This window comes from Hylobates moloch, unplaced genomic scaffold, assembly GCF_009828535.3.
Source record: "Hylobates moloch isolate HMO894 unplaced genomic scaffold, HMol_V3 SCAFFOLD_18, whole genome shotgun sequence".
NCBI classification, from domain to species: domain Eukaryota; kingdom Metazoa; phylum Chordata; class Mammalia; order Primates; family Hylobatidae; genus Hylobates; species Hylobates moloch.
The window spans coordinates 13,377,946-13,450,034 of record NW_026652293.1 but is presented as its reverse complement, the minus strand read 5'-3'; the positions used below and the strand labels follow the sequence as shown (position 1 = coordinate 13,450,034).

The window sequence follows — 72,089 nt, the reverse complement described above, 5'->3', positions numbered from 1 at the left end:
GATATTCTTAAACTTGCATACAAAGCACCAAAATGCACATAAGCCACAACACACGCAAATTCATCACTCAATCTTGGTCCATTACTCTTGCCAAGGTCAGTATCAAATATTCTTGAAATTTTCACTTGTAGAATGAATAGATGTTTTGTAAGGATTATCTATTCAGGCAGAAAAAAAGGGGGGAGGGGAAGAACACAAGAAACAATTAGCTATTTAACTGGTACTGAGCAAATTCCAAGTACGGAATCCTTTGTTTGTTTTTATCTTGTTTTTGTTTTTCTTACCTACCTTGGGACTCCAGTCCACGAGAAGAAATACATCTTGTGAGATTTTTGTACAGCCTTTCCACAAACCTCCGTGGAGAAGGAGACGTTGTTGTCAGTTTTGGCTTCCTTTTGCAGTCAGGGACTGGGACCCAGAGTTATCTATTTGCATTTCAACACCCTTCTTTTGTTTTCGGTCCCACAAGAGGCTCAACCAGTTCAAAAGCAGGTAAGGCAGTTAGACCATCGTAATGACCCTAGAAAACTCAAAGGAGAAAACTTTTGCAAACAATGTGATTATTTTAGCAAAAAACTACTACTTATTTCATCAGTCAAGCCTACAGAGCTCAAGCTAGACCACCTTGTTAAAAATTTATCTTAGATTGTTCTTAATTCTCTCTGTGCCCTAGAGAGAGAAGAATGATGGTGGAAAGCAGGGTTAGAGAACAGAGAGGAGGAGAGTTCTGCATCCAGAATCTCTTCTGAATAAACAAATATCACTAAAATATCCAAATATTCATAGGAATTTACAGGTCACATTATTGCATTTGATTCTGAGAGCAACAGCCTCTGTCATTTCTGCTGAAGGAGCATTCCTATATAGCTCTAACAAAATTAAGAGAAAAGAATGCTTTCTAGGTGGAGAGAGTTGGAGAGGATGGGTAAAGGTGCAGCCATCCCAGTGTCTGAAGGACACTCAGACACAAATGCTGCTGGTGTATTATTCCTGTCACACCCACTCAGATGACTACATGGTCAAGATTCCAGAATGTGATCCCGAGGACAGCTTTCTAAGCATTTAATATTCCAAGAGGCATCAGCAGATAAAAATGTGCAGAGTTGCAAATTTTTAATAGAAAAATCCCCCAGGGTCTATGTTGAAGGTCAGTGTTTGGGAAAAGGCTATATTATAATGGGGCTATGGAGTCACAGATTAGAGATGGAAGGGACCACAAGGTTCATTTCCTCAAGGTCCGTGGTTACACAGCTGGTTTGTGACAGGCTATGAGCTGTAGGGTAGCTCTCTGGGCTCTCAATCTCACGCTCTTGAGCTTTTGGTTACCAGACCTGCTTAGATGAGATCCACAGTGAGGTTATATTGTAAAAATTCTAAGACTTGGCAAGTCAGCCTATAATGAAGATATATATGCATAGACTTCAAAGGACTGACCTTGTCATCACCTACAATAGCTCTGCCGAGCAAGATTACTGATTCAGGCATTCAGCTTTTGGATAAGCATCTTTCCTTCCAACTTGCATGACAACAACTCCAACTGCTCTTAGAAATATTGGGGCCCCCAGTCTATTGATCCCTCTGCTTTCTCCCAATTCATTAGCCTTCAGCTGTTTTCACTTTCCTTCTTACTCAATTTCTATTCCATGGTCTGTTATTACTATATCCTTTTCACCAATCCCTTAAACTCCCTTCCTCTCTGTTTTTTCTACAAACCTATCTAGGAAAACGACAGCCCTCATTGCACCCTGCCATCTCCTTTCTCTTTGCTTGCACGCAACAGTCAAACTCTGCTGGAGGTGATCAAAGGCGTAGATAGGTTGTTCATCTTCACCAACTTCTTATGGGCCCTCAATACTAACAACTACATTTTTGTTTTATTTTTAAGAAATGGAGTCTTGCTCTGTCGCTTAGGCTGGAGTGCAGTGGCATAAACACAGCTCACTGCAGCCTCCGTCTCCTGGGCTCAAGAGATCCTCCTGCCTCAGGATCCCAAGTAGCTGGGACTATAGGCACAAGCAATCATGCCCTGCTCTAACAACTGTGTTATGTTTCTTTTTTCAACTTATTTTCCAAGAATTATTTGAAACTTTCTCCATCACCCGGAAGCTTCCAATACACCCATCTCTCTCTCTTTACTCCTTCATCTTCTGCTTACATGAGGACTCTCTAAATCTTTTTCCACCCAGATCCCTGCTTTCCCTCCTGCTTCAAGGTGAATGAGACTTCTCCTCCACAAGGGAAATCCTTTCTCTTTGGCCTTGCATTCTCTTCTCTCATCATCACCCACAACCTTTTTGTCATTTTTTTTTCTCATATCACATCATTTTCATCAGAAAAGCCTATTGGTTCTGCCTTCAAAATATATCCAAAATCCAATAATTTCTCATCATCATCACTCCTACTCCCTCGTCGAAGACATGGTCATCTCTCATCTAGACTATTAATGGTCTCTCAACTTTCACCATTGCCCCCTTACAGTGATCTTTTGAAATCATAAGTCAGAGCATGTTCCTCCTCTGCTTAAAACCCTCCAGTGGCTTTCTATTTACTCAGAGTAAAAGCTGAAGTCCCTACAAAGACCTTTAATACCCTACCAGCACTGTCCAGTAGAACTTTTTGTGGCAATGGAAATGATCTACAGCTCACTGTCCAATACCATAGCCACTAGCTACATGTGGCTACTGTGCATTTGAAATGTGGCTAGTGCAATTGATAAAATGAATTTTTAATTTTTAAAATTTTAATTAATTTACATTTAAGTAGCCACTTGTGGCCAGAGGCCACCATATTGGAACGCTCAGCTCTACAAGATCTATTCCCCATCCACGCTATCCACCTCTTGCCTGAGCCTGTAAAAGCCCACATCACACTATAAAAACTCCTTTGAAGTCAGATGATGTCACTCCTCTGCTTAAAAATCTCTATAGTTTCCCATTTTACTCAAAAGCCAAAGAAAGTCCTTATCTTGATTTACAAGGCCTCATATGATCTGGCCACCTCACCCCGTCTCTCTGACCTCAGCCTCTAGCTTAATCTCTTCCTTGTTGACTCCACTCCAGGCACAACATTGCCCTCCTTAGCGGAACACATCAAGTATGCTATTGCCTCAGGGCCTTTGCTCATGCTGTTTTCACTGCCTGGAACATTCTTTTTCCCAATATTCATATGACAAACTCAGAGCTCCTTCACTTCCTTAGTAAGTACTCTGCTACAAGTGTCTTCTGATGAGAGGCTGATCTGACCTTACTTGATCTGAAAGTCCTATCCAAAACAATTCCCTCCCACTTGATCACTCTCTATCTCCATACTCTGTTTGTTGTTGTTGTTGTGTTTTTTTTTTTTTTTGAGACGGAGTCTCGCTCTTTCACCCAGGCTGGAGTGCAGTGGCGCGATCTTGGCTCACTGCAGGCTCCGCCCCCCGGGGTTCACGCCATTCTCCTGCCTCAGCCTCCCGCGTAGCTGGAACTACAGGCACCTGCCACCTTGCCCGGCTAATTTTTTGTATTTTTAGTAGAGACGGGGTTTCACCGTGTTAGCCAGGATGGTCTCGATCTCCTGACCTTGTGATCCGCCCGTCTCGGCCTCCCAAAGTGCTGGGATTACAGGCGTGAGCCACCGCGCCCGGCCGTTGTTGTTGTTTTTAAGTAGAGACGTGGTCTCACCATGTTGCCCAGGCTGGTCTTGAACTCCTAGGCTCAAGCGATCCTCTCACTTTGGGCTCCCAAAGTGCTAGGATTATAGGCATGAGCCAACATGCCTGCTCTCTGCTCTTTCTTTATAGCACAGTTCTCCATCTATGTTTCTTTACTTATTACTTGTCTCCATCAGCAGGGGCAGCATCTCTGTTTTATTCACAGTAGTATCCCTAATACCTGAAACAGTACCTGGCTCAGAGTAGGGTCACAAACACGCACACACACACACACACACACACACACACACACACACACAGCTGAATTTGATGAGTGAATACACATGGCCGTATGGTGCCAAAGACTACTTACAAGTCTCAACACTGGTCTACAACCCAGCACACTCCTGCTGCTATTCCCTGGGGAGAGGTTGGGAATGGATTCCTCTCTAAGTATAGTATCCTCACTTGCAAGAGGGCAGCTGGGTGCTTAAACTGTATCAGCTCTAATCTTCACCACAACCCATTTTACCAGTATGGAAACAGACAGGTTAAGTAAACTACTCAAGCTCAGCTAGAGTGACCCTCACCCTGTTTCTTATGATGGGGTTTCCACAGTCAATAGAAAACTCTTCTACGGGCAGCTACAAAGATATGCATTAAAGTGACCACATAGCTTCATTATAAATCTTTTTACTGACTCTGTGCCTTCATAGGGAAAAATGAGAATAACTACTTTTATAACAGACTAAATGAAAATTAATTTCAGAGAGTTTATAGAAAATGGCCAGGTGCAGTGCCTCACGCCAGTAATCCCAGCACTTTGGGAAGCTGAGGCAGGCAGATCACTTCAGGTCAGGAGTTTGAGTCCAGCCTGGCCAATATGGTGAAACCCTGTCTCTACTAAAAACACAAAATTTAGCCGGGCATGGTGGCATACACCTGTAATTCCAGCTACTCAGTAGGCTGAGACAGGAGAATTGCTTGAACCCAGGAGTCAGAGGTTGCATGGGCCAAGATCGCACCACTGCACTCCAGCTTGGGCAACAGAATGAGACTGCCTCAAAAAAATAAAAATTAAAAATACAAAAAGAAAATGAATGCTATTCCCACTTTCATTTTTACTCCTCCCCTAACTGGCCTAAGTTTTTCTTACCAAACTGCCATTAGATTTTCAAAATGCTATGCTAAATAAAATACTGTTGGCCTTCATGTTTGAAAATGATGTTGCTGAGCGTGCTATTTTTTAAGCTAGAATTTTTACAGTCAGCAAATAAAGTAATGGTCGGTAAATTCAAGACCAGTTCCACAGAATGGATTGACTTCCTCTTAACCTGCTAGGCAAGAGTGAATGCTATTTTTTTCTATGTTTAACATATTCATGAAGAGCAGGGATTGAGTAAGTACATTCAAGCCACAGGTAGTCAAAATAATTTTTTGCCATTAGTTGTAATTATATATGCCATGATATCTTCTGGTAGAAATGACAAACTATAAACATTGCTTTGTGTTTCACATCCTATTCTTTTCCATTGTTGCCTGACAGAAGCCCCAATGAATAGGGAAATTACATCCTTGGCTACAAAAATGGGCATGCAATTAGAATCATCCAACAGACAAAGAACCTAAACAATTTTAGGGATTTTGGCACTCCTGTTTCTGATATCTTTGCTTCTTAGAGGGAAAAACTCAGGTCAAGCAATTTGCTGCAAAGCACAGACACTGTGACACATTCAGCAAGAACCAAGGTGTCCTAATTTCCCTGCAATCAGTGTGTTTTCCTTTTTTTTGTGTGTGTTTGAGATGGAGTCTTGCTCTGTCACCCAGGCTGGAGTGCAATGGCACGTCTCAGCTCACTGCAAGCTCCGCCTTCTGGGTTCAAGTGATTCTCCTGCCTCAGCCTCCTGAGTAGCTGGGATTACAGGCGGATGCCACAACGCCTGGCTAATTTTTGTATTTTTAGTAGAGACAGGCTTTCACCATGTTAGCCATGCTGGTCTCGAACTCCCGACCTCAGGTGATCCGCCCGCCTCAGCCTCCCAAAGTGCTGGGATTACAGGCATGAGCCACTGCGCCTGGCCCAGTGTGTTTTCTTTGAAAACCAATGATGATCCTCCAACTGGTCTGGAAGAGAGAGAGAATCTCTACAGAAAACCTGCATATAACTCTTCTGGCACTGTTCACAGTTAAGAATTGCAAATTACTTTACAAAATTACTTCTCTCAAAATACCCAGACACCTGGCCACAGACTGCCAACCTAATACTAAAATAGGCACCTTGATCAGCTCACACTGTGACTTTAACCATTCAGCTGCATTTGACCACAGCGACAGATATCTTTGCCAAAAGAAATACGAAAAACTCTGGGAGCTGATTGCAAAATTGGAATTGGTCCAAACTTTTCCAAAGTGATGGCTCTGTTGTCTGGAATGTCTCACAGCCAGGACATTTTTCCCAACACGTCAGCTCTATATAATGAAAGCAATAGAAGAAAATCAGACGTGCACAGAGCTTTTCTCTCTCTGCCTAATATGGGAATAATAATTAACTGTCCAAAAATGTAAGCACTGGCTCATAGCTGATGATTCACCTTTAAAGTTGTGCAAAGAAAAAGGCCAAACCTTTTGCAAAGCGTGTATCAGTCATAAAAATGTCTACTCTCTTTGACACAGTAATCTTATTGCTGGAAACTGATCCTAAGAAATGATCCAAAAGAAAAGATGTTCACTACAAAATTTGAATCAACCTAAATGCCCAATAATCAGAAAAATGTTAGTTATGGTACATCTTTCTAATGAAATACTATATTATCATTAAAAATGAATTATGAAGACTGTCACAATATACAGAAAATACTGAGGATGATATTAAATTTAAAAGCAGAATACAGATGATATATGTGCATTATGAATGTAACCATGTTCAAATATATTTGCACAGAGGAAAAATGGAATGGCAGTATTATGGGTATTTTTTTCTCTTTTTAACATTTTGTAATGTTGATCTACTGTTTTATATGTAGAGAGAGACAGGGTCTCACTCTGTTGCCCAGGCTGGAGTGCAGTGGTGCAATTATAGCTCATTGCAGTCTCCAACACCTGGGCTCAAGCAATTCTCTCACCTCAGCCTCCTCAGCAGCTAGGACTACAGGTGCCAGCGATTGTGCCAGACTTGTTTTAATCTTTTTTTAAGTTATGTACAATATTTCATATTCCTTTCTATACAATAAACCAGCACATAAATAATTTTTAAATTATCTAATAGCTAGCTCATTTCAAATATTTGTCCTTTAAAAATTAGGAGCAGGACACTTGTCCAACATTTGACAACCAGCAGAATATCCATGCCAGTTTCGCTTCAACCCCTCTGACCACTCCAAAGTCAACCTAGATTCACCTAAGCCCAGAATATAGTCAGATCAGAAAGGCACATGGCTCCGCCCCTGAAAAACTCCTGGCTCAGACCCTCCCCTAAAGAAACCAGTCACCTGGCCATGGGGAGCTGGGTCCCGAGCCTCTACTACTATTTCCAGGGAAGACCTGGTTTGTGAAAACCTCTGGGTCTACCTCCTGCAGCTACCCTTGTGCTCTGGAAGGCGAGTAAGCCATTTCAACACGGACTCTGGATCCTGGACCCAGAGGTAGAAAAATACACAGCTATGAGGCCTTTGTTTTGATGTTTGTTTCTCAAAAATGGATTTTTTCACACCCAGTACATGTGGGGAGCAGCTGTTTTCTAGACAACCCTACAGCTCTCCACAGAAAGATGAAGAGGTGGGGGCTGCCCCACTTGCTTCTGGTCTGCTACAAAGAAGAGTTAATTATCTCCCCAAATAGTGCAGGGAATGAGTTTTAACCTTGAATATACAGGCTTTGCACTCACAGATATTGGTCATTAATGTTTATGCATGAAAGGAGACAGTTTTGTTTGGTATACAGAGCATTAAAAAGGAAAAAGGAACTACTAATTTCTACAGGTTTCATTGTCTTGAGATCAAATGTTCATAGCAACTCAGGAATCTGTCTAGAGAAACGTAGCTATTGCTAAGCTAATGCTTAGTAAACTCAAATAGACCCCCTTTTTATTTTTATTATTGATATATATGAATTATGTTGTTTCAAATGTATGCTTTTATCAATAATTCTTCAAAGGGAAAAATTTTAATTTTACAGAATCTTTTTTTTTTAATCTATCGAGCTTTTTTTAAACCATCATACCTATGTTGCTCAAAAATTGTTGAGACCCGGGGTCAAGGAGACATTCACATTGGCTTTCAACAGAAAATGTGCTTCTCTACACTAAAATGGCCACTTAAGCAAGACTGTGGAAATGATTTATCTCACAATGTTTAAAGTTGGATCCTCACTCCAGCTATGTCATGACTGCACAATCAGTCAGAGGCAAGAAATTACACGCTCCTAAGTAAAGAAGAGCACTCTAATGGCCAAAAGAGTTGAGCATCTAACATACTAAAATTACCTTAATAAAAGTTAAATTACCCACATCCAAAAGAATACAAAAATCACTCGCAATAATAATGTTTAAGTGTTAAGAACAGCAGAACATAAAATAGATCTATTTACGTCACATAAATGTTATCTTCGCAAATTGGTGTTAGGTTAAGCAGTGATATTAGCAGTATATAAGTCAGAAAGTAAGAAAGTTGTATATAAGTCAGAAAGTAGCAGTATATGAGTCAGAAAGAAAAAGAAAAGGAATCAACCGGTATAACCAGAGGCTATCATATGAGAGCACAGATTGCTGTTTATTGTTCACTGTAGTATCCCCAGGACCTAGTAAGTTCTGAATAAATATTCGTTGAATGAATGGATGTATGAATAAAGGAACAGAGCTCATCAAAACAAAAACGCAATTTGTGTTGTAGAATTACAGGGCCATGCATACTTGCTTTAACAAGTCAGAAAAGAGACTTCCCAAAAGTAACATGTTTGCTACTGATTATAATTTAAAATTGGGCGTTAAAATTTTGTATGGATCCTCCTACATTAAAATATGGCCAAGATTTTTTTTTTTTTTTTTTTTTTTTGAGACAGAGCCTCACTCTGTCGCCCAGGCTGGAGTGCAGTGGCTCGCTCGACTCACTGCAACCTCTGCCTCCCGGGTTCAAGTGATTCTCCTGCCTCAGGCTCCCAAATAGCTGGGAATACAGGCATGCACCACTACATCCAGCTAATTTTTGTATTTTTTTACTAGAGACAGGGTTTCACCATGTTGGTCAGGCTGGTCTCGAACTCCTGACCTCGTGATCTGCCCACCTCGGCCTCCCAAAGTGTTGGGATTACAGGTGTGAGCCACCGTGCCCGGCTGGCTGACATATTAATAGAAGCAATTGGGACCATCCTAAAAGACCCTTCAGAGACTGTCTCTGTAGAGTCAATCATGTTACAGTTTCAGAAGTTTCTTGGTCAAATTGACTAACAGGTTTTGAGCACCCTCTTTCCATCTGAATCTTTCTTAATTCACCATTTCAATTATGTGTACTAATTGGGCTCAGAGCCTGCTTCTAGGAGCATTAGAAAATGAGACAGTCCAAGATGTGTTTTAACTCTTCCTGGAGCAGCAATCTAAAGTGCACTCACCTCCATTCTTCTCCAGCTCATTATCCTGTGTCCTTACTTTGTAGTGCTTAGCACAATCTAGTTATCTTGTTTGTTTGCTATTTTCTGTCTGCCTACTCCCACTAGAATGTTATTTCCAGGAGAGCAAGAACTTTGACTATCTTAGTTTATCACTGTATTCCAGCACCTGACACAGTGCCTGGTACCCCATACTCAAATTTTTAGGAATGAATGAACAAGTAAATGAGTGACTAGGATCTAAGGATGATGTAAATAGTTTATTGCTGGCTAGAGGAAAGTATAAGAAAAATGTTCTCAGACTTCTACTCTAGGCTGCTATATGACAACATATAATTCTGTTTTTAAATAAGATTTGGTAAAAGGCTTTCTAAGCAATTGATATATTAACCTTGGATGAATGATCCAAGTCCTCCCATTCCAATTAGACTTTTTTTTTTTTTTTTTTTTTGACAGAGTCTTGCTCTGTCGCCCAGGCTGGAGTGCAGTGGTGCGATCTCAGCTCACTGCAACCTCCACCTCCTAGGGTTCAAGCAATTCTCCTGCCTCAGCCTCCCAAGTAGCTGGGATTACAGGCATGTGCCACCACACCCAGCTAATTTTTGTATTTTTAGTAGAGACGGGGTTTCATCATGTTGGCCAGGCTGGTCTCTAGCTCCTGACCTCAGGGGATCCACCTGCCTTGGCCTCCCAAACTGCTGGGATTACAGGTGTGAGCCACTGCACCTGACCCCAGACAGATTCTGACAGTTCAAAGTTCAAATTGCTCTCGAAATATAAGACTATATTTCTAAAAATAACTAAAAAAAATTAAAAACTTCAAGATTCCAACTACAGCACCATCTCTTAGTCCATTCACTTTAACAATTAACTCTTAAGTCTCCTGTCATACTTCTTAATTTTCACAGTATAAAAATATTCAATTCACTAATTCAACAGTGAATATGTAGAAATTTAAAGGCATTTTAATTTCTTCATTTTGCCTGAATGTAGCAACTTTAATATACTCTGTATTTTTTTTTCTTATATCTAGATTCTCAGGAAAAGATTTTACTTAACAGGGCCTTCTTTCATCAGCAATAAGTATGAAATTAGATCTAGACCCCTTTAACTTTACTCCTGGTTCAATTCTAGCTTAACTAATTGCAGTACATTTGCTTTGCATTCCCTGAAATATTACATGGTTTTACAACAGTCAGGTTCTTTGGGTGCATCACATCTATGGCAAGAATCTACTTTGACTAATCTTGGGGATAAAAGATTGTGTTGATATTTATCCACACAATTTATTGAATATGGGACCCCCAAAACCTAAATGAATACATACTAGATCAATCTCTTTTCAATATATTCAGACATAGTACACACTGATATTTCATAGTATTTCCATGGTAATTCAAAGCCTAGCTAATTTAGGCTAACGAAGTTTCAGCGTTCAATTTGAGTTGTTTACTTACTTCGGCCACCTTCTCCAAAAACTAGATTCAATATAATAGATAAGATTTTTGCCCACACCAATAATCATTCCAAAACCAGGTATAGCAAGATGTATTAACTCAGTTGGTTTTGTTTTTGCACAAATATTACAGCAACATTACTGGAGATTAATATTTAAGAAAAAAGAAAATCACTCATAATGCCATTGTAGTAAATCAAACACTTCATCTCTATGCATACATGAACATAATTTTATCAGTCTATCTATCTGTCTATCTATCTATCTATCTATCTATCTATCTATCTATCTATCTATCTAATCTGTCTATTTATTTATTGAGAGAGGATCTTGCTCTGTTGCCCAGACTGGAGTGCAGTGGTGCAGTCACAGCTACACTGCAGCCTCAACCTCCTGGGCTCAGCCTCCTGAGTAGCTGGGACCACAGGTGCATGTACCACCACATCTGGCTTTTTTTTTTCTTTTTTTTTTTGGTAGAGACGGGGTCTCCTTATGTTGCCCAGGCTGGTCTCTTAAGTGATCCTCCCGCCTTGGTCTCCCAAAGTGCCACAGCACCTGGTCCTGAACATTATTTTAGTTTAGTTGTTTGAGATGGAGTCTCACTTTGTCGCCTAGGCTGGAATGCAGTGGCGTGATCTCAATTCACTGCAACCTCCACTTCCCAGGTTTAAATGATTCTCCTGCCTCAGCCTCCCAAGTAGCTGGGATTACAGGCACGCACCACCACGCCTGGCTACTTTTTGTATTTTTAGTAGAGACGGGGTTTCGCCATGTTGGCCAGGCTGGTCTGGAACTCCTGACCTCAAGTGATCTACCCGCCTCAGCCTCCCAAAGTGCTGGGATTATAGGCGTGAGCCACCGCACCTGGCCTGAACATAATTTTAAATTGCATTCATAGTATACATGACATTTGGAGTTTTGTCCTTTTTGTTATATATTTCCATGTTGCTAGATACTTCATATTTATAATTTCCAGTGGCTACATATGAAATCTGATAAAATCCCATGATTTCTTTCATACTCCTTTTGTGGGACCATAGCATTTCTCTTTTGTTTTGGGGGAGATGATCATAAATAACACTTTGCTATATCTCACTAGGTTCTAAAACAAATTCTTTTTTTTTTTTTTTTTTTGAGACGGAGTCTCGCTCTGTAGCCCAGGCTGGAGTGCAGTGGCGTGATCTTGGCTCACTGCAAGCTCCGCCTCCCGGTTCATGCCATTCTCCTGCCTCAACCTCCCTAGCAGCTGGGACTACAGGCGCACGCCGCCACGCCTGGCTAATTTTTTGCATTTTTAGTTGAGACGGGGTTTCACCATGTTAGCCAGGATAGTCTCGATCTCCTGACCTTGTGATCTGCCTGCCTTGGCCTCCCAAAGTGCTGGGATTATAGGCGTGAGCCACCATGCCCGGTCTTAAAACAAATTCTTAAACTGGTGTTACCAATTCAAAGAATGAGCATTTTCACATCTCGATTAAATTTTAACCCAGATTTAAACGTGTTTTCAGAGGTATGAGTAATATGAGTATTCCAGGAAATATAAAAATAAGTATTAAAACGCTGTGGGTTTTGTTTATATTAAAAAAACAAAAAAGCACTAAAGAGACAAGAGAGAAGCCACATCCAATTACTGGTAGGTCCTGCCCTAGACATCGTGGGAGGTTGTAGCTCCCTGTGACAGTGAAAATTCAGATGTCTCACCAAAGCATCTTAGTTTTTCTTTGCACTATTTCAGAATAATTATTCATAAATTATCTAAATACATGTTCTTTTCAGAAACCAGATTTAAGGATGCTAGGTACATATTCTGATAGCCAGGACCTTAACCATTTTGTTCACCACTGTTGCACAAGGACCTCAAACAGAGCCAAGCAGGTATTAGGTACCATGTGTTAATGAATCTGTTTAATGAGTGCTATAAAGACTGAGGGAAGTTTGAACTCACTACACATGTGTAACCTGGGAAGAACTGCTTCTTTACTACTCATGGTATCTTAAACTTATTGATCTACATGCTATTTGACAAATCTCTTAGAAGCCATTTCACAGATGGAAAATAACTGCAGAGCATTAAGTACTGGGCTCCACTAGGGCAGGTGGGATTCAAATCCTAACTCCTCTCTGAGGTCCCACCATTCTTGCCACACTGACTTCATAATGTCTGTCCCTCACAGACTAGCACCCTGTAGACATCGACACTCTTTGCTGATTTTTTGTTATTTTGTTTGTTTGTTTCTGGAGTGCAGTGGTGCTATCTTGGCTCACTACAGCTTCCTCCTCCCCGGTTCAAGCTATTCTCCTGCCTCCGCCTCCCAAGTAGCTGGGATTACAGGCGCACACCACCGCACCTGGCTAATTTTTGTATTTTTAGTAGAAATAGGGTTTCACCATTTTGGCCAGGCTGGTCTTGAACTCCTGACCTCAGGTGATCTACCCTGCTCAGCCTCCCAAAATGCTGGGATTACAGGCATGAGCCACCATGCCCAGCCCTTGCTGATGTTTTGTATTTTTCTATTTCTTTACTTTTTACATATACATGTGTCACTATAGACAAATTATTATAGAAAATATAGCTAAGACTTAAAAGTAAACACCACAATCCTATTCCCCAGATATAATAATACATTGTTAACCCTTCCAGACTTTCTCCTATGCCTTTTTTTTTTTTTTTTTTTTTTTTTTTGACAGAGTTTCGCTTTTGTTGCCCAGGCTGGAGTGCAATGGCTCAGTCTTAGCTCACTGCAACCTCTGCCTCCTGGGTTCAAGTGATTCTCCTGCCTCAGTCTCCTGAATAGCTGGGATTACAGGTGCCCACACCACCCTAATATTTGTATTTTTAGTAGAGACGGGATTTCACCATGTTGGCCAGGCTGGTCTCGAACCCCTGACCTCAGGTGATCTGCCCTCCTTGGCCTTCCAAAGTGTGGGGATTACAGGCACGAGCCACCGTGCCTGGCCTCCTACACATACATTTTTATAAAAAGAGAAAAGGGGACTGGCACAGTGGCTCCTGCCTATAATTCCAACACTTTGGGATGCCAAGGCAGTTAGACTGCTTGAGCTCAGAAGTTTGAGATCAGCCTGGGTAACATAGTGAGATCTCATCTCTACCAAAAATGAAAAAATAAAAAATTAGCTGGGCATGGTGGAGCATGCCTGTAGTCTCAGCTACTCAGGAGGCTGAGGTGGAAGGATTGCTTGGGCCTGGGAATTTAAGGCTGCAGCGAGCTATAATCCAGCCTACAGAGCAAGACCCTGTCTTAAAAAAAAAAAAAAAAAAAAAAAGTATATGCACAGGGAAAGCAGACAGGAAATACAACAAAATGTTAATTAAATGGTTGACTGAGTGCTGGATATTTTTTCTTTTTTTGTATCTTCCAACTTCTTAACAATAGAAAACATGGTACACAAAAGAAACATAAAAATGTAGCAGTCCATGAATTTTGTTTTGCTAAGTACAGTAAAAACGCTACTAAAGCTTAAGTGTTGGAGTTTTATAATCTTCAGCATGTTAGCTTATACTATACTGTTAGTGGAAATTGTTAATCAAGAGGACTATAGCTTTTTTTTTTTTTTTTTTTGAGACAGAGTCTCGCTCTGTCTCCCAGGCTGGAGTGCAGTGGCGCAATCTCGGCTCACTGCAAGCTCCGCCTCCCGGGTTCACGCCATTCTCCTGCCTCAGCCTCTCCGAGTAGCTGGGACTACAGGTGCCAGCCACCACGCCCAGCTAATTTTTTTGTATTTTTAGTAGAGACGGGGTTTCACCGTGGTCTTGATCTCCTGACCTCGTGATCCGCCCGCCTCGGCCTCCCAAAGTGCTGGGATTAAAAGCGTGAGCCACCCACCGCACCCGGCCTTTTTTTTTTTTTTTTTTTAGATGAAGTCTCGTCACCCAGGCTGGAGTGCAGTGGCATGATCTTGGCTCACTGCAACCGCCACCTCCCCTGTTCAAACACTTCTCCTGCCTCAGCCTCCCGAGTAGCTAGGATTACGGGCATGCGCCACCACACTGGGCTAATTTTTGTATTTTTGGTAGAGACGGGGTTTCACCATGTTGGCCAGGCTGGTCTAGAACTCCTGACCTCGTGATCCGCCCGCCTCAGCCTCCCAAGGTGCTGAAATTACAGGCGTGAGCCACCACACCCAGCCCAAAAGGACTGTAACTTAAAATATTTTTGCTTCTAAATGTTGTCCCATAGTTTCTGGATAGTTCATGAAAATGTTAAAAATTTGCCTTTCTTTAGGATAATTTACGTTAGCTTTTAACAGCACAGTAACTTTGAGATTGAAGGCCTACCTCGGCATGCGTAACAATAAAATATGTTTCCCTCAAATAAAGACAATTAAGAGTGACAGAAGACAGATAAAAGCAAAATAATTAGTCATTTACTTCATCATTTCATCACCTGCCCAACTATCCGACATTTGTAAACAGAGTAAGAAAAAGGAGATGGGACAGAGAGGCCTTTTGAATTATTTGTTTATTCATTCAAAAATAGCAAGAACTGGCCGGGCATGGTGGCTCACACTTGTAATCCCAGCACTTTGGGAGGCCAAGGTGGGCAGATCATGAGGTCAAGAGATTAAGACTATCCTGGCCAACATGGTGAAACCCCGTCTCTACTAAAAATACAAAAATTAGCTGGGCGCAGTGGCACATGCCTGTAGCCCCAGTTTCTCAGGAGGCTGAGACAGGAGAATCGCTTGAACCCAGGAGGCAGAGGTCCCAGTGAGCCAAGATCACACCATTGCACTCCAATCTAGTGACACAGCAGGACTCCGTCTCAAAAAAAAAAAAAAAAAAAGCAAACAAAAAAAACTAGAGTCACAAACTTTTTTTCCCTTTCCCCTCTAGAAGCGACAAAATCAGAACAGACATGTATAAGCCCCTTCTCATTAAGAGGAAGTCATCCTCTCCATCTTGTAGAACAGTGTTTTTCAAGTTATAAATTGATTTTTAGTGAGTCCCATCCAGCAGTTTAAAAAAATATGAAATAGAATAAAATGTATCAAAGAGCAATAATTTTAAAAACAATATTTTGTGTGAAACTTTACATCAATTCATGATTTATAAGTGATATAAATGTATTTTTTATCATGGAGTCACAGAAAAAATTTTAAAGCTTCTATTCTAATGTAATGAAAATGAAATAACAAACTATTCTCCCCCATCTCCAATCAAAAATTAAATCCCCAAGTCAAGTATTCCTGGGAAGTATGGAAAAATAATTTGCAATTTAAGAAGCCTATGGTTACGCCCTAACTCAATCTAAAACCTTCTAAAGTTTTGAGTTATTCAAAATCATATGAAAAATGTTGGCACTACAGCCACATTAATTACTGGTCGATTTCTTAACACTTAGTTTACTTGTTATAACATAATTATACAGCCTGTTATGACCGCAAACTCCTAAATTCTCTGTGCTTCCACTCTCCTGGCCACACTCCTCTTTTACATTTAAAGCCTTCCCTTGTATCCTGGGGAACTCATTTTCCATAATTAAACTCTCCTGCAACCTCAATCTCCTGGCATTAACTTGAAACTCCCTCTCCCCACAGTTCTCTCAAGAGAAGGCTGTTTTCTCACGCATTTAACAAATATTAAGTACCTTCCAGGTACCAGGCAATGTGGAAAGCACCACGTATATAGTAATGAACAAGGGTAACAAATGCAATGTTCTGAGGTGGCACTGGGCTGGTCTTCTTGCAGGAACAGAGAGGAAGGCCATGTGAGTAGGAGAGTAGCATGCAATCTGAGAAAAGTTACCAGGAGCGTGGCTCTGCAGGCCTCATAGAAAGTTTGGATTTTACTCTAATAGTAGTAGGAAGACACTGAAGCAGACTGACGTTTAAAACAGCAGAGTGATATTGCATGAATGATTCTAGAGGGAAATGGGTTGTACGGGGACAAAAATGAAAATAGGGAGAAGAGCTGAGAAGTTAAAACAGTCTTAGAACAAGAGATAATGGTGGCTTGGACCTGAGTAGTGACAGTGGAAATTAAGAAAACAGAATGGAAATATTTTCTAGATGACAACCACAGAATTTGCCAATAGACTGAAATGTGGAGAATTAAGAAAGTCTAGAGTTTGGGGCTAGGTGGGGTCAGTGTCCTTCTCATCCCACATACCTCCTTTCCTTTATCTTCTTGTAAAATTAGTTTTTTGGCCCGGTGCGGTGGCTCACGCCTGTAATCCTAACACTTTGGGAGGCCGAGACGGGCAGATCATGAGGTCAGGAGATCGAGACCATCCTGGTTAACACGGTGAAACCCCGTTTCTACTAAAAGTACAAAAAATGAGCCGGGAGTGGTGGCGGGTGCCTATAGTCCCAGCTACTCAGGAAGCTGAGGCAGGAGAATGGCCTGAACCCGGGAGGCAGAGCTTGCAGTGAGCCAAGATCGTGCCACTGTACTCCAGCCTGGGCTACAGAGCAAGACTCCATCTCAAAAAAAAAAAAAAAAAAAAAAACACACAAAACTAGTTTTTTGTTTGTTTGTTTTGAGACAGAGTCTCGCTCTGATGCCCAGGCTGGAGTACAGTGGCGCGATCTCGGCTCAGTGCAAGCTCCGTCTCCCGGGTTCATGCCATTCTCCTGCCTCAGCTTCCTGAGTAGCTGGGACTACAGCCGCCTGCCACCACGCCCAGCTAATTTTTTGTATTTCTAGTAGAGACGGAGTTTCACCGTGTTAGCCAGGATAGTCTCGATCTCCCGATCTTGTGATCCGCCTGCCTCGGCCTCCCAAAGTGCTGGGATTACAGGGGTGAACCACCGCGCCTGGCCTTGTAAAACTACTTTTTTTAAGCCTCATGGCATTTGGCTATACCCCTCTCCACCACTTCTCTTGGCTGACATCCATTTACTGCCTAGCCATTTCCTAAGAACACTAGAAATGGGCTCCTCTCCTCTCCACATCCTGCCATTTTTCTGAATATCCTCAAGATTTAAGTGCACCAGCCATCCATCATCACTCTGCTCCTCATTTTCTTGACCACCCTATCTCCAGCTTTATCCTGCCCTGTACCACTTCAGTCATATCTCTCACATCTGCACCCTAGACCTTGACAGGGTCCAACCTGCTCTATCACTGAAATGAAATCTGACATTCCACTTTGAATGAAACTTTTCTCCTTGTAGCTTCCTCATCTATTCCCACCAGAGTTGTTTTCTAAATCTCTCAGGACTTTCCTTTTCCCCTGTCCTGTCCCCTCTATCTAGCTTAGATTCCACCCCTGTATTCAACACTCCATTTCCCACTGTTGTCCTGTCCCGCTGCCTGGCAAATCCATTCCAATTGGCACCACTGACTATACAGTCATGGCCACTCTCAACTTGGCACTTGTTTTCTCTATGCTTATTCATTGCCTGCCTAACTCCTTCTCATCTTTTAAGTCTCAGTGATTCCTAAACTAGAATAAATTTCCAACTATACACATTCACATCATCTTTACTTCTTTCTCCTCATTATACTCTGCTTCTGGCCCTTCTTTGTCATGGACTTTAATTAAGCTCATTGAGGGAAGGGCCATATCTGATTCTTGACTCTATTCAGTAGCTACTAATGCCTGGCACTCAATAAATACTGTTAAGGGAGTGATGTCATATTTTAAAAGCTGAAACATTAAAAGTGGAGTTGTTTGTTTGTTTGTTTTTGAGACTGAGTCTCGCTTTGTCACCCAGGCTGGAGTGCAGTGGTGCAATCTCAGCTCACTGCAAGCTCCGCCTCCCGGGTTCACATCATTCTCCTGCCTCAGCCTCCCGAGTAGCTGGGACTACAGGAGCCCGCCACCACGCCTGGCTAATTTTTTGTATTTTTAGTAGAGATGGGGTTTCACCGTGTTAGCCAGGATGATCTCGATCTCCAGACCTCGTGATCTGCCCGCCTTGGCCTCCCAAAGTGCTGGGATTACAGGCGTGAGCCATCACACGTGGCCAACAAATTTTTATTTGAAAGGGCTAACACTGAAAATTACTCTTAAAAATTTATGCCAGTGCTTAATTTAGAATTTAAGAAGCAGAAAACCTGCTGGAAAACACTGATTAGTATACGTCGACATGTTAAAATGTGAGGTGTCAACAATGAAGCAAATCTGTTACATATATTAATCTTATACAAATTTTTTTTTTTTGCTAAAAATCACCAAATGTACTAGTCAAGTTTAATCCTTAAAAATAAAAAAGTATAAGTTACATCTTAATGAGGTAATAACAACGTATGTGCTTGCATTTGCTTGACATTCATGTACTTAAAATATTTAAGTCAAATCCCAAATACAAGCAACAAATTTTGTTTTCCTTTCTACTTATTATTTAGAAAAGGTTAAATGGGCTAACTAAACCATGAGAAGAAAACAGTCATTAAATTATAAACACTAGCAGTAGAAAATCATGAGGCAATTTTATTAAGAAAAATTTCAAAATATTTTCAAATTCTTTTCGATTTCTCAGTTCATTCTGTAGGCAAGTCCTGTGTTAAACTACTTCAGAAAATGTTCCTCAATCGGATATGATTGCAAGATATAGCTAATATATCTTGTTAATATGTAAACACTAGAGTTGTTTATTCTTCAATCTATTGTTATATTTTAAATTTTTTCTCTAAAGTCGTCTAAGAACTGAACAAATCAAACTGCACGGTGTATATAAACCACCCTGACTCCATTATAGAATGTCTATTTCTGATAAAATTATATATCCTTTTATCTACTTATTAATACATATTAAGCAAGAATAATGCTATGACAAGAAGAGTCAAGTGTTTCTATAAATTGTTATGTTTTGGGGAAACAAAATGAGGAAGGTGGTAATAGTAATTTCCTTATATTCATCTTTCCATTGGAAACTATAACAATAATCTGATCACAGAAATAGAAAATAATCTACCTTTTGATATTATAAAATTTGCATTCTGCAAATCACCCCAACTTTCCCAGTATGCAAATTCCAAACATTAGCATTACAAACTATACTCACTGAAAACTGGAAACAGCTGAGCCAATAGCATCAACACTGCCTAACTGAGGAATCACAAATAGGACATGAGAAGATTCCATAAAAAAAACAATGAGTAAAAATAGAAAACCTTCACTCCTAGACATTCAGTTAGCCCAGTTCTGCCAGTCGCCCTCTTTTATGTAACACAGGCAGGTTAGGATTCCTTGGGTTATAGGTCTTTACCTATCACAGGGCATTTTCCTGTTCTCCGCTCAGCAGTCCTGAGAATGAGGCGGGCAAGTATTGTTTATATTCACTTTATGTTTATGAAAGAGGTGGCCAAGAAAGGTTTAGTAGTTTCTTCAGAATCATGTAGCTCCAAAGTCCTGGAGTCAGGACTAGAACTTAAACTGCGGGACCCCTGGGCTTGAGCTCTTTAGAGACCATGACGCTGAAACTTGGTGCCAGGCTGGATCTTGAACACAGTGGGAAGCCTCAGGGATCTCAAACCAATCCTACATGTGCATTCTAGCTCTATTATTTCCAGTGCTTCTCTGGTGGAATTTTCCTAACCCAATTTGTTCATCTGTAAAATGAGATTAATATTATCCTGCCTTTCAATTTGTCTGAATCAAATGAGGCAAAGGCCAAAAACACTCTGACGAAGTAGGTGCTCAACAAATGATAATATACAATTCCCACAAGCAGCCTGTGGAACTTTCATAAGCAATGCCAGGTTCCTCAGGAATTATGTTTTATATGTTAGTACATTCATTCCCATATTATAGGGCATACAACAATCGGGGGCTCTGTTTATGCAGCTCCAAAACCCAGCATTCCAATCAATGGACTAGAGTTTCAACTTACATATAAACCACTTTTAACAATGTAACAGGGCTCCTCCCACCTCCGCCTTTACCAGTAGTTCCTACTGATGTGAAGCAGTAATTGTTACTCATTCACTCTGCCACAGTTGTATGCCACATAAAGGTGTTACTCAGATAATGAATACAAAATAAGACCTTTCAGGAAGTCAGGGAGATTTCTTTTTCTTTCAAGACAGGGTCTCACTTTGTCCCCCAGGCTGGAGTGCAGTGATGCAACCTCAGCTAACTGCAACCTCTGCCTCCCAGGCTCAAGCGATCCTCCCACCTCTGCCTCTGGAGTAGCTGGGACCACAAGTGCGCACCACCACACCTGGTAATTTTTGTATTTTTTGTAGAGACGGGGTTTTGCCATGTTGCCCAGGCTAGTCTCGAACTCCTGGGCTCAAGAGATCCATCCACCTCAGCCTCCCAAAGTGCTAGGATTACAGGCGTGAGCCACGGCACGTGGCTGAGATTTTTTTTTTTTTTTAAACAGAGTCTAGTTCTGTTGCCCAAGCTGTAGTGCAGGGGCAATCTCGGCTCACTGCAACCTCTACCTGTCAGGTTCAAGTGATTCTCCCACCTCAGCCTCCTGAGTAGCTGGGACTACAGGTGCCTGCCACCATGCCCAGCTAATTTTTGCATTTTTTATAGAGGCAGGGTTCCACCATGTTGGCCAGGCTGGTCTTGAACTCCTGACCTTGGATGATCCACCCACCTTGACCTCCCAAAGTGCTGGGATTACAGATGTGTGCCTGGCCGAGATTTCTGTTTTAAAGAAAAGAGAGGGTCGGGCGCAGTGGCTCACGCTTGTAATCCCAGCACTTTGGGAGGCCGAGGCGGGCGGATCACGAGGTCAGGAGATCGAGACCACGGTGAAACCCCGTCTCTACTAAAAATACAAAAAATTAGCCGGGCATGGTGGCGGGCGCCTGTAGTCCCAGCTACTCGGAGAGGCTGAGGCAGGAGAATGGGGTGAACCCGGGAGGCGGAGCTTGCAGTGAGCCGAGATTGCGCCACTGCACTCCAGCCTGGGCGACAGACAGAGCGAGACTCTGTCTCAAAAAAAAAAAAAAAAAGAAAAGAGAGGACAGTGTCTCACGTCTCTAATCCCAGCACTTTGGGAGGCTGAGGCAGGAGGATCACTTGAGGCCATGAGTTCGAGACCAGCCTGGTCAACATGGTGGAACACTGTCTCTACTAAAAATATAAAAATTAGCCAGGTGTGGTGGTGCACATCTGTAATCCCATCTACTTGGAAGGCTGAGGTGGGAGAATCACTTGAACCTGAGAGGTGGAGGTTACAGTATGCCAAGATCATGTCACTGCATTCCAGCCTGGGTGACAGAGACTCCGTCTCAAAAAAAAAAAAAAAAAATACTGGAACAAAAGACGGATTTGATGACTAGATACCCCTACCTCGACTATTATTTATTTAGAGATGGGGTCTCACTATGTTGCCCAGGTTGGAGTACAGTGGCTATTCATACAGGTGCAATTATAGTGCCTCAAACTCGTGGACTCAAGGAGTGTTCCCATCTCAGCCTCCAGAGTAGCTGAGACTACAGGTGTGTGCCACATCTGGCTGCTTGAGTAATTTATTTTTATTTTATTTTATTTTATTTTTTTTTTGAGACAGAGTCTCACTCTCTCACCCAGGCTGGAGTGCAGTGGCGCAATCTCGGCTCACTGCAAGCTCCGCCTCCCGGGTTCACGCCATTCTCCTGCCTCAGCCTCTCCGAGTAGCTGGGACTACAGGCGCCCGCCACCATGCCTGGCTAATTTTTTGTATTTTTAGTAGAGACGGGGTTTCACCGTGGTCTCGATCTCCTGACCTCGTGATCCGCCCGCCTCAGCCTCCCAAAGTGCTGGGATTACAAGCGTGAGCCACCGCGCCCGGCCGAGTAATTTAATTTTTAAATGTTAACTATAAATATGAAATTAACATAACTAAGGAGTTTTAGTTAACTGCAAATAGATTTGTCCTCATGAAGGAAATTAGGCTGATCTCAAACCCTAAATACCACATAATAATCCTAAATCTGTCATTATAATTAAGCCAGAAATTATCCAGTATATACCAGGTTTATTAGAGATTTGAGTAAAACCTACTGATGCTTCTAACCCTCCATTAGTTAATTTTTTTTTTTTTTTTTGAGATGGAGTCTCACTCTGTCGCCCAGGTTGGAGTGCAGTGGCACGATATCAGCTCACTGCAACCTCCGCCTCCCAGGTTCAGGCAATTCCCTGCCTCAGCCTCCCAAGTAGCTGGGATTACAGGTGCCCACCACCACGCCCGGCTAATTTTTGTATTTTTTTTAGTAGAGACGGGGTTTCACCATCTTGGCCAGACTGGTCTTGAACTCCTGACCTTGTGATCCACCTGCCTCAGCCTCCCAAAGTGCTGGGATTACAGGCGTGAGCCACCATGCCCGGCCTCCATTAGTGAATTTTAACTTAGAATTTAAGAAGCAGTAAATTCCTTAATGTAGTTGTCAGATAAAAGAATAAAAAATAAAACAGTGGGAATCCAGCAAGCTTAAATAATTGAATCAGATAGGCACAGTAAGTTTTTTTTTTTAAAGCTTCTCACTAAAAATTGCCCATCTTTTTTTTATTATTATTATGCTTTAAGTTTTAGGGTACATGTGCACAATGTGCAGGTTTGTTACATATGTATACATGTGCCATGTCGGTGTGCTGCACCCATTAACTTGTCATTTAGCATTAGGTATATCTCCTAATGCTAAAATTGCCCATCTTTAATCACACCTAGCCTTGTATTTATTTCTTAAAGAGTAACTGGTCAGGTTACCTAAATATTCCAAAAGTGAGACCTCTATGTGTCCCCCAACTATTTCAATAGTGGCATATCTTTTAAAGCAGAGTTTCCCTACCTCAGCATTACTGACATTCTAGGCTGCATAATTCTTTGTTCCTAAAAATAGGTTTTATTGCGTTTGGTCCACAGTTGGTATTTCACCTCGTTTCATGGTGCAGGGCCCCTGGGTGGGAGTCCTTGTGCAGTACACTTGGTGGGGTGTGTGGCTGGGGGAGACGGAGCAGTATAGCTGGTCAAGCCCAGGAGGGTAGGAGGGCTGGGGCCCCTTAAAACCTGATAAGCTGCATAATTCTTTGTGATGGGGGCTGTTCCTGGCATTGTGGAATGGCTAGCAACATCCTTGGTCTCTCCCCATTAGATGCCAGTAGCACACCGTCTGGTTCCAAGTTGTGACAACAAAAATGTCTCCAGATACTGCTCAATGTCCCCTGGGAGCAAAACTGCCCCCAACTGAGAACCACTGATTTAGTTACTCGTGTGGTGTCTTTACCCCTAAAAGACCCTTGTTAAAGTGCACATGCATTCCCTGGAACGGTTAAATACTGATCTGTTATGAGCCCTTGCTCCATGTGATGGGTGCTTACAAGCACCACTTTACAGATGAGGAAGTTCAGCTTCAGGAAAATGAAGTAACTTTACTTCTATTCAGTGCCAAAGCCAAGATTTTAAATTAGGTCTAACTATAAAACTTTCTACATGGGTCTTTCTGTAAGGCCACAAGACTTCGGAATAAAGAAGGCATAATGCAGTACTAGTTTAAAAAAAGAAACAAGATTTGAAATCACTAAGGGGTTTCACCAATTTTACTGGTGGTACGTTAGGCAAGAGCAGATCTCTTCCCTTCCTGAGCCTGTTCACTAGTGACATGAAAATACTCTCATTCATAGCACGCAAAGGACATGTGAACTATGACATACAACAGTAATTATAGGCCAGACACAGTGGCTCACACCTATAATCCCAGCACTTTGGGAGGCTGAGGCGGGCGGATCACCTTAGGTGAGGAGTTTGAGACCAGACTAGCCAACATGATGAAACCCCGTCTCTACTAAAAATACAAAAATTAGCTGGGCATTGTGGCACGCACCTGTAATCTCAGCTACTCTGGAGGCTGAGGCATGAGAATCGCTTGAACCTGGGAGGCGCAGGTTGTAGTGAGCCTAGATTGTGCCACTGCACTGCACTCCAGCCTGGCTGACAGAGAAAGACTCCATCTCAAAAAAAAAAAAAAGTAATGATAATAAATTTTTAAAAATACTCATGGTTGGATATCAGCACCCTAAAATCTCCTCCCCCCAATTCACTTTCCTATGTCCTTTGCGTCTTTGCTCTAATGTTACCCCTTCCACGACTTCTCTATCTAAATAAGCACACATCTCGCTATCATTTTCTGGTCCCTTTTTCTTCCTAGCATTTAACCGTAACCCACATTATATGATGTATTTGTTTACCCAGCTCCTCCATTAGAATTTAATGACACTCCATTTTGTTCTTTTCACCTTTATTACCTAGACTAATGCTGGCATATAATGGGCACCCAGGTATTTGCTCAATGGATTAGTTTTTATAAAAATAAACCAGTGAATTTTGAATTAGGGTCCTATGGGAAGTGAATGGATTTTGATGAGAGGAGAAAGGAAGGCCAAGGAGAGTGTTGGAGCATAAGAGAAAGAGTTTTAACACAGTGCTTTTCAAATTGTAATGTATCCGGAACATCTTGCTAAAATGAAGGTTCTCATTCAGAAGACCTAGCGTGAGGCTGAGACTGCATATTTAACATACTCCGAAGTAATGCTGGTCCACTTTCATAGCCAGGCCCTAGACAACCAAAGAGGGCATTTAGGTAGGATCTAAACAACTTTGCACTGAGATGCGAATCAGCGCAGCAGAGGACTAATGAGATGAATTGTTTGTTAATGAAAAGTGCATGCCATCTCTCTCTGTATTGCTTTCCTTTCAGCTTCAAAGCTGATGAGATCCAACGAATACTTTATGGAATGAAGAATCTGAGAGTCCCAGTACTAAACAATCTTTTTTTTTTTTTTTTTTGAGACGGAGTCTTGCTCTGTCCCCCAGGCTGGAGTGCAGTGGCGCGATCTCGGCTCACTGCAAGCTCCGCCTCCTGGGTTCACGCCATTCTCCTGCCTCAGTCTCTCCAATTAGCTGGGACTACAGGCTCCTGACCTCGTGATCCGCCCGCCTCGGCCTCCCAAAGTGCTGGGATTATAGGCTTGAGCCACCGCGCCCTGCCCTAAACAATCTTATATTCATATAGCACCTTTTTCATAATGTAATAGTCATCTATGTATATTTTAGTTTTGTTTTGGAGGTGATATACTGAAATGTTAATATCAAAATATATATATTTAGCTTTATCTCTAATTGCCATAAAAAATACAACATACTAATGATTAATGTATCAGATTTCAATAGATTATGAAATGCTTTCTTTTCCACAATCATTCTGCTTCAACATCACTTAATACTTAATGTAACACATATATAACTTCTGAATTTGATAGCTGGTAGATTAGGAGCAGTTGAAAATCATGAGATTGAAAGTAGCTAAATGGAGGAGAGAATACATTCCAAGTAAGTGCAAGACCAGGCCGTTGTTCATCAAGTTTCAATTTGGATAATAATGTAATTGGGACTAAAATCAAGAAGAGCCCTGAACGTCATTCATTTCCAAGTTATAAATTATGTTTAGTTACCTCTGGTAACAGTAAAATGCTTATTTTTATTACAAAAGGCAATTCTTGGCCAGGCACAGTGGCTCACTCCTGAGTCCCAGCACTTTGGGAGGCCGAGGCGGGAGGGTCACTTGAGGTCAGGAGTTCGAGACCAGCCTGGCCAACACAGAAAAACCCCACCTCCACTTAAAAAAAAAAAAAGACAGGCTGGGTAAGGTGGCTCACACCTGTAATCCCAGCATTTTGGGAGGCCAAGGTAGGCAGATCACCTGAGGTCAGGAGTTCGAGACCAGCCTGGCCATCATGGTGAAACTCCATCTACACTAAAAAAAATACAAAAATTAGCCAGGTGTGGTGGAGGGCGCCCATAATCCCAGCTACTCAGGAGGCTGAGGCAGGAGAATCGCTTGAACCTGGGAGGCAGCGGTTGCAGCAAGGGGAGATCACGCCACTGCACTCCAACCTGGGCAACAGAGCAAGGCTCCCTCTCAGGAAAAAAAAAAGAAACCCACTTTTATTACAAAAGACAATTGTAAATCAAATCAGTAAAGTAAAACTGTAAAATTACCTAAACATCTTTTTCATCCCTAATTTAAAATCAAGTGATGCTGTATTTATAAAAGAAAATATGATTAAAGCAGATTTATTTATAAACTCCAGCTATTAATATGCTTCAGTTTCGTAGAAAAAAATGGTGGCAATATCAGAATTTTTAAGACATCCATTTCCAAAGTAAGAACTATTTAAAACATTTTTGTTCCACTCTATTAAAATACAAAGGTGATCATTTCTAAAATTCATTTCACATACTCACATTCACTTAGTATCTTTAATGTAATTTCTACCTTTCAATAGATATTTCTAGAAATTATAATCTTACGAAATGAAAAAATTCAGTTTTCTCCAAACAACAGTTCTGACTTACATTTGAAAAACCCTAACAACTGCTCCTGTCCAACATTTGAGAGCCACCTAAAAGATGTGAAGTGGCTATTCTTGAAAACAGGGAGAAACTGGATATTCCTTATATGTATGTGAACCAAGATTTCCAAATATATCTGTTCTGTGAAGCCCAATTTTCTAAGAATGTTTTTAAGAAATGAGCTTTTTCAAAACTCAAGTCAGGTTCAGGCACTGGTGTGCTTCCTATTGATAGGCTAAACTTCTTGCCTTTCTCTTCACAATCTTAATAGCTCTAAACACATTAATCTTATTTATTGCAAAGCAATGTCCCCACCATCTGCTCTTGCTAGTATTCCTCTGAAAGTGTATTTTATATATTCAGCCACCAGTAATTTGTGTTCTGAATATTTTATTAAAACGCAAATACATGTATAACATACTTTATAAGCCATGCAGTTATTTACATGATCAAGTTTATCTGATTAAACTTGATCAGCCATGCAGTTATTTAGATGATCAAATTTAGTACAGATAAACTTGATCATCTAAATAACTATACATGGCTTATAAACAAATAACTGACTTATGAAAGGCAATTCTACATACATATTGAATTTCTGCTCTCACATTCACCTGGCAAAATTCCAACTGATATTTCAGTACTGAACATTTTTAACAAATAGTACTTTCAGACCATTCAAAGTATTTTTGTATTCTAGTTCCAGATGGAGTATTGGTTCAGCTGGGTATATGACTGAATATAATCGGGTGATCATTTCTTATTAAATTATAAAATGCATGTTAGTTTTGGTTTGGAAATCAGAAAAATAGTTTCCATCATTAAATGTCATGGGAAGTCCTGAAATTACTTCATAATTACATAACTATTTCTATAAAATTTTACTTGCACAAGACTTTATTTACATACATAGATGAACTGAAAGTTTAAAAGCAAAAAATGATTTCCATGACAATTCTTTTCTGCTACTTAATATTTAGCTATGAATGAAAATGTTACCATTTACTTTGTATTACAAGTCAGCTTAGTGTTTTTTTCCCAAATGAAGATACTCACCCATACTGAATTACAGTACTTCAAAATGTCAAGTTTCAAGAGAGAAACTTTCAATGTTATCATAAAAAAGCTACTAAGCAAGACACTCCTTTTTCTCTCATCTTATCCTAAATACTACCTCTTCTCCTTTCTATGGGACACATACACTAGCATTATTAGGAAAAATATCATTATATCCTTTATATACCCTTGTCTCTCCTTCTCAAATATCAACTTGTTTTAGAGGATTAATAAAACCAAAGTGAACAAAATGAAAAACTGTAATGTTCTATTCTTCCTATCAGGCCACTCTGGAAAATCTTCCCAAATCACATTTTAGTTTTGCCTTCATATACATTCCTATAACTCACCCCATAGGAACCCATTATCAGTTGGCCATTGGTACCAGTCTTCCAAATCTATCTAATTCAAATGTTTAAGGTCTTTAAGTATATGGCCACGGTAAACATTCCCATTAATATTAATCCTTAGATCCTTTTTCACTCTGTCCTTACACAACAGTCATTCCTTCCCTTCCAAAGACAAATCTGTCACAAGTTTTAATATTTTGTTTTTTAGGCATGTTCAACAATCATAGGTTTTTTTATACTTTTTCAACTAAACCTAGACAATCTATGTTAAGTGTTGTCATAACCTAATGTTTTACTTACTAAAAACAAGAGGCAATTTTAAAAGTTAGTGTAATGGTTTCTAATTACCATTGCAAACTCTCTAAACTAAACCTTTAAGAGATCAAATTACCAACATAAACACTCATAAAAAGAAATACACAGCTAACTACTCCAAATGTGACTGAGTATAGAAATGGGTATGATATCTTAGTGGACATCATAAAAAAGAAATTAAACATTTGGACCTTCTACAGCTGTCCCCCCAAATCCAAAGGAATAAAATTCCTCAGTAATTTACCTTACAAACAACATAATCCTTAACATATTATAGTAACACAATTTTAATTTGCTCATTGTAAGGTTACTTACAACAAAAGTGAAAGCAGTACAAGATCAAGTTTTACAGTGATTTAATGCATTTATGCAGTGCTACGAAATCTTGCTCAGTTTTTCTAATGTGCTTGACTGAATAAAATTTACATATTAGAAAAAAGAAAAAGAAAAAATAAATCTGCCATGGTCTGGGGTATAAAAAAATAATAAATTTTTAAAATAAAATTTACATATTGGGTCTATTAAATGCAAACATTTTCACAATTTTTATCCCTATACCTTATCCACTTGCAAGATGAAAACTTCAGGTCTCATTTCAGTCAGCTTTCTAATCTATACTAGGCACTCTTATTGTTTTGGACCACAAAGTAAAAAACTGCAAGTCTTAGAAAAGCTCTTTCCAGTTACACCACTAAACTGATGAAGGTCATGGGTTGTCTATTCATGGAGACCCACAATGATACCCATTTACAGTTCTCATTATCCTCCAAAAAGAAGGAACTCTCTTTCAAATGTTTGCACTTGGCTTCCTCGTAGGAAGAGCCTAGTTTATGCACAAACATAAAATAGTTAATACTGCTGATCTTGTCATTCAATTTTGCAATCCACTCTTTAGAAATTAATCTAAAAAATGCCACTTCAACTTTAAAAACTGTATTTATTCCAAAACTCAGTATTTAAAACTTTAGCTCCCATTTAAAACTTTAACTTTCCAATAGATAATGCTTATAAAACAAGATTCTTATCTAACGTAGAATAAAGAAATGAACTAGTCACAAGTTAAAATTGCAAACATTTTTCAAAGCAAAACAAAAAAATAATTATTAAGGGCTTCCAACTTTTTATAACCACTCACACTTTTCCTTTGTCATAACACAACATGCCTTTATACACTGTATTTGTACATTTATTTTTTGGTGGGTAAAGAATGTGGATTCAGAGCTTTGGTCTTAATTCCTAAATTCTGTTCCTATCCATTTGATCACCTATAACAATTTTGACTGCCAATTGTTTTAGTAAGAAAAAAGTTATTTAAAATTCTTAACAACTGATGGAAGCTGTGTGATTTTATGAGTTACCAAAGAAAATATTTAATATATAAACACAAAGATTAGCCATCTTTTTCCTAGACTGGACATGTAAACAGAAATTCACCACAGTTGTCTGTTAAGAGTTATTTATTAATTGCTCCACAATAGTTATAAAGTTCATGACAAACCAAAGTACTGAAATAAGTCTGAACTGAAAGAACGACAAAATCAGAACAGTTTTCCAACTAAAGATCCTCTTTACCCTTTTAACAGTTAATATTGGAGTAGATTTTATATTCCCCATTTTCCAGATGTGACTGAGTAGAGAACGTGTATGATATTTTCCTTCAAAATCTATTCCTTTTCTTCTCCATTCTAAGATACCCCTTAATTCCCTTTACACTCAACCCCTGCCCATTATTCTTCTATTCTCTATAAACACGAGAAATACATTTTCCCCTCTGGAGTATAAGCTCCAAATCATTACATTTTTCTCCAGCTATCTATCTACGCTTCCCAAGATACCAATTTCAACATATAACTTGCTTTACAAGGCTTATCATGCACAGTACATTTCAACCTAGCTAGTCACACACAGGCTATAATGAAGTATAATCTGTTAAGAACTCAATATTATTCCACCTAGGTAAAAAGATGTAGGTTGGCTGTAGGTTTTTTCACTTTTGCCAAAAGCTACTCTCTGCAACTGAAGAACTACAGTAGTTGACTGTAATTATTATAAACACAACTCTGTTGACAGAAAATACTGAACTACTGTCAAGTCTACTACCTATACAGTAGTTATTATCAGATGAGAAGTGTAAAGAATTATAAAATCTATTCAACTAATTACTTGGCCAGCTTATCATAAAACTCTATGGCTTTTTGTAACCTAAATGCATTCCATAAATGCTAAGCAGTTAAACTGCAGATAAATCAATTCAGAAGCACCCCTAATATTTGATGATTTTCTTAGGTTTTAACTTCCTAATTATCTATACAATAAAATTTCAATATTTAGGATGTCTTCTAAATTCTTAACCTAGGGTCCATAACTAAGAATTTTATTTCAAAGTTGGAGGAGGTCTTGTGAGCATGTAGACTGGCTTGCACATTTTCATTTGTTGATATATCTCTGCTAATGTACAGGGGGCGGGGGGCCATCAATTCTATCGGGTGCCCAGAGTCTGTGACCCCAAAAAAATGTTACGCTGGACTTGTATGAGTAAGCTAAAGATTCATAAAGAATTTAAATAGTCTATTTAAATCAGTCACACTCAAATACAGTCAAGCATAAGACAACAGAATTCTAAGATGCTGTGTTCATGCTAATGTTCATTTTAAATGTTACCAAGGATATAAAAAAAATAACAAGAATACAATATTTTCCCTCACTATCTATCAGTAATTCTTTATCATCTCATAGAGGGTACAAGCAGATTGGTAAACCACCACAGATCCCTCTTCTTAAATACCAGGAGGGATTCCATAACAAAATATTCATGGAACATTACTGACATAACCTCAAGCAACATGACGCATGGATCATATCATAGCACCAACAAAGGAGTCTTGCATCACATTTTAAAAATGAAATCGTATCATTATGTATCACAGAAAACACAAAGACCATAAAACTCAGAAAATGATAGTCTTCAGGTATGTTTTACTCTCAAAGTAGAAGTTCAGAAGCTAATTATTTTTGGTGAGGGAAGTTCTTCTGTTTAACAAGAGCCTATGAATTTGGACAGTAAAAATCCCATGTGACCTCATGAAGCCGTATCGCTCAAACGGTCACCCAATTCAGGCTTAAATGCTACTAACGGCAAGTAATTACAAAATGCCAAATGACAGGAATGAATACAAACTTTTGCCTCTCTCATCTGATGAGCATAATACAGAAAATTAAACTAGAAATATTTGTATCAGTTTGCAACTTTTTAAAAACACACTAAAAATTATAGATGTTTTTTCACTGTTCCCATTATTAAATTACCTCAAAAATACTGACCAGCAATTGCTAAATTATGGTAGTCCTTATTCTGAATTTCCAGTAGCACAACAGAAATCCAAAGCATTGTTTCCTACTTCATACCCTAACACCTTAAAAGTAAAAAAAATCTTAATTTTAAAATGATCATATTCAGAGACAGACACTCCACAGAAGAAATAAAGGCAGGTGGATGCGTTAAAAAAAAAAAAAAATCAATCTGTTAGGGCTAATCTAGAACAGAGAATAAGTCACCTGTGCAAAGAAATCAAAAGTTGGATTTCAATGCAGAATCAGAGATTCTGCTCAGCACTCTTGTTCAAGAAAATGACCAAATCTAGGAAATACACTTGGGCAAAAAAACAAAACAAAACAAAACAAACTTACATTTCCTAATCACAGACTCACCAGTACAGATAATCTCTACAGAGAAATCCATGCTTATACTTAATATCTTTATGATTTCCTATAATACTGTCATATACCAAAAAAGAAAACAAAGCCTCAAAGACCTATTCTACCCTTTAATATATTTATTCCCAATTCCGCAACACTGTAGCCACTAAATTTCAAAGCACAATTGTCTTATGATCTACTTTTTCTCCTTCATGTTTATAAGTTTACTAATATATTACATATTTACTAATTTTCAGTTTCAGGATCTCCATTATTTATATGGTTTAGCTCTTTCTAATATTTATACTCTCAACTTTTTAAAACATTGCTATGATTTAATAATACCTTCTTCCTACCTAAAATGTTCAAGACCATTGTAATCTAAATCATAGTCATTTTATTACAACTTTTTAATTAAAAAAAATTTTTTTCCCAAAACTGGTGCGATAGTATATTACAACCTTTTTGAGGCAAAAAAGGATGCACCTAAAACCAGAAGATATTGGAATCTGCTTTAAAATAAAGCCTCGATAAATAATTTCTCTGGAGTAATATTAGGATGGCTAACCCAATTTCAATAAAACATTGATTTACATAATATTAAATTTCTATTCATCCATATTATGCACCTAAAACATATTCAACATTCATAAAGTATTCAATGTTCATAAAATATTGAATGTTTTCATAATGCTGTCATAAAACAATGAATATTTTATGAACACTGAATATGTCTTAGGTGCATATTAACATGGAAGAACAAAAATTTAATATCATATAAATATGAATCTTTTTTTTTTGAAACGGAGTCTTGCTCTGTTGCCCAGGCTGGACTGCAGTGGCACAATCTTGGCTCACTGCAACCTCCCCACCTCCCAGGTTCAAGCAATTCTCCTGCCTCAGCCTCCCAAGTAGCTGGGACTACAGGCACATGCCGCCCCACCCAGCTGATCTTTTGTATTTTAGTAGAGACGGGGTTTCACCGTGTTACCCAGACTGGTCTCAAGCTCCCGAGCTCAGGCAATCCACCCGCCTTGGCCTCCCGAAGTGCCAGGATTACAGGCGTGAGCCACCACGCCCGGCCTTGAGTCCATTTTCGACTAAAATAAACCTAGAAACATAAAATACCTAAGTTAAAAAAATACAATTAAAGTACAAACCTCTAAACTGCAGGTTATACCACGGATGTGAATATTTTAGAAAATGTTAATAGAAAATTCTGAAAAACGTTACTGGATATTAAGTAATATCTCCTTTCTTCAATTTTGTGATTAACAGGACTTTTATTGGTAGTAAACTAGAGCAAACAATCAGAATAATACATATGCAGTATTCAGTACACACAATAAAAGTTAAAGAAATTCAAAACCTGTATAAAACAAACTGGAGAAAAATCATACAGCTTAAGAGATACAGTGGTAAAGGTCCTCTCCATCCTTTGATTACAGCTTGTACTCTGTACTCAATAGAACTTACCGCACTTACTAAGAAATAAACACTTTTTAGTACTGAGTGTATTTAAGAAGATTAAGTACATTTTCTAAGAATCTTGCAATGACAAGTTGGTGACCCTTTAGCTGCTAAAGCTAAAGCGAGGAAAGTGGGAAAAGGAAATTAACTAATACTTTGTAACCATTTTTAATATTTCTTATTTTCCAAACACTGCTTTTATAACAGAAGTGTTTTACACTTGCACAATATTAATGACTTTATTATACATGGAAGCCTGCGGTAGGCTGATTACACAATAAGACTGCAAACAACCAGTGGTACTTTTCTGACGTCAGAAGAGTACATAAGACTGAAACATCACCAAAAGTACATAAAAAACTCATCAGCATAAACATCAAAGTACATTAAAAAATATAATCAGGAAAAAAATACAATTGCTAAAAAGCAGTTTTAGAGTAGAGCCACTGCCAATCAGTAGCTTCAAATGGCAATTAGAGTTCATAGCAAGTTTTGATGACTTTACAAGACCCCTGTACAATACTAACGCACCCTTTTATTAAAATGTACATTAAAGGCCGCAATTTCACAAAGAGGTTCTGATGTTATTACTATAAGCAGACACATTCTTATCCCTCACAGGAGTTATGTCACTAGTTGGAATTACAACCTTATTAATATCTATCCAAGAACATGGGGTTTTATTACATATAGAAATCTGTATGGGTTTTTTTTTTTAAAGGTGGGTTTTGGGGATGTTTACCCTATTGTTTTGTATTTGGATGCCCTAAGGCATATAAAGCGCATAGTGAATTACCTACTGGAATGTAAATGGTTCTAAAATTAAAACTGTTAAAACAGAAAGAGGGAATAAGGAAGGCCCAAGAACTCTTAAAGAGAGGCTGAGAACAAGAACAAAAAAACCCAGAAGTGTAGGTAATATGTAACAGCGCAGACAAAAGAACCGTTTTAGGCCATGTATAATAAATAATGCATGCCCCAAATTTCAGTTAATCATATAATTTCAACTTGAGTTCTAATACTGGAACCAGCCAACCACTTGGGCTTCAACACTGTACTAGATGTCAGTAGAATCGCTTGATGGAATTACAGCCTTGTTACAGTTGAGATAAGGAGAGGGTGCTTTTTTTTTTTTCCTTCTTTTATTAAAGCTATCATTCCAGGCTTTGATCAAAGATCCAAGAATATTTGTTCTACCAGGCTGGAATGAATGTGGTTTGGAAGTTCAGAGTACATTTAAAAGCTGCAACAAAATATAGGTAGCCAACAATCTCAGAATTTTGGATCAGCCCAGATGGAGATAGCAATTTGAAATGTTTTCGATCCCTTATTTAAATGACGAAATGTATATCAGCCCAGATAGAGCAATTTGAAATGTTTTCGATCCCTTACTTAAATGATGAAATGTATATCATACTATCTGTAAATTGGATATTCCATTACAGTGATAACGTACAGAATTCCCATGCGTTATTACACTTTCCTGAGAGTAAAGCAATTAGAATAACCTTAATCCTAGCAACAAAGTTTTTTTTGTAGGGTTTTTTTTTTGTTTTTTTGTTTTTTTGTTTTTTTTGCGTTTAAAACATTTGGGCTATTCCCTGACGATCTATACATGTAAATTTGATTGCTAAACATTGTCACTTTGAATGTCAAACTATTTTTAATCTATTGATTTTGATTAAAAATCATAATACAAACAGAGCTAAAATCACGCTAACAAAATAAACTAAATATGAAAAGTTGCATTGAAAGGGCATCACATTATTCTTAATAGGATCGTGTAGAAACATTCCAATGGCAGTGTTCTCAAAATAAAACAAAATTACATTAGAAGACCTCCAGCCTGGTCACTTTTGGGACCTTACCTGTAACTCTGGCTGGTGGGTGTCTTTACTCTTGTACTACATGGCTCACTTACATCAGACATCATATTTGTATACCCTGAGAAATCTGACACTGAAGTCCTTACTCTATGGTCCACTTCTCCATTAGAGTTAGTGATAAAGGTCATTGGCACCCTGCTGCCCGACTTAAACTGAGAACCAAACGCTTGTGCAAAGTTCTCAATCTGATACGTTGTTCTAGGCTCTATGTCTTTCTGAGGATCTATCTGGCTAGCTAACTCCTGAGATGGAATCTGAAAGCCTGTTGAAGACTCTAAGTTTTTCTGTTCCTTCTGGCTAGTCAATTTCTGAGATGAGGACTGGAAGGCTGATGAAGTCTCTAAGTTCTTCTGAGAATCTATCAGATCATCCAGCTCCTGGGAAGGTGTCAACTGCTGATGTGTGGCATCCAAAGCAGACAAATAAAGACCTGGCTGAGATCCAAACAACATCCCAAAAGGAGGCTTTGGCAATGAAGATGGCAACACTGAGGTAACAGATTGGCCGAAACCACACTCCAAAGGAGACGTAGTGTATATTTGTTTTTCTGGAAACAAAGTGTGGTTGTGGAGAGGTGAAGACAAACTGACAAATTGGAAACCGTGTCCAAGAGTAAAACTTGCATTAGTGGATTTTTCAAAAGCCTGTTGGAGGTATTTGGAGTATTCTTGCAACATGCTTGCTTTATCATTTGAAGGTGTTTGGGTGCCTGGGCTCAAATTTTCTTCTTGAACCAATTCTGAGTGTTCTCCTGAGGTGTGTAAATCCACTCGTGGTTCTGCAATATTGAAAGGATCCTCTTTCTGGCTTTCTGATTTGTTGGAGTATTGATCCAAAATACTTTGTAAAACCTCATCAGGAATTCCAGACTTGTCATGACAAGATTTAATTTCAGCATTTAGAGCTGAGGAGTCAATAAGTGACAATGGTGCCTCATTGTCCAAAACACTGACACCTGCAGACTGAATGACAGACTGTTGGGAGACCATGTGTCCAACATTTATAGAAAAGGCACTGTTGCTGCTGGCAGTTGGTAAATATCTTCTTTTCTTTGAAAACTGCATGGCATCATCGTAATTACTACTTATTTGACCTTGTTTGCCACTTGTACTTTGGAGAAGACCAATGGTCTCCACACTATTATTTGATACTATGCCAAGTGAGCCACTTGGTTTTCCAGACAAGGATTTCTGTCCTACTATATCTGGTAATGGTGACACAAAGTTAAGGTAGTTTTTATCTGTATTCTTTCTGCTTCCTTTCTTAAAGATCAATTTTGGCACCCTTTTCTGCAGTTCATCTATTCCAGTGCCAATTATGCCTCCACTGGAAGACACGGTAGGCATTTCTACTGAGTAACTCTGCATGTTTATATTATTTGAAATTTGTGATTCATTTGTTTTACCGGTCTTCTGTTCCTTATTTTCAATAGCTATGCTTTTTGACTTTGTTTTTCTCCTTGAAGAACTTGTATTTCCCTGAGACAACACAGCCAGACTACCCATACTGTTATGGTTTGATGACCCAGGTTCTGCACTAGTGGCTCCTTTAACTATGACTTCACCACATGTGCGCCTGTGCTTCAACAATCTATCAGTCCTTGAAAAATACTGTTGGCAAGTGTCACACTTATATGGCTTTTCTCCACTATGTGTCCTCTTGTGTCTCTCCATATGGTACTTCTGAATAAACTTCATGCTGCACTGATCACATCCAAATGGCTTCTCTCTACTATGAATTTTCTCATGTCTCTGTAGTAGGTATTTCTGAATGAAACCCATACTACACTGGCTGCATTGGAAAGGTCTTTCTCCTGTATGAATGAGGACATGTCTCCGCAGGTGATAGGAGCTTCGGAAAGCAGCACTACAGTGATCACAGATATGAGGTTTCTGACTTGGGGAGAGGATGGCACCTTCTCCATCTCCAACCAAAGAAGGTTTGGAAGATGCACTTGGCTTCCTCTTGGCTTTGATTCCCTGAGATTCTGGCTTTGGCCTTTTTGCCTTTTTGACATTAGTGTCCTGCTTTGGCTCCTCAGTGCCATGGTGGTCATCAGTCCTGCTACTGCTGCTCAGTAATACGTCGCGGTGGTGCTGGGCTGGTTGCTGCTGGACATGCTGGTGGAGAATACTGAGGTCCTGGATGACGCCGTGACTCCCCCCTTCACCGCCTCCTAGGCCTGGAGACCTTTCTTCAGCTCCAGCGAACAGCCCCCCATAGTGGTGGTGGTGATGGTGGTGGTGGGACTGCTGCTCCTCAGGATCCGCGGGTTTCTCCTGTTTGATGCTAACCAAAGACTGCAAGAATCCCCAGGAGGTCCTCTGCGAGGGGAAGGCCGCGGCTGACGCCGCCGGCTCCTTCTTGAAAGTCATGTCCGGGGCTGGCGGAGGGGGGGGCTCAGCGGCTGGGGCTGCGGAGGTAGAGGAGGATAACACGCACTGCGGGGGAGGGGCGGCCGACCCCGCCGGCCGGGTGAAGCTGGTGACCGGGGGAAGCCGGTGGTTGAACATAACCATACCCTGGGGAAAAGTGGGTTCCATCTCTGCCCTCCTGCCGCTGCTGCTGCCGCCGCCGCCGCCACTACCACCGCCGCCGGAGCCGCTACCACCGCTATTGCCGGTACCTCCGCCGCCACTCAGGAACCCACTGCCGATTTTCATACCCCGGAGGAGGCCTGGCTGAGGAAAGGAGGAGGAAGACGGAAGAGAGAGGAAAGGAGGTGGAACCGGGCCCCGGGCCGGGACCACCGCAGCGCTAAGGACCCCGCCGCGCCGCCGCCCAGACCGCAACGCGCCCAGCACTAATTCCCAGCCCAGTCGCCTCCGGCACCGGCACGCATGGTCCTGCGACTCTTCCCCAGGCCTCGCCCTCTCCCTCCTGGACCCACCGGCAATACTTACGGGTCCCGCCGCCGCCGCAGCCGCCGTCGCCTCCAGTTAATAAAAATAACGCCGTCCTCTCCACAATGGAATTAAAAGCCTCCCGTGTACTGCGCAGCCGCGGCGCAGTGTCTGCTGGGAACTCCTCGACCCGGCCAGAGGGGAGGTCTGAGGAGCCAGGGCGCCTGCGCCGCAGCTTCCGCCCGGCCTGCCTGTCAATCACTGGGGCGGTTGGGCGGAGGCGGGGGAGCAAGGGCAGGGGAGGCGGAGATTTGGAGCCCTACTAAAAAGGGGCTTTCGAGGCGCACAGGCGTGATTGGTGGGCTGCACTGAAGGAGATAAAAGTGGTTGAGGGTTTCTGAGGGAAAGACGCTCAGGAGGTGGAACCCAAGGGGCGGGAAGTTACGGGGGACTGTACTACAGCGTGGCGTGGGAGATGCAGAGAAAGGGGCTGGAAGAGAAGGTGGGGGAAAGTGAGGATTCAATGTTAGGGCTTTCTTCACTCTAGGTTTTGCAATCCAGGTCTTGAAATAAAATTCAAACCTAGAAGTGGATCATTGAGGGCACTTTTGATTCGATCAAGAAGCATTCAACTCCAAATGCCCAACATTTATTAAAACAGGTGCTTATGTTATCCCTTTGAATTTGGAAGCACTAATAATGGGCGCATATCCTTTGCATTTATGGGAGGAGCCTGCTTTGAAGCCGCAATTAGTGGTACCGTTGCAAAAAAAAAAAAAAAGAAAAAAAACTTGTCTTACTGCCAACCTTCCTGAAGGCTACTGGAAGAGGAAACCGAGCGTAATCCAGGTGCAGCAGTCCTGTAAAACACGCCCACACACATACTTCATTATCATCACATCTTATTTAAATGCCCCCGTACCTTAGCCTGGCTAATCAGTCTGTTTGCCACGTTATAAATGCCTGGCCCTTTATATTGTTTATGAGAAATTATCCACCAGGCCATTCTAAGAGCTCTGCTAGGATCAACTCTTTCCTCGCCAGTACAGAATACCGAGAAACTCATTGCAAATTTAGAATTTTTCTCGTAAGGGAAAATTATGAAGTAAAATCTTAAAATCAAAGTTATATCAACAAAATCAAACAACAAATATTTATTCAGTGCCTAATGTACACAAGGCACTCGATTTCATGTTAAGCATGCAGAAATCTAAACCAGACACTTTCCTACCAAAGGATATTTATAAATGAGAAATTTTAAATAAAAGAACTAGAACTATGACAACAACTTGTTTACATAGTATGTTTTCTTAACGAAATTGCATGTACATCACAATGTTTCTAGCTAAATAACTTCTCATAATTAAATAATAAATTCTCTGGGAAACTTCACAATCGAAACCATAATGATTATTTACTAATACTTATGGACCTCTCTGAGCCTGCCCTAAAAATTTTAAAGACAATATTTAATGAGCATTTTGAGATAAGAAGTAATTGCTTTTTTTCTAATCCCATGAAACAACCTGTAAGTATTCCACCTCTTAAACTGACACGTTAATACTGTCAAGTATAGTTGTGATATTGTGAAATATATATTTGGACTTTGAACCGTTTCGTGGCATTCAACTGCTAAAATCCGTGGAATCTGCAAAGTAATAAATGTCTTTTTGTATGCTAATGAAGTGACTGATGATGGCTGGCAACCCCTAGGTAGCTTCAGGATGGGGGCTGGTCACCGGAAAGACCAAGGCAGGATTAGAGTTTGGGACTTTCAGTCCCACCCCCCGACCTCTGGGGAGGAGAGAGGGATTGAAGGTTAAGTTGATCTCCAATGGCCAATGATTTAATCAATCATGCCTGTGTAATGAAGCCTTCATAAAAACCTAAAAAAGGATGGGGTTTGGAGAGCTTCCTGTAAGCGAACTCGTGAAGGTTCCAGGAGGGTGGCGCACCCGGAAAGGGCATGGAAGCTCCGCGCCCCTTCCCACAGACCTTCCCCTATCCATCTCTTCATCTGGTGTTCATCGATAGCCTTTGTAATGTCCTTAATAGTAAACCGGAAAACGTAAGTCTTTGCCTGGGTTCTGTGAGCTGCTCTAGCAAATTAATCAAGCCCAAGGAAGGGGTCACGGGAACCCCGATTTACAGCTGGTCAGTCAGAAGCACAGGTAAAACAACATTGGGCTTGTGATTGGCATCTGAAATGGGGCCAGTCTTGTAGGCCTGGGCTCTGAATCTGTGGGATCTGATGCTGTCTCCAGGTAGACAGTGTCAGAATTGAATTGGAGAACACCCCGGTGGTGTCTGCTGCAGAATAGATTGCTTGCTCGGTGTGTGGGGAGAAACCCCTACACATTTGGTCGCAGAAATCTTCTGTGTTGATTGTTGAGTGAGAGTATAGGAGAGGCTGAGTTGTTTTTTTGTTTTTGTTTTTTTCTACAATAGCTAAGTGTTAAAGACTGAAAGTTCAAAAACTTAAGGCAGTCGTAAAATATTAGTCAATGCCTATGAGAAATGAGGCTGTCCCTTTATTCAGGGTGTCAGTGTTTAATGGTAAGCTGGGATGCATATAAGCTAGTCCAAGCATGAAGGGCAGTAGGACACTCATATGAAAAGCCAAGTTTGTTCCTCAGTTATCAAGATAAGAAACCTGTCATTTCTCTCATTCACTCTGTCAGCCTTGAGATACTCCAAGCAGACTTACCTCTGTGTTGTACACCCCATATATCAGGAAGATGAAGAGACCCTGTAAAATAAAATGGAGGGGAAAAGCTGTTAACGCTAATCATTTCAGCAGTAGAAATACCTGAAATAAACTTTCCTGGGAACAGACAAAAGAAGACACACTTCATCAAGGTCAATTTATTTTCCTATTTTTCAACATTAGAAGGTGTACCTTGAGCATTTATATGATAACATAGCAAGCACATCACTTACAGTGGTTGTGCTATTCAATTCTTTAGAAGTACAAAATAGAAATACCATCCCAAGTACAAAGAATATTAATTAGAAAAATCAATATACCAGTTCTGAAAGATAGCTGGGTAATGAAAAAATTAAACTCAGGAAATGTTATTAAAGTAATCATAGAAATAACACTAAGCATCAATATTTCCAAGCACTGTTTTAGACTGTAGCAACCAGAATATATTTGTTACAATCTTCAACAGGGTTAAAATTTGAAAAAAAAAATTATAAAGCAGCTAAAAGAATAAACTTAAGGTAATAAGTATGAATAGGTTTTTAAATAATACTTGAAATACCAGCTCGAGATAAAATTTCACATTACCATCTGTTGTGAACTGCATACATTTTTATTGTAATCTATATATGTAATAAATATCCCAAAGATGTTGATCAGTCTTTAGCTTTAGAAAATGCTTAATTAATTAGAAAATATAAATTGAACCTCACTCTTAACTCTAAAATCTTAACTTTTAAAAGAAAATAAAACTGATATGCTTTAAACTTAGAGAAAACAGACGGCAAAAAATTTTCACTTTGTTGAGGAAATAAAAATCTACATTGTAGTATTCTTGTTAGGTACCAGCAAACCAAATATTAAATAGGAGTCTGTACTAAATCTAGAAATGGCTCAAATGGTTAAGTAATATGATACTTTCAAAAGGAAAATATTAAAGGAATATTTTAATATTTGTTTATCTCTGAATGCTTAGATTTTACAGATAATGGAAACAATTCCAGAACAAAGAGATTGTATAAAACTAGTGATTCTTGTTTTTTGTTAGTTTCTTTTTAAATAGACTTTGTTTTTTAGAACAATTTTAGTTTTAGAGAAAAATTGATAAGATAGTACTCAGGCTTGGCACGGTGGCTCTCGCCTGCATTCCCAGCAGTTTCGGAGGCCGAGGCGGGCAGATCACCTGAGGTCAGGAGTTCAAGACCAGCCTGGCCAATGTGGTGAAACCTCATCGTTACTAAAAATACAAAAATTAGCCGGGCGTGGTGGCACATGCCTGTAATCCCAGCTACTAGGAAGGCTGAGGCAGGAGAATCACTTGAACCCAGGAGGCGGAAGTTGCAGTGAGCAGAGATCGCACCACTGCATACCAGTCTGGGCCACAAGAGTGAAACTCCGTCTCAAAAAAAAAAAACAACAAAATAAGATAGTACTAACAGTTTGCATATATCTGATACATCCCCAGTTTCCTCTATTATTAACATTTTACGTTAGTATGGTATATTCATTATAACAAATCTAATTCTTTTCAATACTACTACCTCAGAAACTAAAACTGTTGTAATACATACATTTGTATTAATAAGAATGATTAATGAAGAGTTATGAACAATAAACAATTTCCATTTTGATAATAAACTTTTAAAAATTCAACTGTAGCTACCCTTTTTTTTACTGTGTATACACGATGTCCCAAAGTTCAATCCCAACACTCACTTTCCTCCTTCCAGTAGCCTTGGTCAAGATCCATTTAGTGCAGACTAAATTCAAGCCACTCAGTACATGAGTTTAGTACTCATTTTATAGGCTTCTTGTTTGCCCCAATTCTGGATAATTCTAAATAGTTAAGAAAAAAAAATCTTTTTTCTGATTTATGTAAAAACTCTGATAATTAAGAGTTCCTCTTTCCTTGATAATTGTTAATTTTTTATTCCTTGTTTTGCTGCATAAATAAAAATTTAAGAGTAAGTCATTCAAATTTTAATTCTATTTATGAGATAGGAATATTTTGCTTTGTACAATAGAAGAGTTCCTGAATAAATAAAATTTCCTGAACATTGAACAACATGCATTATTATTTCTGTATAAGAAACCCAGCTGTTTATATGAAATCTATATGATGCTTTGAAAATCAAAGAGCTGGCCAGGTGCAGTGGTTCACGCCTGTAATCCCAACTCTTTGGGAGGCTGAGGCAGGAGGATCGCTTGAGGCTGGGAGTTTGAGACAAGCCTTGGCAACATAGCAAGACCAAGACCCTGTCTCTACCAAAAATTTAAAAGTTAGCCGGGCGTGGTGCTGCATGCTTGTAGTCTCAGCTACTCAGGAGGTGAGAGGATCACTTGAGCCCAGGAGTTGGAGGCTGCAGTGAGCTATGATCGCACCACTGCACTCCAGTCCATCCTGGCAACAGAGTGAGAGCCTATCTCTAAAAAAAAATAAATAAAAAGAAAATCAAAGAGCACTTTAATAATGGTATAATCACCCCTATAATTTATCTGTCTTGTAAGTTTTATTTTTTCCCCATGTTTTGGTAAACTGAGAAAGTAGAGTATGCGTCATATTTTTATTTCTACACTACCATGTTACTTATTATACATTTTTAATTTTAATACATTTAACCTTAAATGTAAAATGATCACAACAAAAATATTCCTTTTGAAAATAGGATTTAGAATTTAAAGGGATTTTAGATAAAGGCAGCTTCCATCTCAAAAGCTTTTTTCTCTTTTTCCCTGTCCTCAACAGATGTACACTTAACAGCATGGTAAGGAAGCCCCAGAAAGATGTTTCTAAAGACCGTGAGGGAGTCTGAAACCTGAAATCATGCCAAGGACTCTGCTTCTCTTTCGCTTGGGGTGTCTATCTGATGCTGCCACAACCAGTTGAAACATATAACATGAACAATAAAAATTAGTTTTTTTGTAACTAATTTTATGCCCCATAATTGTATGCCCCACACATGATAACTTTTTTCTCCATTAATTTTACCAGGTATTCACAGTCATGATCATTTAGATCTAATGCCACAGAACTTCATAAACCCTTTACTACTAGAAAAACATCCTATTTTCTCAAAGGGAAGAATCACAACAGAAACAGCTAAACATAAACATCTTAAGCCGTACTATAAGCCACTTTTAAATTCCTGCAGAGAGAATACCTTTAAGAACAGCTGGAAGGAACCAACTGCCAATCTTCAACTGGCACTGTGATTTCTGGAACTCCTTATAGCAACATTCTGTCCTACTAAAGAGTGAATACTGAAAGTATGTCACATTTCTGAATTAAATGATCCCTCATGTCTGTTAGGTGATTTCTACTATTCCATCTATAGAACAGTTCATCTGTAATGTATTAACACATGAAGTATTTTCTATAGAGGTACCTATTTCTCAATGTTTTAGTCACAGTAAAAATAACATTAACTGGGCAGGAAGCATCCAAAGTGTAGCTGGATTCCTGTAGCATGCGTGTACTTTATGGGCAGAGGCCGGGAGTTGGGAAAGAACACCAGGATATTACATCTGATACTGTACAGAAGTTAAAAATAGAAACTAAGGGAAAGAGAAAAAAAAACATTCTTGATGATTTCATTCTCATTTATCTATGAAACATTGAAAACTGAGGCAACTTTGTAAATATTTACACTGTTCTAGGAGTCTTGAGCATTATCTGCAAATAGATTCAGTGGTTGACATCAAGTCTGTTGTTATATTGATCTGTACTTTTACAGTACACTTCATGATTGTTACAGAATCAATCTTTTTTAAGTGGTAATATGTTCTTTCTTGGCAACAGAAAGAACAGGAAAGGTGCCCCATACATAGTACGTTGCCTCCTCAGGAATCAGAATAGTATTAACGGTGCTAATATCTGGATAGCTCTCTCAAGCACTTTCATTTACATAAATCCATTAGTTCTTCACTACAACATTGCAAAGGAGGCAGTGTGAGTATTATTAGCTTTATTCTTATATATGGGGATTTCGAGGCTTGCTCAAAGTGCCACAATGCTGACAAGTTGGCAGAGCCAAGGATTAGTGTTTGACTCCTAATATAATGCTCTTTCACACACATTGTCTTAAATAGACACCTTCATAACTCTTTTTTTTTTTTTTTTGAGACGGAGTCTTGCTCTGTCGCCCAGGCTGGAGTGCAGTGGCGTGATCTCGGCTCACTGCAAGCTCCGCCTCCCGGGTTCATGCCATTCTCCTGCCTCAGCCTCCTGAGTAGCTGGGACTACAGGCGCCCGCCACCATGCCCGGCTAATTTTTTGTATCTTTAGTAGAGACAGGGTTTCACCGTATTAGCCAGGATGGTCTCGATCTCCTGACCTCACGATCTGCCCGCCTCGGCCTCCCAAAGTGCTGGGATTACAGGCGTGAGCCACCGCCCCCAGCCAACAACTTCATAACTCTTAAGTCACTAGCTTCAAGATAATGCAATTGGTGAGACTTTTCAAAGCTCAGGTTTATTAAAAGCATATTGCAGTTTGATTAGCTCATCGGGTCAGGGACTCAATATTTAGTAATAGGGCTTCAAGTAACCCTGGTCCTCCACCTAGCAAGTACAACAAGAAATGCGGTTGGTAACAATGATTTTCAGTAGCTATGGGCCAGTTTCTGTCTCTTGTACTTTCCTTATAGATTCTCATTCAATGACATATACTTTCTGGTTGCTGAGAAACTTACCTTTTACCATCAAAAAAAGGCTGCTAGGTAACCGTATTGTCAAATATTCTTATCATTGTCATCATTTACTGAACTTTTTTGAATGTATGTTACTATGCTGTGTACTTTTATATATTTACAAATCCTGTTCCAATCTACTTTCTTTTTGTTTGTTTGTTTTTGGTTTTGTTTTGAGACAGAGTCTCACTTGTCACCCAGGCTGGAGTACAGTGGCGTGATCTCGGCTCACTGCAACCTCCACCTCCTGGGTTCAAGTGATTCTCCTGCCTCAGCCTCCCGAGTAGCTGGGACTACAGGACCCTGCCACCATGCCTGGCTAATTTTTTGTATTTTTAGTAGAGGGGGTTTCACTGTGTTAGCCAGGATGGTCTCAATCTCCTGACCTCGTGATCCACCAGCCTCGGCCTCCCAAAGTGGTGGGATTACAGGCATGAGCCAGTGCACATGGCCCCAATCTACTTTCTATAAACAATTCCCATTTTGGGGATTACATTCTATAGAAACAAAAGCGTTAGTGTGCAAGGATATGTATTTTTGAGGTTGCTTGTTGCAGCATTGTGCACAGTGGCAAAGAACTAGAAACAACTTGAATGCCCTTCAACACGAAAACAACTGAATAAATTGTGGTATCTTTATCCCTTAGGATATTAGGCAACTAAAAGAATGAGTTGGAGCTATATTAGTCTGGAGGGATGTCCTTGCGTAGTTAAACAAAAAAAGCAAGAGGAAAAGATGCATTATGTTATATATTCTTACTTTTGTAAAACAAATAGCAAAACTCTCCCTTCCTCTGCCCAAATGTAACTATTATTAATTACACAGGAGAAAGATGTGCAAGGATGCACACCAAACTGTTGTTGTCACTGGTTTCCTAATGGGAAGGATAAGAGGAAGAGGAGGTAAGTCAGAAACAAGTGAGACAGGCCGGATGCGTTGGCTCATGTCTGTAATCTCAGCACTTTGGGAGGCCAAGGTGGGTGGATCACCAGAGTTCAGGAGTTGGAGACCAGGCTGGCCAACATGGTGAAACCCCGTCTCTACCAAAAATACAAAAATTAGCCTGGCATGGTGGCGAGCACCTATAATCGCAGCTACTTGGGAGGCTGAGGCAGGAGAATCACTTGAACCTCAGAAGCGGAGGTTGCCATGAGCCAAGATTGCACCACTGCACTCCAGCCTGGGCGACAAGAGCGAAACTCCACCTCAAAAAAAAAAAAAAAAAGAAAAGGAGAAACAAGTGAGACAGAGCAAACTAGAGAAACATGCTGATGTTGTCAAGAAAAGAGGTGGAATATAAAATTCTATGTGTCGTGTTACTGTAAATATAGAAAACAATCTGCACATGAATAAGGATTGAAATATAAGAAGACAAATGAAATATTGATTTGATTTGGAGGTAAGATTGGATTTTTTTCCTAGATTCTTATTTTTTTTTTTTTTTTTTTTTTTTTGCCGAAGCGAAACACGCAGCTTTATTAAGACAGGGGCAGTAGAAGAAGGTCTCCATGCTGAACAGATTACATTACGGAGCCCAGGAGCCTGGGAAGGATGGGGCAGGAGAGTGAAGGGGGCTTTGAGGAGAGGTCCTGCCAGGAACATCTGTCCCTGTCGGGGGTGAAGGGTAAGGGGGCCAGGGCCTCAGAAGCGGCCATGCTGGTGATCAGAGGAACGCCGACGGTTCCTCTCTCGGGGACGGTGGCCAGTATGGAACCTCGGGGGCGACCTGCGCCTGGGTCCGCACCCATAGAGCTGCCTCCGGAGGTTCTGGGAAATGGGTCGCAGATGCATGAAGTTGCAGAAGCCACCTCGGGTACATTCCTGGCGACAGCATGACTCCCGGAAGTCAGTGACAGGAGACAGCTCAGCGTGCACAGCCTGCCCGTTGAACCAGCGGTTATTGAGTTCAGCCACGGCCTGCTCTGCATCCTCCTCCCTCCGGAACTTGACATAGACGTTGCCCACGAGGTGGTCCCCAAGGTTGTCACACACATTCATCTCTTCAATCTCCCCATACTTCTCCTGCAGTTCTGTGAACACCTCAGTGTGATCCGTCTGCAGTTTGGGCTGTGTTCTGTGGATTCCGGTACAGGTTGAGCAGCACTATGGTCTGGCTGAATGTCGGCTTGTTGTGAAGCCGGGAGCACCGGTCCCTGTGCCGGCAGGCCCCGATTTGTCCTTCTCAGTCCCGAATATCGAAGCTAAATATTCAGCCATTTTTACCCAAGGCCTCCAGGTCTGGCTGCGCTACGTCACTTCCGATTCTTATTTTAATATAAGGACTATAATAAATTTGAACAAAAAAGTGGGTTTATTTAAAGTGTGTTTATTTTTTAAATGGGCTCATTTTTATTTTTATTTATTTAGTTTTCAAGAGGCAGTGCCTCTCTATTTTGCCCAGACTAGAGTGGAGTAGCTATTAATAGGCGGGATCATAGCAACTGCAGCCTCGAATTCCTAGGCGCAAGTGATCTTCCTGCCTCAACCTCCCTAGTAGCTAGACTACAGGTGCCCAGCTAAAATGAATTTATTATATGTACTATAATGAAATTCCTGGTAGAATTATTTTCTCTCTTTTTCTGGGCTTCTGATTTTTTTCAAATTTTACTTCTAACTATCCTATCATATATATATATATATATATATACATATATATGTATATTATGTGCATATATATGTATATATACATAAGTCGTATATAAATAGAAATATTTTATTTCTATTCTCATAGATTTTTATATATATAATATATGCACATATATGTTTAGTACATACATATAACTATACCTATCTATGTATATCACTGGGTAGTTGAAAATTAAATCTGTTTTTGTTTAGCTTAGTTTTGTTTTGCTTTTGAGATGGAGTTTCACTCTTGGTGCCCAGGCTGGAGTGCAATAGCACAAGCTTAGCTCACTGCAACCTCCGCCTACCAGGTTCAAATGATTCTCCTGCTTCAGCCTCCCAAGTACCTGGGATTACAGGCATGCACCACTACACTCAGCTAATTTTTGTATTTTTAGTAGAGGTGGGGTTTTGCCTTATTGGTCAGGCTGGTCTTGAACTCCTGACCTCAAGTGATCCACCTGCCTCGGCCTCCCAAAGTGCTGGGATTACAGGTGTGAGCCACCGCGCCTGGCCAAAATCTGGGGTTTTTTTGTTTTTGTTTTTTGTTTTGAGACAGAGCCTCACTCTGTTGCCCAGGCTGGAGTGAAATGGCGAGATCTCAGCTCACCGCAACCCCTGCCTCCTGGGTTCAAGCAAATTTCTTGCCTCAGCCTCCCAAGTAGCTGGAACTACAGGCATGTGCCACCACGCCCAGCTAATTTTTGTATTTTTAGTAGAGACGGGGTTTCACCATGTTGGCCAGGACTGGCCTTGAACTCCTGGCTTCAAGTGATCCACCGGCCTGGGCCTCCCAAAGTGTTGGGATTATAGGCGTGAGCCACCATACCTGGCCAAAAATAAAATCTGAAAGAAGTCAGAAGCCCAGGAAAAGATAAAATAATTCCAACAGGAATTTCACTTCACTCCAGGTGGCCAACCCAAGAAAGAGAACGTGATGGGTTACTACATGGTTCCCACTGTCTGATAATAAGATCTATTTCTCACAAAAAATATTTCCTAAGAGCAATACTGAGTGACATAAAGGAGAATATCTTTCCTTTCTTTCTTTCTTTTTTTTTTTTGAGACAGGGTCTTGCTCTGTTGCCCAGGCTGGAATGCAGTGGTGCAATCATGGCTCACTGCAGCCTTGACCTGAGCTCAATCAGTCCTCCCACCTCAGCCTCCCTAGTAGCTGGGACTACAGACATGCACCACCATGCCCAGCTATTTTTTGTATTTTTCTAGAGACGGGGTTTCACCATGTTGCCCAGGCTGGTCTGGAACTCCTGGACTCAAGTGATCCACCCACCTCAGACTCCCAGAGTGCTGGATGTGAGCCACTGTGCCTGGCTAAGGAGAATATTTTAAATGACAGTTCTGCAGAAGAACCAAACAGGATCCAAAGGGACAGTAGAGGGTAAAGGTTAAAAGCTAAGGATTTGGGGCTGGGCATGGTGGCTCATGCCTGTAATCCCCGCACTTTGGGAGGCCAAGGCGGGCGGATCTCTTGAGGTCAGGAGTTCGAGACCATCCTGGGCAACATGGTGAAACCCCGTTCTCTACTAAAAATACAAGAATTAGCCATACAATGGAAACTGAGCAATTAGTAATAATTCTTACATTATCCATTTACATTTATTAAGTACTTACTAGGTATCAGGCATTGTGTGACTCTAAGTAGGGTTAAGATGTGGATCTTACCATCAAGAAGTCTAGCAGAGGAGTTATTTTTAAAAATAGACTAAAAGAAGCTTATAAGTAGAAAACTCAGTTTCACCAAGGGAAGACAGTGAGTTTTCAAAGGGAAGCCAAAATTCATGAAGTGACTGCCTCTTTTTTGTGTGAAGCATTTGATTTGATATTTTTCTAAAGATCTGATTTTGTTTTGTTTTGTTGTGTTTGAGATGGAGTCTTGCTTCGCTCGGCTCACTGCAACCTCCGCCACCCGGGTTCAAGCAATTCTTCTGCCTCAGCCTCCTGAGTAGCTGAGATTACAGGCATCTGCCATCACGCCCTGCTAATTTTTATATTTTTAATGGAGATGGGTTTTCACCATGTTGGCCAAGCTGGTCTTGAACTCTTGACCTCAGGTGATCCACCCACCTCGGCCTCCCAAAGTGCTAGGATTACAGGCATGAGCCACCGTGTCTGGCCATAAAGATCTGATCCTTGAAGGAGTAGAAGGAGTGATCAGGGAGAAGGCTGGGAAAGGACATTTCTGAGATAATTTGAAAAAGAGAGTTTTGAGAGCACCAACCAGGCCAGAGTTACCTCCAAGGAGTTCAGAATTGCTAGAGCAACTGGTTTTCAAGTGAGACAGGCAAGATGACGAAACTGGAAAGGAAGAAAGGACCAGATCATGAAAGGTTTTGTATATCATGTCAAGGAGTTCAGCTATTCTCTAGGAAGAGGGGATTATTAAAGAATTTTAATGGGAAAAGTGATGTAATGAGTTTTTTCTTTAAATAACTCTAGTAGCAATGAAGGAGGTGGATTAAAGTGGCACAGATCAGAAGTAGGGCAACCAGTTAGGAAGGTAGTCAGGGAAAGAGAAACAGAAATGGGGAAATGGTTGTGAGAATGCAGAGGTGTTTAGGGGACACAGTTAATTGGACGTGGATGCTGGATATGGAAAGAAAAGGAGAGAGCTGAGTTCCAGATAATTTCAGGTTTCTGGCTTCAGTGATGGTATGGGTGGTGGTATCATTTCCCAATGTAGAGAATTAAATGGAATAAATGCGCATTTATTGGGGAAACTAAGAAATTTATTTTACATATGTTGAGTGTGATCCGGTGAGCAACTGGACACAGAGATTTGAGCCTTACAAAGGATAACTGGGATACAGCTGTGGATTTGGGATTCATCAGAGTACAGGTGGAAATTGAAGTCATCAACTAGCAAACATGTAAAGTATATAAAGACAATGGCCTTGGACAGAGTTCTGGAAAATGTCAACGTTACAGAGATGAGCAGAAAGAGAGGAACCAGAGGAGTCAGAGATGTAAAGAGGGTGTTTTCATGGAAGCCAGTAGAAGAGGGTTTCAGTTAGGGAGAAATGATTAGCAGCAAACATAGGTTACAGGCAAAGACTCTAAAACCAGACTGCACAGGTTCTAACTCTAGCTCTACCATTTACCAGCTGTGTGAGCTTGGAAACATTACTCAACTCCTCTGTTCTTCAGTTCCATCATTTATAAAATGCATACAATAATTGTACCTGTCTCATAGAATTGTTATGAGAATTAAATGAATTAATATGGCACGAAGTAATTGCTGTATGACCATTGATCAATTGTCACGGTACAATCAAGTAAGAAAGGACCTGAATATGCAATTGGAATTAGTAATTCATTTCACTTGTATCTGAATACCTACTATATGTCAGGCACTCAGGATGCAGTCTTGAACAAACCATTGACCTTGCCCTTGATGGAGCTCACATTTTGGTGAACAGTGGTTGTTGAATGTGTACTATGTGCACTGCTTTAATCCCAACAAGCTTTACCTCACTCACGCCTCTCAATTACCCTAGGTTGTAGGTAACCATCATTATCCCCATTTTACAGAAAAGAACAATGAGTAGCACAAAGGAGTTAAGCAAAGCCCCCAAACCAGGAAGTGGCAAAAGCAGGATTCGAACAGAGCTGAACTGGCTCTGAGGAGCACCTTCTTAACATCTAAACCAGAGTTTGCTGTTGACCTTAGCGACAGCAGTTTTAGAAGCATGGTGGGGCAATATCCAGGCTGCAGTAAACTGAGCATTGAATGGGAGCGAGTTAGTCAAGATAGAAATTGAAAGCATTTCCTCAGAGAGCCAAACCAACAAAGTCCAAGCATGTGGATTTGTGGTGATCTTAGTTTGTTTGAGAGATAGTGTTAAAAAATAGTGAAGGATTCAATACTAAGCATGTTCTTGGGTCAAGTCTTTCTCAAATATCTGTTTCCACTATTCTTTTGCAGGAGCTGGGTGGCCACTGGTTCAATATTAAGATCTTTAGTAAATGCCTGAAGGTGTATAGTTGGTATTGTTTATTAAAATAACGTAAGTATAATTTAAATGTAAGATGAATATGTGGCAGAATCTCATTTTGTTATAAAAATCAAAGAAAATAAATTATATTCTCTTATTTTTCTTTTTTGTTTTTTTTTTTTGAGACGGAGTCTCACTCTGTCACCCAGGTTGGAGTGCAGTGGCACCACGTCAGCTTACTGCAACCTCCGCCCCCAGGGTTCTAGCGATTCTTCTGCCTCAGCCTCCCGAGTTGCTGGGATTACAGGCTCCTGCCACCACGCCCGGCCTTAAATTGTATTCTCGACCAAAGTTAAGATCATTAAAGGCTACAGATGACAGATCAGACTTCTTTTTTTGGTGAATGGAAAAAATCTAAAGAGTACTCTTAGCCTTTTCTTGGTCTGATACAGATTAGTAGGTGCCAGGTATCTGCATTTTTAACAAACATCCCAGTTGTTCTGATGCATACTAAAGTTTTTGGGTTTTGGTGTGTTTTTTTGAGACCAGGGCCTCACTCTGTCATCCAGGCTGGAGTGCAGTGCCCCAGTCATGGCTCATTGCAGCCTCAGCTTCCTGGACTCAATCCTCCTGCCTCAGCCTCCTAGGTAGCCAGGACTATAGATGCACGCCACCATGCCTAGCTAATTTTTTGGTTTTGGGTTTTTTTTTTTTTTTTTAGAGACAGGGTCTTGCTATGTTGCCCAGGCTGCTCTTAAACTCCTGGCCTCAAATAATCTTCCTACCTTGGCTTCCCAAAGTGCTGGGATTACAGGCATGAGCCACTGCACCTGGCCTCACACTAAAGTTTAAGAATTAATGCTGGCTGGGTGTGGTGGCTCATGCCTATAATCCCAGCACTTTGAGAGGCTGAGGTGGGCAGATCACTTGAGGTCAGGAGTTCGAGACCAACCTGGGCAACGTGGTGACACCCCATCTCTGCCTGTAATCCCAGCGCTTTGGGAGGCCAAGGTGGGCGGATCACGAGGTCAGGAGTTTGAGACCAGCCTGGCCAACATTGTGAAATTCCATCTCTACTAAAAATACAAAAATTAGCCAGGCGCAGTAGCAGGCGCCTGTAATCTCAGCTACTCGGGAGGCTGAGGCAGGAGAATTGTTTGAAGCCAGAAGGCAGAAGTTGCAGCGAACCAAGATTGTGCCACTGCATTCCAGCCTGGGTGACAGAGCAAGACTCCATCTCGAAAAAAAAAAAAAATTAGCCAGGCATAATGGTGCACATCTGTAATCCCAGCTACTCGGGAGGCACGAGAATCGCTTGAACCTGGGAGGTAGAGGTTGCAGTGAGCTGAGATCGCGTCACTGTACTCCAGACTAAGCGACAGAGTAAGACTCTGTCTCCAGAAAGAAAAAAAAGGAATTAATTCCAAGCCAGGTGTGGTGGCACGTGCCTATAGGCCCAGCTACTTGGGAGGCCAAGGTGGGGGAATCCCTTGAGCCCCAGAATTGGAGGCCAATCTGAGCAACATAGCAAGACTCCACCTCTAAAAAAACAAAGAGAATTAATTCCAGTTCCACTATGGCATTTGTTGTGTAAAATAAATAAACCACTATTTTAAGGGCTACTCAACAAATAAAAACTGTAAATTTAGGGGGGTTGGAGTTTGCCTTGTTTGAGATGAAATATAACCCTAATCAATTTTCAGGTGTTGTAATTGAAGGGCTGTAGAGAGTAAATAAACTAGAAAAAATTTCAGAACAGAATTCTTTTTTTTTCTTTAGCGGAGGTCTCTGTGTTGCCCAGGCTGAAGTGCAGTGGCTAGACTCAGGTGACATCATAGTGCCCTGCCGCCTGGAACTCACCCTGGGCACAAGCAGTCTTCCTGCCTCAGCCTCCCGAGTAGCTGGGACTACAGGTGCACACAACTGCACCTGGCTCAGAACAGAATTTAAAGGGATTGGCAACAGAAAATTTCTTCTATGGCTTTTTTTTTTTTTTAAGTTAAGGTGATTGACCAGATATGATATAGGGCATACTAGATATAGAAGTACCATTTTACAGATCTATGCCACAAGGATTTCAAAATACTGCTTAAATATTATAGGATTTAGGACCTTCTTGTTTGCAGATGACAGAAACGCAACTCAAACTAGGTGAAGCATATAAAAGGAGAGGAGATTTATTGAAAGAATGGGGTAGGGGGAGCTATCGGGATTGAAGAAATAATTTTTTTTTTTTTTTTTTTTTGAGACGGAGTTTCACTCTGTGGCCCAGGCTGGAATGCAGTGGCCCGATAGTGGCTCACTGCAACCTCCGCCCCCCCAGCTTCAAGCGATTCTCATGTCTCAGCCTCCCGAGTAGCTGGGATTATAGACGCACGCAATCACGCCCGGCTAATTTTTGTATTTTTAGTAGGGACGGGATTTTGCCATATTGCCTAGGCTGGTTTTGAACTCCTGACCTCAAGTGATCCAGCCACATGGGCCTCCCAAAGTGCTGGGATTACAGGCGTAAATCACGGGGCCTGACCAGAACTTAATAAATAATTGAAAAATTAAATCTTCAATGGCAAGAAGAGGACTGAATAAAGGATTCTCTATTCGCTTCTCTGCTCAGATTGTTTTTCTCTGGTGGAGGATGTGGTGCCTAGCAGTTTTGGGCTCTCAGTCTTACAGCTCCTCTACAGGAAAAGGAATACCTTTTCTGTCATAACTCCTGAATGAAATTCTGTCCCCATTTAGGTCACATGTCCATCAGTAGACCAATGGCTGTGGTGTAGGGAGTGAGCATTTGCAATTGGCTCAGACTGGTTTACAAGCCTACCCCTTAACCAATCAAGTGGCTAGAAAAGCAAGGTCCCTTAAGATGGCTACTTCCATTCGGGTAGTTTAGCTACAGCCAGAGGAAGACAGAGGGTAGGACAGGGAGAGTCACCTGAGGAATCATCACCTACTCCAATTAGTGTTTACTACAGACATGGTTGCTAGTCTTGGGACTTGCAACTTAGCAGGAGAGCAAAACAAATAATTTGTGTATAAGAAAGGCATACTAAAGTGGATTTATGGTATTCAGAAAATACAAAGTTAAATATTAGCCAGACATGGTGGCGCATGCCTGTCCAGCTACTCGGGAGGCCATGGCAGGAGAATCACTTGAACCCGGGAGGCGGAGATTGCAGTGAGCCGAGATCACACCACTGCACTCCAGCCTGGGCGACAGAGCAAGACTCCGTCTCAAAAAAAAAAAAAAAGAAAAAGGCCTGACTAAATAAAGTTAACCAAATTGTGGTATATCAAAGTGATATAATGTTATGCAGACATTAAATAATTTTTATGAAAAGTTTTAATCATGTGGAAAACTGATTAAGACATATGAGTGAAGAAAAACAATATACAAAAAGGATTATCTCAGTTATGTAAAAAAATGCACTTAAAGAGAATGGAAGGAAATATACCTAAGCATTAGTGATAATTATTATTATTCAGTTGTAGGATTGTGGATAATTTTTTATTTTCTTTATACTGCTATATATTTTTCAAATTTTCTATTGCCTCCCTGTTGATACCAGGCTGGATCATGGCCGACTCGGTCACTGCAACGCCTCCGGTTCACCCATACTCTGCCTCACCTGCGCCCACCACCACGCCCGGCTAATTTTTTGTATTTTTAGTAGAGACGGGGTTTCACCATGGTCTCGATCTCCTGACCTCATGATCCGCCCGCCTCGGCCTCCCAAAGTGCTAGAATTACAAGCGTGAGCTACCGCGCCCAGCCTGCCTTTTTTTTTTTTAAGATAGGGTCTTCCTCTATCGCTCAGGCTGGAGTGCAGCAGTATGATCATGGCTCACTGCAGCCTTGACTTCCTGGGCTCAGATGATTCTCTCACCTCATCCTCCTGAGTAGCTGGGACTACATGCATGTGCCACCACACTCAGCTAATTTTTTTGTATTTTTTGTAGAGACAAGGTTTTGCCATGTTGCCCAGGCTGGTTTATTGCTTTTATTATCAGAAAATTATGTTATAAAAGTAGATTTTAAAAATGTTTAATAATGCAGGGCAATAAATATTCTAATCTGTTAAATAACAAAAATCAGCACCCAAATTTCTATCACAATGTATTCACAACTACATAAAACATAAAAAGAGCTCCATAAACATAAAAACCGAATAAATGTGAAATATCCAGACTAGCTGCTCTGCTTATTATTTATGAACTATTATACTTGTTAAAATCTAGACTTTCACTTTCATTTAAAAAGATGTCACTACACAAAAAGTATCTTAACATTTTAGCAGAAACTCACAATCTGTTGAGCTTCCTAGAATTTCCCAGAAGATCCAGCTAACAAGTTGCACGCTTCCTGTTGTATCTAGAAGATAATTGCATAGAGTAGACTGTGGAAGGAAAATAGGTGTGTTATGCTGTTTTGTCATCTGGTGACACAACATAAAGAAGGCAAGTGGATACAAATTAAAAAGAAGCTGTAGCTGGGTGTGGTGGCTCACAGCCTGTAATCCCAGCACTTTGGGAGGCCAAGGCGGGGCAGCAGGGGGATCTCTTGAGCCTAGGAGTTCAAGACCAGCCTAGGCAACACAGCACAACATAGCGAGACATTGTCTCTATAGAAAATTAAAAAATTAGCTGGGTATGGTAGCACACGCCTGTAGTCCTAGCTACTGTAGATAGAGCCTGAGGCAGGAGAATCACTTGAGCCCAGGGAGGTCAAGGCTGCAGTGAGCTGTGATCATGCCACTGCACTCCCACCTGGAGGACAGAATAAGACCCTGTCTCAAAAAAAATTAGGCAAACAAATTCACTAATAATTGCCATGTGATCAGTTGAAAAATTCAAACAACAAAGAAAGCATAAGAATTTTGGCATGTTGAACCAAATTCTCTTTTGCCACAGTCGACTATAATTCATGGAACATATACAATTTTGACTTTGGACTACAGTTTGATAGAGTTCTCATGTTAAGGTACTAAGCCGGCCTGGCATCCCCTTCAGGTTGAACTTCATCAGGACCCACATTCATTGAACACATATTGTTGGGCCTTTACTATGAACACAAATTGTTGGGTACTTAAATGGCCTGGATATCTGACTTTCAGAATTCTAGTCTCCTGACTCATCAAACCCAGGGTTTCAACTGTTATACATATATTATACATATACTGATTGGTGTAAAATTTGGTGTACTGTACATTACACCAAAAAAATCTTCTTGAAATAAGAAATGTGTATGAAACTTAAAAATCAACAATAAGATGGCAGAAGGCCAAAAAGTTTGGAAATCCCCCCTTAAATCTAGTCCTAGTCACAGTATTTATATGAGCCAGTACCTAGAAGGCTAGCTCTGTGCAAGTTCCCTTTTCCAGTGTGTGACATTTAATTTGTTCATTCATAAACATTTACATGATACTTTACACATTATAAGTTGCTTCTATGGAACATGATTTCATTTTAGCCTTACTATAACTCCATTTTTAAAAGGAAGAAAATAAATGACTTGCCCAGGATTGCAAAATAAAATAACAGTGAAGATAGAACCCACATTTTTGTGGCTTCTAGTTTGGCATTTGTTCATGATAGCATGCTTCTGTTTAACAAACAAAATGGCTTATTCATGTTGGCTTCTCATTTATAGTTATCATCTCTGCTCACTTCATATGTTAGGCCACAAATTAATTGGTGAGTTTCTTACAGAAGATAGTGTATAAACACAAATTCCTTAGATGGATTTAAAGTCTTATCTAACCTATTTTTAAAAGGTGAAACTGGGCCAGGCACGGTGGCTCAGGCCTATAATCCCAGCATTTTGGGAGGCTGAGGCAAGAGGATTGCTTGAACTCAGGAGTTTGAATCCAGCATGGGCAACATAGGGAGAGCCTGTGTCTACAAAACTAAAAAAAATTAGCCATGTGTGGTAGTGCATTCCTGTGGTCTCAGCTACTTGGGAGGCTGAGGTGGGAGGATTGCTTGGGCCCAGGAGGTCAAGGTTGCAGTGACCTATGATATGTCATTGCACCATTGCACTCCAGCCTGAGGGACAAAGCAAAACCCTGTCTCAAAAAAAAAAAAGTAAACTGATTAAATACACTATTTCTGCCAAATATCTTGAATTTTTTTCCTCGAAAAAATTTTGTACTTAACCTAAAACCTTTGTGAAGATTAAGCAGCTTTCAAGAGAAATGAGTCCACTCTACCTCATATTCTGTTTTTTTTTCCACTGTGAGTGGTTGATAATGTAGATCTTTGGAACATCACCAGAACTGGCTCCCTTGACTCCATAAATAGTAACTAAATTGTCCCTAAGTCCCGGGCTATTAGTCATTCTTTTTAAAAAATCGTGGTATATTACTGCTTACATCAGAGGAAAGAACTTTCAATCCTAAAAAGTATAAAATAAGGCTTTGTTGTATGTGCCTCTTTATTTTAATTTATAGTTAAATTAAATAACAGTTACTCTATGAACTGAATAAGCATTGGCCTCTTAGCCTATCAACTAGAGTGTTCCCTTTCACCCGAGTGCTCACTTCAAAAGCAGCTAATCCTATTGGCTATTAGAGTCAGAAGCTTCAAACATATTGACAGCAAGAATGTTGTATTCAGTAGAACTTCTCAATCAGTTAAATAGACTTAGAACAACTGCCCAATCAGATGACATTCAGGTACTTCGGTATGTCTTTGTGGCTGATATACTGAGGCTGGGTTAGAATGCATTACTGAGGTTAGAGTCCCTCAGGCCAAAATAATGTCTACTGTGTTACGGCTGTGAGATTCTGGGATTCTAGAGAGTTGTAAAAATGTTCAAAAACATACTTGCATGTATCCTACCTCCCACATCCACCACCCACGTACAAGTGTGCTAACCCACAGTCTGGAAGAGTGCCAGTGGATCCTAGTATGGCACAAGACAAGGATGGTGCTGTCTTATCTCTGTATTCTAAGGTTTATTGGAAGCCCTTCCATCAATGACACAGAACACCAGCTCTCCACAGGGGTTCAAGCAACACTGACTTGCCCAAAGGCTTATTTGAAGCACCTGATATTAGTGAGAGATGGTATCTAGGGTATATGTCAACTATTCCTAGATTCTCTGAGTGCTATTTCTGTATAAAGTTAGCTCATCAGAAAGCAGTATATTTGGATCACGTTAGCATGGGTTCCTTGTAGAAATGCCTTCAGTGAGTGATGACATTCTCTACATTACTTTTTTTTTTTGGGGGGGTACGCAGTCTTGCTCTGTTGCCAGGCTGGAGTAGAGTGGGGCGATCTCGGCTCACTGCAACCCCTGCCTCCTGGTTCAAGTGATTCTCCTGCCTCAGCCTCCCAAGTAGCTGGGACTCAGGTGCGTGCCACCACACCACAGTCTTTTGTATGTTTAGTAGAGACAAGGTTTCATCATGTTGGCCAGGCTGGTCTCGAACTCCTGACCTCAGGTGATCCACCTGCCTGAGCCTCCCAAAGGGCTGAGATTACAGGCATGAACCACCTCACCCAGCCTACATTAACTTTTTAATTTAATTTTTATCCTTATCACAGTTACACGTGTACATGGGGTTTCTGTCTTTATTATTATTATTATTTTTTTTTTTTTGAGGCAGTCTCCCTCTATTTGCCCAGGCTTGAGTGCGGTGGCACAAATTTGGTTCACTGCAACCTCAACCTCCTGCATTCAAGTGATCCTCCCACCTCAGCTTCCTGAGAAGCTGGGACTACAAGCACATGCCACCATACCCAACTAATTTTTGTCTTTTTTGTAGAGACGGAGTTTCACCATGTTGCCCAAGCCGATCTCCGACTCCTGAGTTCAAGCGATCCACCCGCCTCGGCCTCCTAAAGTGCTCAGATTACAGACAATGAGCCACCGCTCCTGGCCTTGTACATGGGGTTTAGGATCAATAGTCCTGCAAGACCTATGATTAAAAACAAAAAAAGAAAAATTGACCTCCACCTTCAATTTCCCATTCCCCAGATGCAAATTTTTCACTTTTTTTTTTTTTTTTTTACCCCTTTTATTTGAGACAGTCTGTCACCCAGAATGGTGCAGTGGTGCAATCTGTGGTCACTGCAACCTCCGCCTCCCGGGTCCAAGTGATTCTCCTGCCTCAGCCGCCCAAGTAGCTGGGATTACAGGCGTGTGCCACCACACCCGGCTAATTTTTGTATTTTTATTAGAGACAGGGTTTCACTATGTTGGCCAAACTGGTCTTGAACTCCTGGGCTCAGGTGATCCCCCCACCTCAGCCTCCCAAAGTGCTGGGATTACAGGTGTGAGCCACGGCACCTGGACAAATTTTCCACTCTTTTTAGCTGATTGCTTTCATACTTACCTCCACATATCTAAAAAATATATTTATATTGCTACATCTTGATTTCAGTATTTTGTTCTATCAGTTTTCCACAATGGAAAATGTAAATTTTGCTGACTGTGTAATCAACCTCACTGACTTTCCATCCTCTGAGTTTATTTCTTTTTGGTGGAGCATATCCTTCAGTAGTTTTCTGAGAGAGGGTAAATGGAAGGCAAAGTTGCTACCATGTATCTAAAAATGTCTTTATGCCAGACAGTGACTCATGCCCTGCACTTTGGGAAGCTGAGGCAGGAGGATTTCTTGGACCCAGGAGTTCGAAACCAGCCTGGGCGGCAAGTAAAACCATGTCTGTACAAAAAAAATCAAAAAATTACATGGGTATGGTGGTGCACACCTGTATTCCCAGCTATTCAGGAGGCTGAGGCAGGAGGATTGGTTGAACCCTAGAGGTTGAGGCTGCTGTGAGCCATGATTGTGCCACTGCACTCTAGCCTGGGTGACAGAGTGAGCCCCTGCCTCAAAATTAAAAATTAAAAAAAATAAAAATGGACTGGGCGTGGTGGCTCATGCTTGTAAATCCTAGAATTTTGGGAGGCTGAAGTGGGCAGATTGCTTGAACCCAGAAGTTCGAGACCAGCCTGGGCAACATGAAAAAACCCTGTTTCTACAAAAGATACAAAAAATAAGCCAGACATGGTGGTGCATACAAGCAGTCCCAGCTACTTGGGAGGCTGAAGTGGGAGGATCACCTGAACCCAGGAGGTTGTGGTTGCAGCAAGCCGTGATCACACCACTGTGCTCCAGCCTAGGTGAGAGAGTGAGATCCTCTCTTAAAAAAGTTAAAAAAGAGCCTTTATTCTTTCTTCATACACAGCTGATAGTACTGAATTCTACTTTAGAAATTATTTTCCCTCAGAATTATAAAGGCCTTTATCAGTTATCTTCTACCGTCTAGAACTGCTGTTGAGGAGTTGGATGTCATTCTCATACTTTATCGTTTTTGTGAAACCTACTTTTCTTGTCTGGAAGCCTGTTTCTCAGTATTTCCAGTGTTTGATGATGTCATTGGTGTGGGTTAGTTTTCATTCATCATGCTGGAAATTTGATGTCCCTTTCTGCCTGCAAACACCTATTTTTTCTGTCTAAAATAAACTTTCTTAAAATGTTACTTTGATTATTTCTTTTCCTTCCCCTAATTTCCCTGATTTGTGCCCCCTCTTTTTGGAACACTCTATTACTTGAATGGTGGATATCCTGGATAGTGTCTCTACTATTTTCTTACTTCCTATCTCTTTATCTTTTTATTGTGCTTTCTGGAGGACTTCTTCAATTTTATCTTCTTATTATCTATTTAGTTTTTTATTTGTCATGCCATACTATTTTAACTTTCAAAAACTGTTTCCTGAGTTTTCCTTTTTTTCTTTTTAACAGTATTCGCACTTTATGGATACTAGTGATATGAATATTAGTATTAATAATAGGATCGTGTCTCTTTTAAAAGTTTTCTTTTACATATACTTAAGACTGGGACATGAAAAAACAACTTGCCTGGAAGCTCTGTGTTTGGGGTTAAAGGCCTGTCAACTGTGAGCTTCACCAGATGGTTATCTGAAGTGAGGTATTTTATTGCCTTAAAATATTATATCATGAGTATTTTGCTAGGTCATTAAACATTTCTTAAAATAGGCCAGGCACAATGGCTTACACCTGTAATCCCAGCACTTGGGAGGCCAAGGTAGGAGGATCACTTGAGGTCAGGAGTTCAAGACCAGCCTGGGCAACATAGCAAGACCTCATCTCTACTAAAAATGAAAAGAAATTAGCCAGGGGTGGGTAGCAGGTGCCTATAGTCCCAGCTACTCAGGAAGTTGAGGTGGGAGAATCACTTCATCCCAGGAAATGGAGGCTGCAGTGAGGTATGATTTTGCCACTGTGCTCTAGCCTGGGCAACAGAGCAAGACCCTGTCTCAAAAAAAAAAAAGAAATAAAAAAGGAAAGAAAGAAAGGAAGAGAGAGAGAGAGAAAGAAGAAAGGGGAAGGAAAGGAGAAGAAAAGAAAAAGAGAGAACTTGAGTACTTAACGAAAATGATAATCCATAAATTTCACTATTTGAGTTCGCAGGAGTGGAGAATATGATTTTGACCAATACTTTGAACTGTGTTCTAAATGGCATTCACCAATACACTTGACAAAAGCTGAGTCAACATTGCAGAGTCACATGAGTGAAGTTGATTCTAGGTAAATTGACCACTATCAACCCAAAGAAACACAAAATGTACCAATCCTGGAGCCCATGGTGGGATACTGGGATCCCAGTCCAGATGTAACCCGGATTATTCTGTATGTGACCAGTTTCTTAAATGAGGTATTCAGGAATTTGGAAGTCAGAACTTTAAACTTGTGTTTTGTTTTGTTTTTTAATCTTGTTTTTGTCCAGTTTATATCATTTTAATGTCTCACCTGACACGGGGGAAGGTGAGGAAGATGCAAGAAGATCTAAAGTACATCAAGTGTCTATGGTGTCTACTGGACATGATACACACTTCATTACATTTATTCCCAAAATAACCCTTTTATATATAAGAAAAGAGGCTCTGAGAAGCCAATTATCTTGCCCAAGGTCACAAGTTAGTAAGTGGTAGAGCAAGAAATTAAAACTGAGATCCAAGTGCATTTTCTTTCTCCTGAGACTGCACAGCCCTGTCATTGAAGTACATGGAAGAATCATGGGGTACAATGCATTTGTTGACAACTGTGGGGCAATTTTTTAAGAGTAGAGAATGTGGCCGGGCGTGGTGGCTCATGCCTGTAATCCCAACACTTTGAGAGGCCAAGGGGGGTCGATCACTTGAGGTCAATAGCTCAAGGCCAGCCTGGCCAACATGGTGAAACCCTGTCTCTACTAAAAAAAAAAAAAAATACAAAACTTAGCCAGGCATGGTGGTGGGTGCCTGTAATCCCAGCTACTCGAGAGGCTGAGGCAGGAGAATCACTTGGACTCGGGAGGCAGACGTTGCAGTGAGCCGAAGTCGGGCCACTGCACCCCAGCCTGGGCAACAGAGCCAGAGCAAGACTCTGTCTCAAAAAGAGAAAAAAAAAGTAGAGAATGTACTTGACATTCAAGAAAATTATACTTGGGGAGGAGAGAGCAAGACCCAGTGGCACTAGATCCCTGTTATTTATGGCAGTACCAATTTCTGCCTTAACTCATGAGCAGGAGCTCTGATTTTTGCTTCATACAATCTTGTCTGCATCAGTATGTATTACCATAAATAACAGAGTTAATGGGAAATGTTTCCTTTTTATAGCTCAGGACATTAAATTAGGATCAAAGGAGAGAACTCCTGTGTGAAAACACAAGGATTCTCTTCTGTGGTGCTCTGGATGAAGGACAGACATGTCCAGAAGTGACCAAGCTGCAGTCAGCTATTCCCACGAAGAAGAACTGCCACGTGGAAACCAAAAATGAGAGCAGAAACTATGCTGAGATTTAAGAGAATGAAAATAACCGTCCTTTACAGTAGAAAGGTTTCCTCTAAAGGTCTCTCCTGTTGCGACTGTGCAAGTTTAAGAACTTTGATATCTAGACAGTTTTAGGAAAGATATCATCTGAAAAGTCCCCAACACTTGACGATAGGTTGCTATGCCAACAGCAGGCCACTGAGCCTTCAGTGCAATTCAATTTTGGGGATGTTAACTGGGCACCAACTATGTACGAGGCAGTGTGCCAGGTCCTCAGATAGTCATGCCAAAAGTCAGTCCCTCCTTTCAAGGAGCTAACTCTCTGGAAGAGGAGAGGGAAAGATGAAAAATAAAATACAGAGGTTGTCCACTACCAAAGTACAGAGGTTGTCCAGCACTGGGGTGAGTCAAGGGTTTACTGGAAAAGACACTGGACACTCTCTTAAAGACACTGGACACTATCCTAAGTATTTTTCATAAGTTTCAAAGGATGAATAGGAGTTCCCTAGAGAGCTACATTCTTAATAAAACCTCACTTCTTTAAGCTTCGTCTCTGGGAAGAGATTTATCCAGTAGAGATCAGAGCCGGACATTTTATTGTTTTCCAAGTTTGACCTTTTCATTTCAGGAGCATCAAGCATGAAAAGCCAACCCAGTTTAAGTGTGGGCATCTTGAGAGTAACACTGTGTCTTGTTCCTTCTTGTGTTCCTGCTATTGACTGCAATGCTCAGTAAATGTTTCAGGCATCTGTGAATGAATGATTGAACAAATCAACAAATTAATCAATTAATAAATGAAAGCTATAATCATCAACTGGAAATAACACTTTTAAGTAAGACTAAAGGCTTTTATCACTACAGAGCATTATAGAAAGGAAACAAGCCAATTAATAATAAATAATTTTGCTTAAAAAATAATTTTTCAGGCCTGGCTCGGTGGCCTCACATCTGTAATTCCAGTGCTTTGGGAGGCCAAGGCAAGAGGATCACTTGAGCCCAGGAGTCTGAGACCACCCTGGGCAACATGGTGAAACCTTATCTCTACAAAAAAATACAAAAAATTAGCCAGGTGTGGTGGTGCGTGCCTGTAGTCCCAGCTACTCAGGAGACTGAGGTGAGAGGATCACTTGAGCCCAGGAGGTCGAGGCTGCAATGAGCCATCATCACCACTGCACTCCAGCCTGGGTGACAGAGTGAGACCTTGTCTTGAAAAAAAAAAAAAATTCCCCCAGGAATTTCTAGATTTATTCCATCCTAGCTGATTGCTTGCCTCCATATGATGGGCACTATTTTAGCATCCTCCTTCACATCCTCCTTCATTTGACATCTTGACTTCCAGATTTTTGCACCTAAGAAAGGAAACCCAGAGAGAGATGAGAAATTATTCTTCTGCCTCCCCGAGGCCTTCTGAGTTTAATATTCCAAGGATTCCAAGGATTGCTGAGAATGAAAATGAGCTCAGGCTCTGTCATGGAGAAGGAATCAAAGGATTGGATCTGGGCATGGTGTCATGTGCCTATACTCCCAGCTACTCAGGAGGCTGAGGCAAGAGGATCACTTGAGCCCAGGAGTTTAAGATTGCAGTGAGCTATGATTGCACCATTGAACTCCAGCATGGACAACAAGACCTAGAGTCAATGTAGAGTAAGATGTTGTCTGTAAGAAAAAAAAAGCTATTGTTTTAATTAAAAAAAAAGGAATAAAGGGATTAGTAAGGTTTTGTGATGGGGCAAGACTCAGAGATAAGTCAAAATATTGGGTAGGGATTAGAAATATGGTTCAGGGATGGCATAAGGGGTTAGAATGTCTCTTGCACAGAATACTTGGTCCAAATGATTGTATTTTAAAAGGTGTGTTAAAATAACTTGTACTGTGGCAGACATCAGTGGGTCATATGGCATCAGTGTTAAAGTACCCTTGCCAAGAGAAGATGGCACAGTCAAAGCAGACCTACCAAGAATAATTTTAATGGCTTTTGCATCATCAATGGAAAATAATTGAATGATCATTGCAAATTTCAGGTAGCACTACATATCTTTTACTAACAAAATTTTTCTTTATTGAGACAAATCCTGTAAGTGAAAAGACCTGAGGTTGCCCAGCAGGATTCATTTCCAAATTTCTTTGGCCTGAGTTCATATCAAGAAATACCTCCCAGGGGTGATGAAATAATCTGCATGCCAAACCCCTGTGACATCCAATTTGCTTATATAACAAATCTGCACGTATATCCCTGAATCTAAATTAAAATAAATAAATCAATTCAAAAGTTTCAAAAAAAAAAGAAATACCACCCTAAAATGCTGGCTTTTGAGCCACAGGCTTCTCCAACTAAGGATTATGAGATTGTGATTTTAAATGACTGATAAAATGAAGACATAGTCACAAATGAACAGAATGTGGGGCCAATGAGGATGAATATTTATGAAGGAAAAAATTAACCATTGAACCTCAAAAGTGGGAGGAATCTTGTATGTCATTTGGAACAATTTTCTAGCACCCTAACTTCCTCATCAAGTGATTGCCTGCCCTCTCTGACCACTGAGAACAGTGGGCAACTTACTACTCTGTGGCCATTGTAGGGAGCCAGGTCTGTGGTCTGTTTTGGGGCAGCTTTAATTTATATTGTGAGAGTGAGCTGAACTCTGCTTCTCTGTTAATTCCATTCCTTTGCCTCAGTTTTGCTCTTTGGGCCAACACAGAAGACTTCTATGCTATTTCCATTGACGGCTCACAAAATATTTGAGGATGTCAGACACGTGCCCTCTTGTATCTTTTTTCCAAACTAATTGTGGGTTTTCTCAACATTGATCTATGACAGAGTTTCTGACCTTTCTCCTCTGGCCGAGCATACCGTAGATTTTAATGTGTCTTTTCACTACAGTGCAAAACTGAAACTAAATCTACATGTGGTTGGACAAGCTCACAGTGCAACGAGTGGCATGTTAGAATTCTGTTAATGTAGCCTAAGATTGCATTAAAATTTTAGTGACTACATTGTAATGTGAGATTATGCACAATGAGCTTGCAATTAGATGAATTAAAACTCCAGATTTTGTTCAAATAAACTGTCAACTTACCCTTCTGCTATCGTGCATGCTTTCTTTGGAGGATATGAAATGAGAGCTTCACATTTATCTCTTTTTCATCTTGTTTTGGTATGTAGACTAGCTTTGTAAGATTAAGAGAACAGTAAATTGCTTTTTTTGTAAAAAAAAAAAACTGTTCATTGTAAAAATTCAAATAATAAAAGTACAAAGAAAATATATTTTTATATATATACCCATTATATATAGCCATAATTTTACTACCTAGGAGTGATTACATTAAAAAGTTAACATACAGAGTAATGTTTATAATAATATCAAAGTAAACAAACATCATTTATAATAGTAAATTTATAGTTGCATTTGATAATTTATGTTTCGCAATTCTTAGTATAGAAAGAAATCCAGGCTGGGCGTGGTGACTCACGCCTGTAATCCCAGCACTTTGGGAGGCCGAGACAGGTGGATCACCTGAGGTCAGGAGTTTGAGGTCAGCCTGGCCAACATGGTGAAACCCCGTCTCTACAGAAAATACAAAAATTAGCCAGGCATGGTGGTGGGTGCCTGTAATCCCAGCTACTTGGGAGGCTGATGCAGGAGAATCACTTGAACCCGGGAGGCGGAGGTTGCAGTGAGCCAAGATCACGCCACTGCACTCTAGTCTGGGTGACAGAGTGAGACTCCGTCTCAAAAAAAAAAAAAAAAGAAAGAAATTCATGACATAATACATGAAAAATGCAAGTTGCCAAACTAGAATCCCACTTTTGTAAAAGAAAAGAAAAATCCATGCACATTGACATTATTATGTGGTACTCTATTGTATATATGAAGTACAATTTAATGAGCAAGTAATTTGTTTCCAAATTACACTCTTACAAGCAGAACCATCATATATGATCTTGTTGCACTTGCACAATGATCTCCTTTGTATAAATGTTTAGAAGTATTGCTACCTCAACTTATAAAAAAATTCTTTAGTATGTCACCTGTTATAGCTCTCCAAGTTTTGCATTCTCTGTAAATGTGATAAGCACACCTCTTTTCCAAATCAGTAATTGATAAAAATGTCAAACACAAAACTCAAATCGAGCGTTAACCTTTTCTACAAAGTATTTGGCAATGACTTCCCTTCTCCCACCTAGAATTAATTGCTCTTTTCTTAGTGTCCCCAGTGAACCCCATTCAGATTTGTATAGCAAAGCATCTATAATACTGTATCATTCTTGTTTTCTTTTAATGTGCTTTCCCATGGAATCTATTAGATGGCAAAGAACGGTACTTCCAAGTTTCACTTAGCTGCTGCCACCGCACAGTTTCTTGCACATAGTAGGTCATAATTATGATTGAGTGAATGAATGAATAAGTGAATGATTGCAGAGTTCTATACAGAATCAAGGACAAATTCCCACAGCATGCTATGAAATGTTCATTTTTAGGCTGATTTAAACCTGTTCATCTCAGAACTTTGCTTGCAGTTAAGTCATTGGTTCATTCACTTTGTCATTTATCCACCTATTTATTCTATACAGGAGTCATTTCTTTATTTGTTTCTTTGAAAATTTATTGAGTACTTAAAATGCTGCAAAGTCACTGAGGTAAAGGCTATGGGGAAAGACAAAGGCCACAATGAAGGTATAGAAATAATGCTTTTAGGATTCAGAGAAGCAAAATCATTTCCATAGCTCAGAGAAGGTGATGGTGGTGGGAGTTAACACAGGTGAGTGAAGGGGGTAGTAGTGGGCAAACGTTTTCCTTCTTTAATTTTAATTGGATCAATTAAATAAATAAATTTGATTTGGGCCTTGAGGCAGAAATAGATGGATATGCAAAGATGGTGGAAGGACATTATAATTACATGTGCAAAAGTGATAAGAGGATAAAGCAAGCACAGAGCAATGGGATAAAAACATTAGAAAAATAAAACCACTAGCATTCCAATATGTATTCAACAGCAAGCTAAACAATATAACAGGAGAAAAGCAATAGCAAAAAAATGAGACAACATTCTGAAGAATTTCACATAAAAGAAGATTCAAATACCTGTAAAGATATGTGTCATGTAAAGAAACGTGCCTTATACTTGGACAGGAAGATTCATTGTAAAGACATTTATTCTCCCTAAGTTAATTATTAATTTTAAAATGTAATGCAATCTTGGCTGGATGCAGTGGCTAGCACTTGTAATCCCAGCACTTTGGGAGGCCAAGGCGGGCTGATCACTTGAGGCCAGGAGTTCGTGCCCAGCCTGGCCAACATGGTAAAACCCCGTCTCTACTAAAAATACAAAAATTAGCTGGGCGTGATGGCACACACCTGCAGTCCCAGCTACTCGGGAGGCTGAGGCAAGAGAATCACTTGAACCCGGGAAGCGGAAGTTGCAGTGAGCTGAGATCGCACCACTGCACTCCAGCGTGGGTTACAGAGCAAGACTCCATCTAAAAACAACAACAACAAAAAAGAAAGTAAGTAATGTAATCCAATCCCAATCAAAATAACACAGGAATTTGAAGGGGTGCAGAGCTTGACAGAAACATACTGAAATTCATCCAAGAAACTAAACGTGTCAGACAGCAATTCTCAGACTTTGCTGCATGTTCTAATCAGTAGGGGAACTTTTGAAATCGCATTGATTTCACTGGGTCACATTGAGAAGCATCTCAGGTGACACTGAGAGTATGCAAAACATTTCCAAAAAAAGAAAGATAATAGGGAGATTAGCTCTACCAAAATATACTCTAAAACCAAAGCAATTGAAACAATTTAGCACTGACATGGGAGATACAATAGACAGTGAGGTGAAATAGAGCCCAGAAATAGATCAATATACATGGAAATATAAGATAGAAGTTAAAGTGGTCAAAAAATCTGGTGCAACTGGCTAGCCGTTTGAGAGAAAATTGAATCTCTTCCTTATCAGTTCTGAATGACTCTCCTCTCCCTACCTCTCCTCCTACCCTCTGTGATCCAGTTTCCATGCAACAGCCATAGTAATCTTAAAATCCATGATCAGATCCTGCCTCTTGTAAACTGTTCAATGGTTTCTACTCACTTAGAAGGAAATCCCAACCCTTGATGGTGCCTTCCAAGCCTGGCTCTAGTTGGTCTAGGCCCTCTCTTCAGCCTCCTTTCTGCTTCTCTTCCTTTGGCTTCTTCTGCACCGATACACTATTCTGTGAGTCCCAGAACACCCCACGCCCTTTCCATGGCAGGGCTTCTGCGTTCTCCTTGCCCTTCCTAATCCTTATAAGACTAGCTTCCTCTTGCATTCAGGTCTCCGATTCAATGTCACCTTCACAGAGTGGCCTTTCCTGACCTATTTAGGACATTCTCCATCCACAACTCATAATTCTCCATCACTGTATCCATCTGGACACCCCACTCACTTCTTTATTAGCTCTTACCATAATCGATGATTATGATACATGTTTGTTTATTTTTTTCTCCAACTCTCTTAAGCTACATAAGAGAGGACCTTGTTAATATTGTCACTCCTATAGTCTCAGGATCTAGCACATAGTAGGTGCTCAATAAATATCTGTTGCATGAGAGCTTTGTGTGAGGTAGAAGCTGAGCCTGAGGTCTAAGAAAGAAATTGTTCTTGTTCCACCAGTGGAACCCCGCAACTGCCTTGCATGACTGTAGTGGTACTCTGGGAGAGAGTTCTAAATCTCAGTCAAGGTGGGTTCCTTCCCCTATTTATGAGCTGTATCCCTAGGGTTAGAGTCAGAGTCCTAAGCTAAACTATCTGCTGATGCTCTGATGCCCAAAGTGGGCATCAAATCCTTCTTAACCACTTTGTTCAGTATAAAGGCCATTCTCCTTGATGGGGGAAACATGGAAACAAAATAATAGGTTAGCAGCACAATTCTGATTTTTCTCTGTGACTGATGAATAGAATCAGTTAAGATGGTCATAAAATGTTAATGCTAGAAAAATGCCTCGAATGTCACCTCCCAGTGATTATAAAATAGTGCAGCCCTTTCATTTGACAGATGAAGTAAATCAGGCCCAGGCAGGTTCAGTGGTCTGCTCAGGCACACAGGGAATAGTGGCAGTGAAGTCTGTATCTTACCCACATCTTGATGTGCAGTTGAGCACCTATGCTATAACAATATTCTCTTTGTCACATCTAAGAAAAATCATTTAAAACCACAGCTCATTTTGAAAACTTCATTATTATTCAGTAACTTTATACATCTTCTGCAAGCAGTATACCTAACTCTTTCTTATTCACTTGATTTTAGAAGCTTTAAAAATAATTAAGTAATTTGGGGAATGGGCCTAAAGACCCCAAATGAGGCCTGTCTACAGAATACAGAGACGGGAAGATGGAGCCACAAGGTGACAGACTTGGGCCTGACTGGTCTTCTCTCTTGCTGTTGTGAAAGAATCTATCCTGGTGTTAGAAAACACCCAAAACAGCCGGGGCGTGGTGGCTCAAGCCTGTAATCCCAGCATTTTGGGACACCGAGGCAGGCGGATCATGAGGTCAGGAGATCAAGACCATCCTGGCTAACACGGTGAAACCCCGTCTCTACTAAAAATACAAAAAATTAGCCGGGCGTGTTGGCGGGTGCCTGTAGTCCCAGCTACTCGGGAGGCTGAGGCAGGAGAATGGCGTGAACCCCGGGGGGTGGAGCTTGCAGTGAGCAGAGATGGCTCCACTGCACTCCAGCCTGGGGGACAGAGCAAGACTCCATCTCAAAAAAAAAAAAGAAAGAAAAAAGAAAACAC

At 40.5% G+C, this 72,089-nt stretch overlaps 1 protein-coding gene and 1 pseudogene across 3 annotated transcripts; both read right to left on the bottom strand.

The window, feature by feature from the left end:
- Positions 1 to 33,622: 33,622 nt before the first annotated feature.
- On the bottom strand, positions 33,623 to 41,306 carry ZNF281 (zinc finger protein 281). Of its 3 annotated transcripts, none has more exons than XM_058430584.1 (4): positions 41,266 to 41,306; positions 39,366 to 39,418; positions 38,619 to 38,926; positions 33,623 to 38,396 (listed from the first exon to the last, which is right to left on the bottom strand). In XM_058430584.1, exon 4 carries the CDS (start codon positions 38,376 to 38,378, stop codon positions 35,694 to 35,696), a length of 2,685 nt encoding a protein of 894 aa, XP_058286567.1. In that variant the 5' UTR covers positions 38,379 to 38,396; positions 38,619 to 38,926; positions 39,366 to 39,418; positions 41,266 to 41,306; the 3' UTR covers positions 33,623 to 35,693. The 3 variants fall into 3 exon arrangements, with proteins under 3 accessions (XP_058286567.1, XP_031992591.1, XP_031992592.1); XM_032136700.2 differs by having other exon boundaries at positions 39,359 to 39,418; positions 41,266 to 41,280; XM_032136701.2 differs by having other exon boundaries at positions 33,623 to 38,392; positions 39,359 to 39,418; positions 41,266 to 41,280.
- Positions 41,307 to 47,407: 6,101 nt separating this feature from the next.
- LOC116457488 (splicing factor U2AF 26 kDa subunit-like) lies at positions 47,408 to 48,187 on the bottom strand (annotated as a pseudogene).
- Between the last annotated feature and the right edge of the window lie 23,902 nt (positions 48,188 to 72,089).

Bases quoted from the DNA above. Each gene is read 5' to 3' on its own strand.
- ZNF281 (XM_058430584.1), bottom strand. From the start codon at position 38,378: ATGAAAATCGGCAGTGGGTTCCTGAGTGGCGGCGGAGGTACCGGCAAT.